The sequence below is a fragment of the Hydra vulgaris genome, chromosome 10 (assembly GCF_038396675.1).
Source record: "Hydra vulgaris chromosome 10, alternate assembly HydraT2T_AEP".
Taxonomy (NCBI): Eukaryota; Metazoa; Cnidaria; class Hydrozoa; order Anthoathecata; family Hydridae; genus Hydra; species Hydra vulgaris.
Window position 1 is genome coordinate 5,119,556 of NC_088929.1, and position 72,089 is coordinate 5,191,644.

Sequence of the window (72,089 nt, forward strand, 5' to 3'; positions counted from 1 at the left end):
ATAAACAAATAAAATTTGTATTTTCTCGTATAGTTTGCCTGGGTAACATAAAATAATTTTGCGCAAGATAGAAGCAATCTACATTACAGTGTCTTCCTCTTATATAATATTTTTCACACTTATTTTGCTTTGTTAATAGTAAATCATCAAATATTATCAAATTATTCTTATTAATATCAAGATCTTGAGAATCTGGTACATCTTCAGCTGTTTCAAAAAACTTGCACTCCATATATCTGATACCATATACCATATTTTTTATCAAAAGGTTGTTTTAATTTTATTTTGTCGTTTTAATTTATATTTTGTATTCTGGTTGAAAAAGAGATTTTCCAAAAACTTGTAAATTATTATAGTCTAACCAACCAGGTCTTAAAAGTAAATTCAATAACAAAGTAGTTTTTCCACAACCCGACTTTCCAACAATAATTCCTCTTATACTTTTAGGTAACAACTCTTATTATTATTTCTGTTATTGTTATTTACATTCGATGATAAATCTATAATGTCCATTTTTTTATTTACTTTATATAAAAAAATATACTGTGTTAAATGCAAAAACAAAACAGATACACTATATATTATACTACACTATATACTATAAATTTCTATATATATATATATAAATGTACTGTGTTAAATGCAAAAACAAAACAAATAAACTAAACTTACAAAATGTTGTGAGTAAAAACAAAAGAAATATGTCACGTGGAACTTGCGCTATTTGTGGAAAAATAAAAAATAAATTTGTATCAGCAAAAGAAGGAGGTGATTTAGTTGGTTCAATTAATTCAGCAACAAGTAAAATAAAACTACCATGGTCAAAGTTTCCAAGTGAAATGCATTTACTTGGTATGAACTTTGCAGGTCCTGGTAATAATTTAGATGAACGATTAACTTCTACTGACGCATATAAAGAATGGAGTAAACCTATAGATAGAGTTGATAATGCAGCTTACCATCACAATCATGCTTATAAATACTTCGATGATACAGCAAAAAGAAATTTAGCTGATAAAATTATGATCATAGAAATGGATGCTATAAAAAATCCGACAATACGTGAAAAAATTGAACGAGGTATTATAAAACCTACTATATCATCTAAAGCAAAGTTTGGGTTAGGTGTTGAAAAAAACTACCAACGATCAGTAAAAAAGACAAGGATAAAGAATTAAAATGGACTGACAAACTTGCAAACGACATTCATAAGGCAGTTGTAAAACATTTTAGTAAAAGAAAAGTTATTGTAATTGGAATCGATGAAATATGGGCTGCTGATTTAGTTGGCATGCTATCTTTTTTCAAATTCAATGATGGTTTAAAATACTTATTAATGGCGATAGATATTTTTTTAAAGTACGGATGGATTGTTCCATTGAAGAGTAAAACTGGAATTGATGTTGCTAACGCTTTAGATAAAATCTTTCAAGAAAAAGGTGTTAAAAATGTGGGTAGATAAAGGCTTAGAATTTTATAATAAGCATATTAAAGCGTTAGGTGTTGAGTTATATTCAATTGAAAATGAAGAAAAAAGTTGCGTAGTTGAACCTTGGAATAGAACAATGAAAGATAAAATGTTTAAGTACTTTTCAGCTAATTCTACTAAAAAATATATTGACGTTTTAGATGAAATAGTAAATAAATACAACAACACAAGGCATTCTTCAATTAAAATGACACCAGTTGAAGTTAGCGATAAAAAGAATGAAAATATTGTTTGGTTAAATCTAAATGGAAATGCACGATCGGAGTCCGTAGAACCAAAGTTGTTAATTGGTGATAGAGTTAGGATAATTAAAAAAAAAGGAACGTTTGAAAAAGGATACACACCGAGATGGACTAAAGAGGTTTTTACTGTGTCACAGATTCAATTTACAGATCCACCAACGTATAAAATAACTGACGATAATAGTGAAGAATACAAGGTACTTTTTATGAACAAGAAATGCAAAAATCTGATCAAAAAATATTTAGAATTGAAAAAGTTATTCGTAAACTCAAAAAAAATAATTAGTAAAGTGGTATGGGTATCCCGAGTCGTTCAACTTGAAGGATTGATAATAAAGAATTGATAAGTCCGTAAAAATACAGTCATTAAACTCTGGGGATGCACAGAAGGGGCAATATGGAAGTTTTGCTGTAATAGGACATGTTTTCTTTTATGCATAAATATAATATAGCTATGCGATCACCTTATAATTATTATTTCTTTGTTGAAATAATAATTAAATTCATACCATGCCATGCTAGTTGAGGAATCTCATAGTATACATGTTTAAAAATAGTTGAAATAATACAATGTCATGCTAGTTGAAGAGATTCCATATTATAAATGTTGAAAAATGGTTGAAATCATACTTTCTAAGCCAAACACTTTTTTTGAAAATGGTTGAAAAAATACCATACTTTCTGAGAAACACACTTTTTTTTGAAAATGCACTTTTTTTTTGTCCTGGAATCCGTTATTTCTATTACTAACATTTTATCACTTTCAAATCTCTATAGTTTACATCGAAAAATTTTTGTGCGATCGAAATTTTAAAAATGGCACCGTAGCAATATTTCACTTTCTAATCTTTATAATTTGCATCGAAATATTTTGATATTATCGAAATCATCGAAACAGTTTTTTACTTTCGAAATTCTTAAAATCACTTCAAAATATTTATTTTATTACATAATTCTAATAAATGCATCAAAATGAATATTTAGAATAACAAAAAATTAAAACTCGGACAAATTTGTAAAACGAATATATGCGTTGTTCTAAGGGGCTGTTCATATGTATGAAAAACATTCTTTGTTTCCCAGATACGATAATCTTAGGAGCGATTTTTATATCTAGAATATCTTGACAGAACACAAACGAGGTAAAAAGATTTATCACCTTGCATGTGCCTGATGCATATTAATAGTGCAGTTGTATAATAAATATGTATTTATTGTGTTAACAGTGAAATTTTATAATAAATATTTAGTTATTTTCTTATTGTTGTGCTAAGAGTAGACAATTTTTTGTCTGGCTTTTTTCTGTAACGTAATTTTTTTGCTAATGCATTTTTCTATTTACCGGAACAAATATGTTGCTGTGGCCTTTCTTTGATCTTAGACACAGACTCATTAAAATATTATTATTAAAATATGCACGCACAGGAGTTGTGGAAAATAGTAAAATATGATCAGTCTTTGTATGAAAAAAAGTAAACAAATTAAAAGTGAAAGCAACAAAGTCAAAAGGATCAATCATGTCATTCTGGGGAAATGCTTTATCACCGCCTAGCAAAAAGAAAAAAGATATCTATCCAGTGCCGTCTTCGTCAAATAAAATACAAAGTTTTCAGAACGCAACTACGACAGAACCTGAAAGGATTGAACTTAGTAAGCCATTTTTTGTAATAATTTACAAACTTTTTCTCTCGTGATTTTCTATATATTGAATTCAACCGAATTCAATATATAGCAAATCCGGCGCAAGTTAAAAATCGGAAGAAAATCTCAGATCTTGAATCACAGCTTTCATCCTTAATAATCGTACGCGATTCTGGTTTGTCTACTGTAACAAGGAAGCAATTAGACAATTTGAAAGAAAGCATAAGAAGAAAAAAAAAAAAAACTTGGACAGGTAAATGTTAAGAGATATATCGAGTAGAGCTTATTTTAGAATATAGAAAGATGTCTTGGCCATAAAAACCAAACTTTAAACAGGCATAAACTTTCAAACTTCTATTGTCAATAAGAATTTCTAATTGAGGATTTACAAAGTTCGCATAATTCAGGAAACCTTAAGTATAAAAGGTTTTATAACGGAATCAAAGATTTGTGTAATATTTTGTTTTCAGATGGATTCGTGAATCGGCACGACAAAGAAAACGGTGACAAAAACTTAAAGAGGGCATCGAGACAGTTTGTCAAAACAACCCTGAAGTATCAAGTGCTTTGAAACAGTTTATGCAAAATCATACTGGACGACCACAGCTCGAAATTGATCAACCAGAACTTTTATCAACTATCATAAAAATGGTGCAAAAATTTAGCAGCAGACGAGCGTCGAAGAACAGAATGTCTTCGTAGTGCCTTCACTTTGGATAATCTTCAGAAAGAGCTGACGAAGATAGGTTTCAACTTGAGTAGAAGTGGTTTGTACCTTCGTTTTTTACCACGACGTGGTGTCAACACAGTGCCAGTGAAGCTACTACGTCCACGAAATTCGTTGCGAAAAAGAAATGATGATAGAATGTTTGCCAAATCTTTTGTTGATGACCTGTTTAAAGTTTGCAAATTGTTTGGACCAATAGCTGTGCTTTTCATGTCCAATGATGATAAAGCCAGAGTACCTTTGGGCCTTACTGCTACAAGCCTCCAAGTGCCGTTGCTGATGCATATGGAATACAAGGTCAAACTTATGGATCATGACTTTGTTGTTAGCCCACAGCACAAGTTAACCTCATCTGTGTATAGCATATGCGAAGTTAAAAATAATGGAAATGTATCCTACAGTGGAGATACTTTCATACGCATAAGAAGGGAGAAACACGATTCATCGAATGCTTTTACATATGCTTTTGATGTTAGGAAGCTTTTTGAAACTAAGTTGGTTAGACGTAAACCAATTATGCTAATGGAGACTGATGGAGCTCAAGATGAGGCACCACGCTTGCCTAAAACGTTAGCAACTGCTGTTGATCTCTTTCGCTTGCTGGATTTAGATGTCTTGCTTCATGGTGTGAATGCGGCTGGGTTTTCATCCTTCAACCCCATTGAAAGAAGAATGGTACCTCTTTCTTGTGATTTGGCTGGAATAGTTCTTCCCCATAATTATTTTGACAATTACCTTGATTCTTCTGGGAAAACAATCAACCAAAAAATGGAGGTAGAAAACTTCCAAAAAGCGGCTGGCATTTTATCCCAAGTTTGGGAGAAAACTATCATCGACGGTTACCTTGTTAATTGCCGAGCAGCATCAGTTAGGAAAGCATATAAACCGCCGAATCCTGATCCTGTTTGGGTAGAGAAACATTGCCAGCAATCTTGATGCTGTCTACAAATTTTGAAATGCCAGGACAAGTTATGTTGTTTATTGTTTGAAACAAATTGGCTGAATACCATCCCCCAACGTTTCATTCCATTTCCGGCCATCTACGAGTACTGCGAGAATTGTTACAAAGCGAATAAACCGTCTCGATATTTTAAAAACGTTCTCGATATTTTCAAACCATTCAAACTTTGCACCTCTAGCGCATAGGCTTTTGCTACAAGATATACCTACAGACGGCTTAAACTACAAAATTATACCATTTGATCTGTATTGTCCTTCATTGAAAAAAAAGCTTTTAATCGGAATTTGCGACAAGTGCAACAAATACTGGCCGAGCGAGGCTGCAATGAAACGCCACAAAAAAGCACGCAAAAAACATAAGATAAAGATTAAAATGGAGAGTGATTTAAGTGAAAGCGAAGAAGTCAGTGAGGAGATTACGAAAGATTAGAAGCAGAGTTCATGCCTGTCTTCCATGACATATTTAATTTATTTAAGTCACCATTTGTGGAAATAAAAGGCTAAATATAAAATACTCGCAACACGAATCCTTTTTAATTTATTTTTCTTTCCTTTTGTTAATAATTGCCCGTTTTTTAGTTAAGTACAGAAAAATCTCTAACTAAAAATGTTGATCTTTTTTGTATTTAATGTATTGAAAACTTTTTTTTTGGGTGGGGGAGGGGGTTTAAAAGCATCCCATTTCGCAATTGTTTTTTTAAAATAGTGAATGTAATTGTAATTTTTTTTTTTGATTTCATATATCGGGAAAGAAAGGGTTAATTTTTTTCTTTGTTTATACATTTTTATTGAATTTTTTTCGAAACTATTACAGTATCCCTTTTATTAAAAATATTTAACATTTTTTTCTGCCATACTTTTTAAACTAACTTTTTTTGGCTCACGTTTTGGCATAGTGATACAACTACATGGATAACTACCGGAATATTAAAATCATCAAAAAAGAAACAACGCTTGTACGAAAAATTTTTTAAAAAAAGAACATTTGATAATGAATCCAATTATAAAAAATATAAAGGTATTTTTGAGCTAGTTATAAATCGTTCAAAAAAAATATATTATTCAAATCAATTACTAAAATTCAAAGGCGACACTCAAAAAACCTGGAATGTCATTAAAGATTTAATTGGTAAAAAAAAGTTATCAACTACTTGTCTTCCAAAAATAATAAACTTCAATGGCGTTGATATAATTAATGAATCAAAAATTGCAAAAACATCTAATCAAGTTTTTGTTAGTGAAGGATCAAATTTAGCCTTAAAACTAAAACCTGGTAAATTTAGCGTAGAGTCATATTTAACTACTAACAATACAATAATGACCAACAATAAACTGACTAAAAATAAGTTATTAATTGCTTTTCAAACGTTAAAACTAAACAAAGGAATAGGAGTTGATGAAATAAGCAGTAATGTTGTAATAAAATCTATGCATTATTTAATAACACCACTGTTGCATGTTTTTAACCTATTTCCATTCTTCCTTGCTTTTCTAAAATACAGGAACGAATAATGTATAATAGACTATTATCTTTTCTGGAAACAAATAATATTTTATACAACAAACAATTTGGGTTTAAAAAAGGTCATTCAAGTGATCATGCTATTCTTAAACTTCTTCATGATATTTTTCGAGCCTTTGATAAAAAAGAGTATACATTAAGCGTTTTTATAGACCTTAGCAAAACCTTTGACACAGTTGACCACCATATTTTACTAAAAAAACTAGTAAACTACGAAGTTAAGAATGCAAATATAGTTTGGTTTAAAAACTACTTGTCTAATAGAAAGCAATATGTTTCTTATGATGGTAGTAAAACTGCAAATAAGACAATCACTAGTGGAGTTCCTCAAGGATGCATTTTAGGACCGCTTTTGTTTTTAATATACATTAACGACTTAAGCAAAGCTTTGAATATTTTAGACTCTATTTTGTTTGCTGACGATACCAATTTATTTTATTCCCATAGTAATATAAAAACTCTATTTAAAACAATCATCAAAGAACTGTTAAAAGTAACTGAATGGTTTAATACTATTAAATTGTCATTAAACTTAACCAAAACTAAGTATATTTTTTTTCATCGCTTTTATTAAAGAGACGAAATTCCTCTAAAGCTCCCAAATGTTAGCATTGGGAATCAATTTATAAAAAGAGAACACTCAATGAAGTTTCTAGGTATTCTTCTTGACGAAAATGTCACGTGGATAAACCACTTAAAATTAATCGAAAATAAAATTTCTAAATATTTTGGCATACTTTATAAGGTAAAACCTTACCTAAATCAAATTTGCTTAAAATATATCTACTTCTCTTTGATCCATTGTTATCTCAATTATGCTAACATTGCTTGGTGCAGCACCAATAAAAAAAAACTAAACAAACTATTCAACAAATAAAAACATGCCGTAAGAATAATATTCAACTCAGACCGTCTCTCTCATTCACAACTACTATTTATTAATCTAAAAATTTTTAATGTTTACCAAATAAATATATATCATCATTTAATTTTTATGTATAATATCAATAACGATACGATGCTGAATATTTTTAAAACGCCATTTAAAAAAATACAGCACAATTATCTTACTAGACATGCAAACAATAATTATATTCAAGTTAAAACTCACTTTAAAGCCACTACGTTTCCTATCACAGCTAAAGGCCCCCAACTTTGGAGTATAGTAATTAGAAATGACATCGAAACGCTAGCAAACATAAATATTTTTAAATCAAAACTAAAAGAAATAATTTTACTTAATCAAAACATGAAGGACTTCTTCAAGAGCTATATTTAATTGGTGGTCTTTAAAATATTGCAAAATATATTTTCATTTTATTAGCAAAGGTTTAAAAATTTGGTTCTTTAAAAACTTATTTTTTATTTTTTATTTTCTTATTATGAAAAACTTAAAATTTTTCCTTAAAATTTTAAATTCTTTTCATCATATTTCCTAATTAGGAATTCTTAATCACAATAATTAAAAACTGTTATATATAGTTTTGAATTTTTTTTTCGTTTGTTTATTTTTTATTTTTGCTCTGTGTTTAATTTTTATTGAAAATAAATTTTAGAATTTATTATCTTTTTTTTAAAAAAAAAAAAAAGTTTATTTTATATTTGACAACATTTTTAATGACAAGATTTGATGGCTATATTATTTACGGATTATTGGGAGCTGGGCGATAAAACTATTTTGTTTTCTTCTTGCCCTCGCCATGTGTATATTATACAAATACGAGAGTTGTAATTATTTTAAACGGCAAATTTATAATAATAAAAATTAATAAAAAAATAATAATAACTATTACCTTTCACGAATTTTCAACGATAAACTATATAAACAAGGTAACTGAAAGAAGGTCACGAAGATCTTGTCATCAGAACCTTAAATAAGCCGTTTTTTATAATGCATCAATAAGTTTCTTACAATAACGAGATAAATTAAATGAATAATTTTCTTACAATGATGAAAGAAAATAAACTTTGTAATGTATATAGACAAATACAAAAAAAATATATAAACAAAGTAAAATGACTTAATATAAACAAAAAAATGTGCTTCGTAATAATGGAAAGTTAACAATTGCAGAATATTAGTAGTACATAAGTTAAACTTTGGTTCGACAAAAAATTTGGTTTAGCAAATCATTATTTGTTAGGGTACATTTATTGACAGGTTTTAAAGTAAAGATATTTTTCAAAAAGTTGAGGACTAAATTATTTTTTTACATATATACAAAGCATAAGATATTGATTACATTTAATTCATATATATTAAGTAATCTCATTCCGATGAATAAAGGCTTGAGAGTAGAGTAAGACAATCCACAATGAGTAAGACGATCCGCAAAATTAATAATATGAATAGCGTGCTTCTGACGGTTACAAAGACGTTACAATCTATTTTTATTAGTACTTCCCAAGGCAATATATGCATAAATTAAATAGTTATGGATAAACGAGTAATAAAGTTGGGACAAACTCTTTTTATTTAAATAATCTCTGGTTTTATACAAAATTCCAATATTTTTAGAATTTTTGGTACAAATGTAATCAATGTGATATTTCCATGTAATGTGTTCATCCAGGAAAACTCCTAAGAACTTTATAACACAGTCTCTTTTAATCTCAATTTAGTCGATAAAAATTGGAGGCAGTTTAATGGGTAGATAACGCTTTTATTAAGCGAATGGAAAATAATATATTTAGTTTTATTAATTTTTATATTTAATTTGTTGCATTTGAATCAGGTAGAAATGTTTTTAAGCTCGTCATTCATTGTAGAAAAAAGTTTACAAATACCATTATTGTAAGTTTACAAATACCATTAGAAAAAATTAGAATTGTGTCGTACGCAAACATAATACTAAGTAGATTTGAGGCTTTATTTAAGTCATTAATACAAATTAAGAAAAGAAGTGGCCCTAATATATAGCGTTGCGGAACACTACAGGTTATATGTAATAAATCCTTTTGATAAACATCATTACAGGAAACATATTGTTTTCGGTTTGATAAATATCTTTCGAACCACTTTATTACTCTGTTATTTATTCCATAGTATTTAAATTTATGAAGTAAGATGGTATGATAAACTGTATCAATTGCCTTTGAAAGGTCAATAAAAACACCAAGTGTGTATTGAGAATTTTCAAAAGAATTTGATATCTCACGTACGTTTTTTGAAACCAAATTAGTTGTTATAATGTAAGTAGTTAAACACTCTATTATACATTATTTTTTCTAAAATTTTCGAAAATAAAACAGTAATAGGTTGCTAATATTAGTTCTATCAGCTTCTTTAAAAATCTGTGTAACTTTGATCAGGATTGATCGGAAAATTTCCTTTGCCTTAAAAAATACATTTGTTATCGACTTTGATGACTTGAGGTAGGAGACCTTAAAGTGAACAAAATTCTTTTATACATTGAATTCTCAAATAATTCCTTAAGAATTGCATTCGCTTAATGAAATTTACTTACAATGAATGAATAAAAGGTAGTGTAGAAGGGTTTAAAGAGAAAAGAAAGAAGTTTTTATTTCAAATAAAATAATAAAAACCGGGAAAAACAAATTTTTTATATTAAATGTGAAGTCTATTTTTAACAAAACATTTGATATAAGCGTAAAAATGTTTAAGCGTATAATTACATATATATAAGCGTTAAATATTTGAGCGTATAAATTCGCTGTACCCTCTTCTTCCCCCCCCCCCCTCTTCCTTGGGCTCTAAAATTTGCTAAAAGGCCTAATATATTTAGGCGGTCCATTTGCATATATAAGGAGCTTTTTTTTTTTTTTTGTAATTATCTTTTTTAACAAAATAATTTTTACTTTTTTTTTGTTTTGCATTAAATTCTCTAGATTTAGTTCGTTTCGATTGCATAAACCTGACATCATCTAGAAAAGGGTGCTTAGCGGTTTGATTTTTAAACTATGAATTTACAATACCAAAGGTTGTTTTATTGCTCAATATGCGATTAAATAAGTTTAACATGTTTTGCTGTACGATTGTTGATACATTTTGAATCTAAAACAAAGAATGAATATAATTTTTGCTGTGTTTGGAAACATTGAAGAGTGACTTAAGTGCATTCCTTCCTATTATATCAAGCTATTGCATTAATACGTCTTTATAATCGCAAAGTTCAAGACCATTCAAGACCGGAACCGTCAATGCTTTATATAGCTGGACTATAGAGCTTGGATGAGCAAAGCGAATTCTAGACTGAATAAGAGTTTGGATTATTGCCCTGAATTTCGATATTTTATTATCAATATTTGAACGAATAAGTGAGGCAACAGAGGAGCTTTTAGTATCCCATATAAAACCTAGATGATTAAGTTTCTCATCCAGTTTTGTTGGCGGTTGATTGTTATTGTGCAGTGCGCATTTTTTTTTCTTCCGGTGAACAAGAACTCGGTCTTGTTAGCATTCAACTTTATACAATTTGCGTTAGAGTATATATTACAAGCTGCTATAAGCTTTATAATTCCAGACAGGGTAGAACTAAGAAGTATGATATCAGCATATGCTACAATATCTGATCATATCAGATCAGCATATGCTACAATATCTGGGTAATTTCCATAAATTGATGCCCTACGATACTTTAATTTTTTGTATGGTTTTAAGTAGGCTTTGAGTATATATATATTATACAGGTGAGGAGACAAGGTTTAAACCTAATAGAAACGTCCAAAAAACGTTTTTAAAACGTTCTTTGGACGTTTTTATCAGGTTTAAACCTTATAAAAACGTCTAAAAAACGTTTTAAAAACGTACTGTGCCCAAAACTAATAGAATATCTTTAATAATCTATCCAGAGATAAAAGAAATTCATCCCCTTCAATTCGGATTAAAATGGATATGATTTGCATCCTAGATAAGTGAAAGAAGCACTGCTTTCATGGTTAAAATGACGATATAGTATTGATAACATAAGGCGGTAATTTTTTATTGTCGTATAGTTTCTCAAATAAAATTTCCCAGCTACAGCTGTCAAATCAGCATCTAGGGAACAGATATAGACAGGTGAGTTGTTGTTGTTATAATGCTTTATCGTTTCACTTATAACAAATTCGTCATGTAAAGTTGAGCTTTTTTTTGTTTAACCGAATTGAAGGGGATGAATTTCTTTTATCTCTGGATAGATTATTAAAGATATTCTATTAGTTTTGTAAAGATTGGAATGATGCAAATACCACAATAGTTATTTGGATCAGTTAATGATTTTTTATAAGATTTAGCAAGAGGTATAATAAGTGATGTAGACATCGATTTCGGGGCCTGACCGTGGTTAATAATAAAGTTAAAGAATTTCCTTAGGCACTCTGTTAGGGCTTTGCAACGTGCATGTTTTAAATGTTCTGCAAAGATTCCAAACGCATCTTTGGTCTTGATTAATTTTAGGCGAGAGATAGCCGTTTTAATATTCACAACTTTTATTATTACCGTATCAAATTTTGTACAAAGTGGAGCTTGAAAATTCGAAGCGGTATGCGTCATTGCTTTGGTATTTAAACGCTTTTCGAAACTATGGGCAAATTCTTTAGTGATTGATTCTTTGTCCTTTTTATTATTTATAGTAAATAGTTTTGAGCTTGTATCAGACTTTATGTATCTGAAGGTGTTCCAGAAGTTTCTTGGGTTGGTGTTTTTTAGCTTCTCGATTTTTGTGTATTGCATGAAAAGGTTACAATTTTGAGCTTTTTTGACAGCGTTATGGAAATTTTTACGTGCTATTCGTATCGATAAAAAGTGAGCGAGCTTATATTTTTTTCGAAACTCATCTCATTTTCTTAAAATGAAGAACTTTTTTGCTCCAGCTAAACTCGGGAGCCCACCAAGGTTATGAATATAACGATTTTGTGGCCCTTATGACAAGTTTTTTTTGGGGGTGAAGCCTTAGAACCAGAAACCACGGTACTAGTCATGAGCCTTTGATTTAAAAAAAAACAATCAAGAAAATATCTGGTTATTTCCTTTTTTTTATTATATTTTTTTATTCTTTTAGTATTAAAATAAAATTTACAAACCTTCTCATTCTAGGTGGTTTCTGTGGTAAAAAGCTGTCAAAATTTCTAAAAAAGCTTAGAAATGGTTTGCTCTAAATTTAAATTTTAATATTTTTTAACAAAATTATCTGGCTTTGACACAACGGGTTTTTAATATCAACCTGGTTTCGAGCCAGGTTCATATTAAAAGTCACTATAACACAGACCAACGAGTTTGTTTGTTTTTTTCTGTCACTTTTCCTAATAAAATAAAATTTTAAAAACATTTATTGTTTCTAATTGATCTAATAATTTTTATCACTTACTATAACCACAATGACGCAAACACGCAGAATATACAATATTACTATTTACTTTTAATCTTTTGGCGTGACACCACTAAAAATGCAAAAATAGCAAATTAGTTAATTTATAATCAAACCAAGTTTATTTTAGCTAAAAGAAAATATATCTAAATTTATTCTAATTAAAAATTTTTTTATAAACTTATTATAAAAATAATCGTAATTATTTAAAAATACTATTGTTAGTCGTTTTTCATAATAAAATTTTGCTGAGCAAAAAAAAATACAATATCATAACAATGGCTGACAGGGTAAGTTTAATTTTTGAAAATAGTAGGATTTAAAAACTATATAAACATGTATATAACATGTATATATACATGTTATGTAAATATATAATTTATTTAAATAAATATACAATTTTATTTAATTATATTTGTAATAAAATAAAATTGTATACTTTACATCTATTATATATTGTATAAGTTGTATATATTATGTTTATTATAATATAAGATCTTTTTTACTTAATCTATTTTTATATAACAAGTTTATATTGTTATATTGTTATATAACGAATAAGGATTGTGATCTAAGATAAAATAAAAAGAAAAGTTAATGCTGCAAACTAAAAAAAATATACTTTTACATAAAGTATATTGAAATATCTACATACATATACTTTTCACATCATTTTTTTTTTTGTTTTTTTTTTAAATTTAAAATAAGTTCCAATTTATTGACAGAATTTCAATTATCATATATCGCAATAAATTCTTTTGGCGTTTAGAAGTAATAACCATAATGTTTTAAAATATTTCACGCGTAAAATAGGTAATTCAGTCACAAGACAACTCCGTTGGCAAAATTTTCGCAGTTTTTTATATATAAAGTATACCTTTTCAGAATAACTTTAGAACAATTTTTTTTAATTTTTCATGTCATTGCAAAAACTTTTACGAAAAGTAAAATGATTATACTTTCATAAAATATCTGCTAAATTTTTTAATAAATGTTTTTCTGCATTAAGAACAATATTGATAAAGTTTTGGTAAATATATTAGCTTGAAATAATTTTATTTGCGTTCTAGCACTCTTTAATAATACATAACCTTTTCCCATTGTTTCTGTGTATTTTTTTTTAAGTTTTGTAATGAATTGGTAGGTCTAAAATACCTCTTAAAAGACCAATTCTTTTGGTACTTCAGCCTAAATTTTAAATTTAAGTCGAAAATAATTTGAGTTTGTGCAACAAAATTAAAATTGTTATAGATAATTTAAATCGTTAAAAAAAGCATTAAAAAAAGAGATATATATATAAGCTGATGTCCTTTATACCGCCTATTTCAGAAAATAATTTTGAAGTAAGTATATCAAGTGAGAACAATAAAACAAAGGGTAAAAAAAGAAAATTGAAACATCAAACCTCAAAAAATTGTTTTAAAAGATTAAAACTTGCTTTATCCGATTGTAAAAATATGTTCAAATCTGCAAAAGTTCATAATTGTAATATGAAAACAACACTTACATCTAACAACTCGAGAATGACTAAAATTATTACATGCAAGTAATAAAGCAAAGATTCGACAATTAAAAAAGAAACAAAACAAGGAAATAAAAGAATTGAAAGATTACTATAATAAAGTCATTACCAACCTTAATAAAACAGTTAAACTTTTAATAGGTAGGCTTGAAAAAAGTGATAAAAAAGTTGCACTCCTTCGTGAGGAAAAAAGAATTGCATGCAAAAAATTGTATTATGTAAACAAGAAGTATAGCATGGTAGTTAATAAATATGAAAAGTTTTCTTCTAATAGTTTAAATAATCCTAATAAAGATATTGACTCTCCTAACATTGGAGAAAAATTATTATACAAAGAATAAATAAAGATTTGAACACTTTAAGTTGTCTTCTCCTTGATCGCAAATAGTAACATTTCAATGGAAGTGGAAGGTATTCTATTGATATAAAAGAGGTTATTATGAAATTAGTTTCTTTAAATGTCAGCATGAATAAAGTTAATGCAGTTATCACAATTGTTTTAAAAAAACTAGCAAAGTTAGATATAGAAAAGCTTCCATCAATTGGTACAAAATCTTGGTTTATGACTGAAACATTAGTACTTGCTCAGCTTTAAGTTGGAGAAGAAATGATACATACTGTAGAAAGTAATTCAGGCAATTGTTTTCACAATGACGGTACCGCTAAACACCATAGACGTTTTCAAAATTTCCAAGTTACTACCACAAGTGGAAGTACTTTATCTTTTGGATTTCTTAAAATGGCAGGAAGGGATTCAGATTATACTATTAATGCGTTAGTCAAAGCATTTGATGGTATATGTGACATTTTAGATAATAGAAGCAAGGAAAAAATTTTTTCTATCCTTGTTCTTTTAAAACTACCATGTCTGATCTCGGGCCGATTAATCCACTGTTTAATTTAAAACTTAAGGAGAAAATAATTACTGCCTAAAGTTATAAATAACTGGGAAAGTTTAAAAAAAGGTAAGCAAGCTGATTTCATTGAAATGTCAAACTTTTTTTGTAAATTGCATTTACTAACCAACTTTGCAACAGAAACTGATAAAACAGTTAAATCATTTGAAAAGTTTTTAAACAGTAGTTATAAAAATGCTTGCACCCTTTGTTGGTAACCGATTTAATATACTTATTATAATGCTGCAGCTTTGTATTTTCTTTCTAAGGATATTTTAGAGTTTCTTCAAAATCGGCCGAATCTAAATAACCTTTTACTTGCAGTTAAAGAAGATATTAGCAACAATTTATATTTAGCAGAAGTGCAGGCACTTGGAATAGTTGATAAATTTGTTGATTGAAAAATAGTTGATATTCTTGACATGAATCCATTTTTGCTAACCTGAAAAATGAAACTTTCAGACTTGTGTAAAAATGCATCATCAATTAAGATTTTGAAAACACCTATATTCATTCAAGTGATGTTAATGTTCATAAAGATATTTTGTATGATAAATTATTTAAAGAGACTGCTGAGACTAATTTGTTATATTTTAACACTGTAGACATTAGAAGTGATTTGTCATTCTTTATTAGTTGCTCTAGAAAGTCAATCTGGTGATCAACTTCCTGAAGGTAAATATTGGCATCCTTCTGATAATATAAGTAAGTCTGCAAAGAATGTCCGAACAACAAACAAAGCATCAGAAAGTGACTTTGTTGCATTAGATCTTTTAATTCGTACAAAACCTAATGCCAAAGTACAAACTATACAAGCTTATACTATGTGGAATAAAAATAAAACACTAGACTGGTTGGATAAAAAGACTTTGGATGAGCATGACTCGTTGCTTAAAAAAGCTTCAAGTTACTTTAATAAGATGAAAGATAAATACAAACAACGTCATTTAGAACTAAAGTTTGAAATGAGTGAAAGATTGTCTGAAAAACACAAAGCTAAAAAACAGCTGAAAATAAAGCTTTCTTTAAAAAAGCTAAATCGGTTAATGAGTTGTTAAAATTAAGAACAAAGGTGTGATTGACTTCAAAAGAAGCAGATGATGAATATGTATTGCTAGTTGACACCTTATAAACCAAAAAAATATTAGAAGCACAGTTGGATTTTTATAGGTATGTTATGGGAGTAAAATGTGAACCTAAATATTTTTACAAAACTAAAATGCTTGGTGGTAAGAGAATAGACTTTACAAACAATGAGTTATTCAGTAATTTGCAATCAATTATTAAAACAAGTAGTTTTCCAGAGCCCATTGAGAGAAAGATTTCTCTTAAAGAAAGAAAAGAACGAGATATTTTGATTTCAAAACTTATTTTTTTCGAAAAGAAAGAGTTATGTGAAAAATTGAAGAATGCAAGGCTGCCTCAGTTAGCAAATCAACAAAAATTAAACGTCTTGCTTAATGTTTTAAATGATCTTAATTATCTTGTTGGAAAATTTATTCAACATAAAATTATGAAAGTCAACACTAAAAAATATTTATGGTGTACAGGTAAAGTTCCTAGAATAAACAAGTTAACTAGTAAAGACTTTTTTATTTGTTTATTACTGTTAAAAAGTGTATGCATGAAAAATAACAGATTGATTATTGCCTAAAGTTGTTGCTTAAAATTTTTGCGCATATATCATTTACGCTAATGACAAAAAAAGAATCCAAAAAAAACTGAATATAAAATAATGTATTAAAATAATACGGATTTTTTTGTCTAAAAAAAAGTCAAATCATGAAGTATAAAAATACAGATTTCTTTATAACCAGAAGTGCTATAAAATTGATTGAACCAATTTTGAAACAAGATTAACATTTTAAATGCAATAAAATTAAAACTAATATTTCAGGTAAATTATGTAAAAAGTTTATAAAAGAGGACTGAAGTGCCTACGTTTAAGTTTTATTAGTGCTGAAATAGTTTAAATCACGATTCCGCCTTTTTTTTTTTTTTTTTTTTTAAATTGGGTTTGTATAATTTTAAAATTAGAGATAAAATAAATAAATTTTGTCAACTTTTTAATATTGTATCTTTATATATTAACAAAACTTATCATGTATTTTTATGCATAAATTAATTTATCAATAAAAATCTAAATTTGATTAATTTCTCACACAAAGCAGAACGACGTTGATCACCTCAAAATATTTCTATAAGTTGTAAAATATTTTTATAAATTTCATACTAGGGGCTGTTCATTAATGATATCAACATATTTTTGGCAATTTTTACTTCCCTCCCCCTTGTCAACAACTTCTCAAACTTCCTGAGACCCCTATAAAATTATGTCAACATTCGATGTCCACCCCTCAAAACTGAATGAATCAATTTTGGTAAGTAATAAATATTTATCATAATTTATGTACAGTGCAGAGTCACAATCTATGAATGTGCCAATCTTCCTCACTTTAACTTTAGACCTAATCCAATTTCACAGCAAAAACCAATTATTTGTTAATAGAGTCTTGTATAGCGAAAAATGCATTAAAATGAATAGCCAAAAGTTACAGTTTACAAAATTTTTCAGTTTTTAAAGAGCTTCCAATATCTTTATTTCAATATTATATTAAAATTTGTACATGGATCTTAAGAGCCGCGTTTTGTCATCGAAAGAAAAGAGGTGTGCACTGGATTTTTAGATGTTTGATTTTTGACACTTACAGGCATTTTGCAAACTCCAAACTTTTGTATATTCATACTTAAGTCAAATGGGAATGTTTTGCAAAGAATAGCGGTGATTGGAGCTTGGGAACAAAAACCCCTAAGTTTTGGGCCAACCCAGCCCTCAACGTGGGAGCAACGAGTTTATAAAATATTTTCTCCACTATTTTTATCTAAATATATATTTATAAATAAAATTTAAATTTTATGCAATAATCTTTTAGTGTTCAGTTTTTATGATCACATAAAGTTTAAACCCCCTCAATTTGAGGGGGCTTAAAACTTGCGCTCTATGAGTAAAAATTTTGAATCGTTTAAAAATTTATATTACTCTTTAAATTATCTGTTTGATGTAATTTGTATTTCGGAAACATGGGAGAAAGCGAATATGCCTTCGTTAGAAAATTCTCTTTATAATTTATCATTTTATAAATTGATTAGCCAACCACGAGTGAGCGGCATTGGGGGCGGAGTCGCTATCTATATTCGTGAAAAATTTGAATTTAAAAAAAAAAAAAGCATTCAGCAAAACAAATAAACATATAGAAACCTTATGCATAGAAGTTTTGAATAAAACTAACAAATCATTACTTATTTCCTCATTATATCGACCACCTTGTGGAAATCAAAATAATTTTATTAATAGCTTAAAAAACATAACATCACGAATGTGTAAAAATGATAAACATATTTTTTGCAGGTGATTTAAATATAGATGCTTTACATTACGAAAAGTTTTCCAACGTTAAATCTTTTTTTGATTCATTACTTGAATTTAATATAATTCCTACTATTTTTAAACCAACAAGAATTACACAAAAATTTTCTTCTGCCATCGATAATATTTTAATAAACAGCTCTTATAATTCTGATTTTGAATCTGGTATGTTAATTGCTGATTATTCTGATTATTTCCCCATTTTCCACATTGCACGTGGTATTCTTTAGTGATAATAAAAAAATGTCTTGTCACTAAAAGAAACCTTACTAAAAAAAATTTCGATAATTTCTGGCCCGTAGCAACCAGGGGGGATGGGGGCAGCAGTGCATTTGCCCCCCCCTCTCCCTAATTATTTTTCAAATTAATAATTTTGAAAAAAAGAATAATAAAAAAAAAAGTCCTTAAAACTATTTCGAGGCCCCTTAATCCACCACTCCCCCCCCCCCCCCCCCCCACCCCAATATAATTTTTGTTTCTACGGGCCTGAATTTAAAAAACAAAATATTTGAGGAGTCCTGGAAAAATTTATACTCAGCTAAGGATCAAAATCAGGCATTTAATAACTTTACGGCTACTTTTAAATGTATTTTTGATACTGTCTTTCCAATAATATCATCTGAAGTAAAAAAAAAAGAGTTAAAAAATCTATGGATGACGAGTAATCTTATAAAATCGTCTAAAAGAAAGCAAAAACTTTATATAAAATTTTCGAAATCAAAAGATGAAGGTGAGGTAAAAACATACAAAGCCTATAAACAGTTTTTTCAAAAAGATATAATGTATTATTGTAAATTATTCTAATCTGCTAAATAAAAATAAATTAGACATAAAAAAAACATGGTCTATTATAAACGAAGCAATTGGTAGAGAAAAAAAGAAATCCTTTAGTATACCTCAAAAAATATTTTGTGATAATAAATGCGTTACAAATAAATCAGATATTTATCATGAACTTAACAGACACTTTGTAAATCTTGGTCCCAGCCGAGCATTAGAATAGTGATGCCAAAAAAGATGTTTGATGACTTTATTGGAAAAAAGCCCTTATCGTGTATATCAAATGAAAATATATCCTATAAAGAATTTAATAAAGCTCTGACTGAACTAAAGCGAAATAAGTCATGCGGATTTGATGACATTACTAGCAATGTAGCAATACGCGCCATTGAATGTATAAGAAAACCATCATTTCATGTAATATCATCTTTTTTTGAACATAGTACTTTTCCTGATATGTTAAAAGTTGGTAAAGTCAATCCTGTTTATAAAAATGGAGATTGTAATAATATGTCTAACTACCGTCCAATTTCCCTCCAACCAGTGTTCTCTAAAGTTTATGAAAAAGTAATCTACAATCGAATTTATTGTAAGTTGAAGCTAAACAAACTTTTATTTAAAAATCAATTTAGTTTTCAAAAAGTTGTTCAACATAGCATGCTACATTGGATTTACTAATAAAATACTTTAATTTTTTGATACAGGAGATCATGTACTGGGAGTATTTATAGACATTTCAAAGGCATTTGATACAGCTGACCACAAAATTTTACTATCAAAATTAAAACATTATGGTATCAAAGGACTAATGTATAAATGGGTAAAAAACTATCTGAGTAAGAGAAAGCAATTTGTAATTAACAAATTACGAACTGCTTTGGACCCCACACTCAATATCAAGTGTTCTTGATATTGAGTGTGGGGTCCCTTAAGGCTCAATCTTAGGACCGTTATTGTTTTTAATTTACATCAATGAAATGCATAAAGCATCATCTATAGTATCTTCAATAATGTGTGCTGATGACACAACTTTGTTTTATAATCGTAGTAATTTAAAATCAATGTTCGGAACAATGAATACTGAACTGAAAACTTTAATTTTTGGTTTAGAGCAAATAGACTATCCTTAAACTGTGAAAAAACTAACTACATCTTATTTCATAAAACAGGTCAATCAATGTCTCTACCACTAAAAATTCCAGAGTTGCTCATTAACAACATAACAATAAAACGGGAAAAATATGCAAAGTTTCTTGGTGTTCAAATTTATGAAAATTTATCATGGAGAAATGGACACATTGAATCAAAAATATCATCTGGAATAGATTTTTTTTAAAAATGTTTCTTGATTTCTGTTCAAGAAAAAAACTTTAATTTAGTCTATCTCACATAAGCTATTATAGTGTGGGATAATACACACAAAATAAAATTAATCAAACTACAAGGCTTGCAAAACCATGCTTGTAACGCAATTTATTATATAGGTAAAAAGAACAACCCTTCTAATGCGGTGACAAATATGAAAGTCTTAAACTTGGAAAAACTTAGTTTATATCAGATTCTTATTTTTATGTTCAAATATAAAAATAATATGCTACCAAATTCTTTTTTAGGCATATTTTTTTAGAAATTACTTTTTAGAAAAGATTTTTTTTTGGAGTTTTATACCCAAAAATGCTAAATCTTCTTTGATTTCCTTTTTTTAGGTATTAAAGTATAGAAAAATGAATATATATGTAATAGTTATTATACAAGAATTTTTATTAAAGTTTGCATCAATATTATATTAATGTATCAATCTTATTCGTAATAATTTCGTATATATATTTTCTTTTTTTCACAATAATAAATGAATATTTTATATGGTATAACTGGAGGAGAAAAATAATTAAAAAAAAAAAAATTTGCTTGGATGAGCATTCCATGTGATATAAGCAAGTCATAGGCGTGTCGTGGAAAAAACTTATATCGGGTTTTATATTTTCATTATTATCTATTTCGGAAAAGTTGAAACTTATGGATTTAAAATCACTAGTCCCAGTCATGCTTTTTTTTTTTTTTAAGGGGCATTTATTTTTAGAAAGATTTCTTTTTAAAACGTAATATTTGGGTTTCTAAATTCCCTGCAAAAAAAATCATTTAATATCAGCATACTTGCCTTCACTGCGTAGTCTTTTTACTTCCTCCCATAACTTTTTACGACCCTCTATAGTTTCCTTTGCAAAATCTTCATAAATAAACACATCAGTTCCACGCAAGTTCTTCACGGCGTTTAGAATTTTGTTTTTTTCTTGGTAATTTAATAGCTTCAAAACTATTGTTCTTGGTAGTTTACTATCTCTTGATTTGCCCACTCGATGCGCTTTTTCAACAACCACTTCGCTGTCAATTTTCAGTTGTTTTTTGAAAATATATTTTACTGTATTTTCACAGTCACTCCATGTTTCGTTAGGTTTTTCTTGAACTCCATCTATTCGTAGATTATTTCGACGAGATCTATTTTCTAAATCGATTGTTTTTTCGTGTAAAATATTTAAATCCCTATCATAACACTTTTTAATTTGTACAACCTTTTCCTTTAGGTTTCTTTCTTGGAAGTTTAGAGTTGTTTTAAGGTCATTTATATCTTTTTGAATATTCATCACATTCGATTTGTTATTGTTCACATCAACTTCTATCTTTTCAATTCTGTCCGTTAATATTTTTAAGTTTGCACTCATGATCGATGTAAAACTTTTTTCTTGTTCTTTTTTGCTTTCCAATGTATGGTCGCAACTTTTAAAAATAAATTTATGTACTCATTAACTAAATATATTTTTAGTTAATAAGTATATAAAGTTTTAATATTTTTATTTAAAAAATATCATTTTAACAGTCAATGTTTAGAAAGCTGGTTGTTATTTTTCCGACATTGTCAAATTCTTTTTGTTCAAACGTTTACTCTCAAGTGCTTAATACGAAGGAGGGAAAATTAGTTAACTTTTGGAAATTCCCTACCCTGAGCGTATTTTGATTTATTAAATTTATTCGTTTATTAAATTTTACTTATTGACAAAGAAAATCTACTGATTAAAATAAAAACTTGGAGTAATCAGGCCTTAAAATGTCCAATTTAAACTAACTGATCAAAATGAAAACTTATATTGTAATCAGCTCAAAAGAATTCATAAACACTAAACGAGAATTTAAAAAGTTGTTGAGAGTTTGCATTGATAACTGAATAATTTGTATTGATGTTGCTATACATTTTTGAGTCGTTTGTCCACATTTCGATCCCAGAATTCTTACTTTTAATTTATTCAATATATGCGTGACGAAAGCAAAATGGTACCCTATTTGCTTTTTAGTAGTATTATTTTCCCTTTTTATTAGGAGGGCGCCTCTGCACCTGTGCCCTTTCTCGCTGCGTTCATAAGCTAGTTTAAAAACACAAATAAAAAATGTCTTTACTTTACTCATTTAATGCTTAATATCTACATAAATACAGTAGCTACGTTTTTGGCCACCTTCATTGTATTTCAATGGAATGTTCTCGCTATGCAATGCTTACTATAGATTTTTAGTTGTCTACCTAAGCGTTCATCAGAGGCTGTCTATCTAAGTAGTCATCAGAGGCTGTCTACCAAAGTAGTTATCAGAGGCTGTCTACCTAAGTAGTCATCAGACGCTGTCTACCTAATTAGTCATCAGAGGCTGTCTACCTAAGTAGTAATCAGAGGCTGTCTACCTAAGTAGTCATAAATGTCTTTTAAAGTATTATACTACTAATATACATAAAAGAGTTATGTTTTTGAATTAACTTTTTTACCGTCCATGGTTTTGTCTAAAAAGTATTAGTTTATGATTAGAGCTCTTTTCAGTTCGTTTTATTAAAAACTTTATTTAAAACATTTATTTGTTATAATTCGTTTCTTTAAAAAGTTCTTATATTTACTTTTTTTGGTATATATTAGTCATTTTTCAAAAAAATTTATTACTTAAATTCAAGTTATTTGTGATCCTGGTATTTTTTTATCTTTATTTTTGCATTTTTTTATAATATTTGTCTGTTTATTGCAATTATTATAATTAATAACTAAAACAACGGACACATTAAAAGTATTTAGACTCTGTAAAAAATGGAAAGCCAACAAACACAATTAGCCTCCTACACCCAAAGGCAATTTTACGGGTGTGTGTGGGGGTGTTCGACCCTTATTCTCCTAAAGAAGGTGATTTTTAAGTTATAGTCTGTTTTTTTACTAACTTAGTTGGCTAGTCGGGTATTTGATAAAATTCAGTTGTGTAAATTTTAGTTTTAACGATCTTATATATATATATATATATATATATATATATATATATATATATATATATATATATACATATACATATATATATATATGTGTATATATATATATATATATATATATATATATATATATATATATATATATATATATATATATATATATATATATATTTTAAGGAACCAGCCAGTACTTTTTAAGGATTCACCCACTCCCCCCTCATTATATTTGTAGAATCGCCTCTACCTACACCATGTTTCCAATCAGCAATAACATTCAAAGAATACTATTATATAACTAACTACTCAACAATAACTGTTTTGTGTTTGTAAGTTTTTTTAAAGTATGAAAGATTGTACTTAAGATTTTAAAGTATGTAAGATATGTACTTAAGATTATTTTCTTTTTGTTTTATTTTGCTTATATAAAATGTATACTAGTAATACCCGTTTAATGTGGAGATTATGAATTATAGATGTCAAGGAGGAGGGTTAATGAGGGGGTTTAAAAAATTTATTACTTAAATTCAAGTTATTTGTGATCCTGGTATTTTTTTATCTTTATTTTTGCATTTTTTTATAATATTTGTCTGTTTATTGCAATTATTATAATTAATAACTAAAACAACGGACACATTAAAAGTATTTAGACTCTGTAAAAAATGGAAAGCCAACAAACACAATTAGCCTCCTACACCCAAAGGCAATTTTACGGGTGTGTGTGGGGGTGTTCGACCCTTATTCTCCTAAAGAAGGTGATTTTTAAGTTATAGTCTGTTTTTTTACTAACTTAGTTGGCTAGTCGGGTATTTGATAAAATTCAGTTGTGTAAATTTTAGTTTTAACGATCTTATATATATATATATATATATATATATATATATATATATATATATATATATATATATATATATATATACATATATATATATATATATATATATATATATATATATATATATATATATATATATATATATATATATATATATATATATATATATATATTTTAAGGAACCAGCCAGTACTTTTTACGGATTCACCCACTCCCCCCTCATTATATTTGTAGAATCGCCTCTACCTACACCATGTTTCCAATCAGCAATAACATTCAAAGAATACTATTATATAACTAACTACTCAACAATAACTGTTTTGTGTTTGTAAGTTTTTTTAAAGTATGAAAGATTGTACTTAAGATTTTAAAGTATGTAAGATATGTACTTAAGATTATTTTCTTTTTGTTTTATTTTGCTTATATAAAATGTATACTAGTAATACCCGTTTAATGTGGAGATTATGAATTATAGATGTCAAGGAGGAGGGTTAATGAGGGGGTTTAAAATTATAAATACTTGGTAAAAGAGTTAATAAGGATGTTGTAAGTTGTAGATATTAAGGAGGAGTAAATTGTAATTATTGCAATGTTTATTGCAATATAAAAAAAACTTAACCTCAACCGCAACAGCAAACCAGCAGGATGTGACCGTATTAGCCCATTTGTGTCTGAAGCATGTTTCAAAGCAGCGGCTGCCCAACTTGCTATCATTTTTCAGAAATTGTTGGATCAAGGTGTTGTCCCGAAAGCATGGTATTTGGCAAACAAAACACCACTTCAAAAAAACAATCTTTGACTCGACTAACCAAACTACAGGTCGATCTCCACCATCTCTGTACTATATAAAGTAATCGAAAAAAAGTTAAAAGACAAGATCGTGCAGCACTTAATAGCCAAAAATCTTTTGCAAATTGTCATAAGCTTTCATTAAACGTGCTCTTGCTTGACTTTGCTAAAGTTTTCGATGAAGTTCCTCTAAATCGTGAATAGTAAGCTTCTGCAATACGAAGAATTCACTTTGAAAAACTTCGAAAAATTTTTCGAAGTTTTTCAAAGTGAATTCTTCGCAGTTTAAAGATATGGACTTCGAAAACACGGAATTCGATTTTTTCGAAATTGAAAAAAATGGTTCTTATAATTGCGTATACACTCAAAGTATTTCGAAATAATGAAATTCGAATTTTAAATTTTCAAAGTTCAATTTTTCTTCAAAGTTTTTTTAATTAAAAGTTTGCTAATTTTTGCTTATCGCAAATTATCTTTTTAAACTGTTTGACGCTCTCCAACTTGTAGTTCTATTAATTATATTAAAAGTTTTATAATCAACATTTTTATTCACAAAGAGGAAGAGAAATGAATAAACTTTTATAATAACAGAAAGCAAGAAAAAATGTTATAATGCATTTAATCGTTTTAGCGTGACGCGAATTGTACTTTAAAGTTAGAAAGTTAGTAGTTCGAAGTAATGAAATTCGAATTTTAAAATTTCGAAGTTTATATTTTCAAAGTTAAAAAAAAGTCTGTTGAGCACTAATTTATAGTTCTAGATTTAGTAAATACAAGTTTTTAACAAAAACAATAATTCATGACTTTACCTGATTAAATAGCAGAGTCAATAAACAAACATTCAATATATTATCACGAAACATTTAGTTGTGCAACTTGAAAAAATACCTCTTTACAAGTTAAAAAATGGCTCCTTCAACAAAGTCATTGTGAAAAGAGTTTGAAAAAAAGTTTTATATATTTACTTTTCTGTTTTGCATAATTTGTACACTCTTATCAATTGAAAATGGTCTAAAACATATTGGGCCTGTTGGCAAATGACAATAGTCAATAGCAGCCTAACGTAATTAAATTGTTTATATTAATCAATTATTTAGTGTAATAAGAGTGATATGGGTCATATGTCATATGGTTACACTAACAATATATTTTTATTATATACTAATATATATAATATCACATATTTTATTTATTACATATATATTATTATAATATAAATAAATATATATATATTTATATATATATATATATATATATATATATATATATATATATATATATATATATATATATATATATATATATATATATATATATATATATATATACAGTGGCGAGCAAAATAATAGGTGCGAACCAAAAAATTAACAAATACGAGAATATCTTTGAAACAAATAAAATAAAAATTTGAATTTTTATTAGAACTTTTATTTTATTACATAAATAAACAGAAATTAATAAAATTTAAGTTATTAAATATATATAATATATTTTAATTTAAAAAAAATAAATTCCACACCGAGCAAAATAATAGGTGTAAAATAAAAAATGAAGATGGAAGTCAATAGGTTTGCAAATTATTAATATTTTGTTGCATACCCTTTATTTTTTAATACCAAGCCACCTGGAGCATCATCCACAGTTTATTTCTATTTTTTGGATTTTGTCCAGAAATTTTAAGTTTTAACTGCCTCCATAAATTTTCGATAGGATTTAGATCCGGTGACTGAGGTGGCCATTCTAAAACTTTTACATTATTGGTCGTAAACCACTCTTTCGCAGCTTTGGATGTATGTTTTGGGTCGCAGTCTTGTTGGAAATGCCAAATTATTGGCATATTTTCTTCGGCAAATGGCAACATGACATTATTTAGTATGTCTACGTATGGGGTCATAATATCTTTGATCCAAAAAAGTGGCCCCACACCGTACCAGGAAAAGGAAACCTCACACCATTATATTTCCTCCGCCGTGTTTCACTGTTTTTGCAGTGAAGCGAGGTGAAAGCTCTTGCTTTGATGGTCTTCTTACATACTGTTTTCCATCAGAATTAAATAAATTAATCTTAGTTTCATCACTCCACAAAATATTACGCCATTTTTTGGTCATATCTGGTCCCCGCCAAGCAATATGATTTTTTGCAAAAATTTTTCTTTTCATAATGTTCTTTCTACCAAGTAATGGTACTTTCCTCGGAGTTCGAGCTGGCAACTTACTTTCTAAAAGCCTTCTTCTAACTGTCTAAACACTAATATTTTCATTACTTTCATTTAAAATTTTTGTTGCTGGCTTGTATGGGTCTTTTTTTGAAATAATTGTAATGTGATCATCCGTACGCTGACACGTTTTGCGTGGTCTTCCTCTATTCTCACGTGATTTTTCTGGTTTTAAGGCATTTGTAACTTTATTTTGAGAACATCCCATCGTAACTGAAATTTCCTTGTAAGCTTTTCCTTGTTTTCTTAATTTTCTAATAAGTTTTCTTTCTATCGCTGTGCAATGTTTTCCTCGTCCCATTTTATATCTAATTCTAATTCAATACAAATATGATATGTTATTATTTTATATAAGTTGCATAAATATTGACCTTACCTTTATATCAACAACAAATAAAAATAATAAAATGTTTTTAATCCTACAGCAAACAGGTTAAAATAAACACACACCTATTATTTTGCTCCACAAAGTTTGTAGGTTAAATATATAAATAGAGTATTCCCCTCATAAATTTGTAAGAAATTGGTAATATACTGCTCCCTGTTATAATAAAATAAGCATAGTTTTGTAGCAATCAGTTCCTAGATGTCACTTTATAAAATATACTGTAAAATGTCAATTTAAGTGAAATTTATTATTCACACCTATTATTTTGCTCGCCACTGTATATATTCGAGCTTTTATCGAGCCTATATGAACGAGCCTATGATGTTCAAGCTCGGCTCGTTTAATAAACGAGCTTAATTTTTTATTCAAGCCCGGCTCGTTCACCATTCGAGCCGATCACCGAGCCGTTCACGAACACGAGCCAGGATTTACAGCCCTAGTTATTACAATCTCTGCGCTACTATTAAATGCAAAGCGTTTATTTTGCTTTCCTTCCTGATTAACTTTGTGAATCCTTTTTGCTGAAAAATTTGATAAATTCCTAATAAATAAAATTGAATTATCAATAAATTGAAATGAAAACTGCTTATGTAGTTGCTTTTTGTCGCGAAACATGACAAAAACCTCTTCTTTTTTACTTTCTGGCCTATTATTACTATTTTATTTTAATTGTGTTTTTTAATTTTTGCTTGTTTGGTTTTTATTTTTAAATGATGATAGGGATTATATAGTTCAAGGAGGATAGTGCCCCCTGGGCGCCCTGGTGTGTTCGGCTCTGAAAAATAATATATTTTAACAGAGTTTTTGTTAACTGGAAGAAAAAAAAACCCAGCTAAACAAAAGCTGATAATATTTGTATTATACTTTAGCCATCATTGTAATATTGTTTGTGCAATTTAACTCATCGAAGAATACACGAGAAAAAACGTTCCATCAAATCGACAAGGATCAAAAACTTTTTTAGCTGCTTCTATGGTTGTTATTTTCATTTGGAGTTTTTTTTTGTTATTGTGTGTCTGTAGCATGCTACAAGCACAACCATACGCTTTCATTAGAGTTACTATATTTTTCATAACTCCCCATGGAATAAACAATGAAACTGAAGGAGCTAAACCAGTCGTCTTTTCTTTTGCTAGTTTACGAAATGCTTTACCGATTTCTTTAAGGTAGCCATCTATCATAGGACCAGCCAATACCAGATGGCAACCTACATTTCTCTCAACAATATCATTCATTTCATCTCCACCAAAAGATTTTTCACTATGAATACCACTAATTATTTCTTTAGTCCATCTGGGTTGTCATGTTCCAACCCTCAGTTCTTCTTCAACCTAAAAGTTATTACCTCGCTCTATGGACATATTTGAATGCTTAAAACTGCTTAAAACTGGAATGCTTAAAACAGATAGAGTAAATATGTTTTCGTTACATACGCATAATAAATAATTTTTTAAAATCTCATAAATCTTAGCAAGTGGGAGAAAAACAATCAAAAATAACTGCCGTGTTAAATATTAAGAACGTTGATATCAAGAGGTTGATAAGAGAGAAAAAACTCTTAGAAGAAATGAAGATACATAGAAAAAATGGTAAATACTCTTCTATAAAATATGATAAACTTATAGTTAGAGAAATTAGAAAGATAAAGAGAGTGTTTAATTACTTTATCATTTAAATTTAGAATTTTTTTTTTTTTGTCTTATCATTATTATTATAATTTTTTTTCTTATCATTATTTTTTTTTTTTTTTTTTTTTTTTATAAAAATAATAATTTAACAGTTTATAAAAAATACCCTAAATAATGAATGAAGATAATGTTACACTTAACTCAGAATTTAATTCATTACAAAATAAAAGTAGGATACTTCTAGATTCTGACCCGGATATTAATTTTTTTAGTAATGACAAAGTATTTCAAAATATTAATACTTTATATTATGACCCTAAAACTGAAAACATAATGCAAGGACTAGATACAAGTTCATTTTCAATTTTGCATGTAAATACTAGGAGTTTTTCAAAAAACTTTGATTTATTTAAACAATTTTAATGCGAAGTTAAATTTAATTTTAAAACTATTAGTCTCAGCGATGGTGTGCTGATGAATATATCGAGACAAATACAAATTTTCAGCTACCAAATTATAAAGCGATTCATCAATTTAGAGGATCTGGGAAGAAAGGAGGGGGTTTGTGTGTATTTATAAGTAATTCTTTATTATACAAGCTAAAAAAAGATTTGTGCTCAACCACAAATGATTGTGAATCATTATGTGTAGAAATAATAAATAAAACCACAAAAAACATTATCATCCACGTTTTATACGGACCACCTTCCGGCTCAATAAAACAATTCAAAAATCATATTAAAAACAAAATTAAAAATAATTTAAGCAAAGATAAAAGCATTTATTTTGTAGGTGATTTTAACCTTGACCTGAACATGAGTCATTTAAATACAAATATAAATAATTTCTTTAACGCCATATATAAGAAAGGCTATATTTCACTAATTAATAAACCCACAAGAATAACTAGAGAAAGCGCAACAATTATAGATCAAATGGTCAACAATGAATTTAAATCAAAAATCAAAAAAAATATATTTAAATGCTACATTTCAGATCACTTCCCTGTATTTCTTATTTCACAAAAATGTGACAACATCTATGCACAAAAAGTTAAAAAGAATACGCGAAATATAAATGAAAAATCCTTGAAAATTTGAATGCTCTTTTATCAGATTTAAATTACGATAAGTAATTTGATAAATTACAACAACTTTACAATACGGTTTTTTCTGTAGTTACAAAATGTGTGAAGAAAAAAAATTAAATCCATGGATAACGCCTGGAATTATAACGTCGTCAAAAAAAAAAAAAAGATGATTGAGATGGTTATTAAAAAGTTTAAGAAATATTACTAAACCGAGCATTTAATAAAACATAAAAATGATCCAAAAAATACTTGGAACATAATTAAGGAAGTAATTGGCACGAAACAAACTGACGGAAATAGTCTTCCTATAAATTTAACTATTGAAAATAAATTTATTACAAATAAATCTTTAATTGCTGAAACACTTAATAATTTGTCAGTGTATGTTCCACTTTAGCGTCGAAAATAGAAGTAAACTTTATATCATATTTTACTCCTAATAAGACCTCTAAGATGGATAATTATGAAATTACTGAAAAGGAACTCTTAGATGCAGTATATCTTTTAAAACTAAACAAAAGTGTGGAGTATGATAATATTAGTAGTCGAAATTATAATGTAATTAAAAAATCGATAAAATACTTAACAATCCCTCTTTTACATATTTTTAATCTAACTTTAAAACTAGGTATTTATCCGGAGAAACTTAAAATTGCGAGGGTCATACCTATTTTCAAATCAGGAAACATTTCTAATCCTGAAAATTACAGACCAATTTCAATTCTTCCTTTTTTCGAAAATCTTAGAGCGAATTATGAATAACCAAATTTTAACTTTTCTAAATGTAAATAATATTCTATATAAAAAACAGTTTGGATTTCAGCCAGGGTATTCAACTGACCATGTCATTATTAATATTGTTCACGATATATTTAAAGCATTTGACGAAAGTAAGTTTACCCTCGGAGTTTTTATAGATCTTAGCAAAGCCTTTGATACAGTAGACTATAGCATTCTTATAAAAAAAACTTGAAAGTTATGGAATTAAAAGCACATATTTAGAATGGCTCAAAAGTTATCTAAGCAATAGAAAACAATACATAGCACACGAAGAAAGAAAAACTTGACTATAACTTGCGGTGTTCCCCAAGGCTCAATTCTGGGTCCACTTTTATTTCTTATTTATGTAAACGATTCCATAAGCTTGAAAACATTTTAAATTCAGTTTTATTTGCTGATGACACGAATTTTTTTAATTTAATGGAGATGTCAACCTTTTAGTTAAAATAGTAAACAAGGAATTTTTAAATCTAGCGGAATTGAAAACAAATTGTCCTTAAATTCAAATAAAACCAAGTATACTTTTTTCATAGAATTCATAATAAAGAAAATATTCCATTAAAATTTTCTGATCTTTATATTGGCAACTCTAAAATAATTAGAGAGTCATCATTAAAGTTTTTAGGAGTGATACTTGACGAAGACTTGACATGGAGAGAACACATAAAAGAACGTTAGAAAATAAAATTTCAAAAAATTTTGGCATTCTATACTAAGCTAAGCAATTATTAAACCAAAACTGCTTAAAAATCTTATATTTCTGCAGTAATTTTATTAAAAATCTTACTTTTCAATAAAATTAATCACGAGTACCCTACAAGATTTTCAAATTACAATTATGAGCAACCTAAAATGCACTATTTGTTTACTAAATTTTCTATTGCCATCAGAGATCCGAAATTATGGAACACTTTAAATAACCAGCTGAAAAATTGTTATTCACTTTCTCTTTTCAAACGAAAACTAAAACAAAAACTTCTTAACGATGTTAATAAATAAGGATTCTTTTTTTCTTTTTTTTAATTTTTAATTTTTTTTCTTTTTTAACAACTATCTTATTAATTGGTCTTTAATTTTCCTTAAATTATCCTATTAACTTATTTTTAGTTTTTAAATATAATTATTATTTTTTTTAAACTTTTTTTTTACAATTTTCTTTTGATTATAGATTAGTAACTGATCTTAACATACTTGTATAATTTGTGTTTATTCTTTATATGATACAAAGTAATTTTATGTTTACATTTTAATGATTGTACACGCTGGCTGATGAAAGCACGTCATGGCGTAGTGATAAGGCAAATATTGTCTTCTTTTAGCCCCGGTCATGCAGATTTTATTTATATAAAAAGGTATTGTATTCTTTTTTTAATGAGGAAATGAATAAATAAAAAATATGCCAATTAAATGTTTTATACGCCAATTACATGGTTTATACATCAATTACATGGTTTAGAGGAAAGGCGCCTTTGATGGCATAGCACCAATGATGGCATACCGGTCATATTTTCATAAATATTAGTTATGGCAAAAAAGTGATTAGACCAACATGTCTATACTGACTTTAAATTAATTTTAGTAAAAATACGTCCCTTATGCACAAATTTTGCTTTTATAATCAACAAAAATCGATTTTGGGATGTTCTGTTGTATTTTTAAACCCCTTTAAATATTTAAGATTGTGATTTTATTATCAACTGTGCAAAAATGAAATTTTCAGGCATTTTATTTCCAAGTTTTGTGCATTTAGTAGAATACTTATTTTAATTTTATCTTTTGAACAAGAAAGACATAGCTTGTTTAAATGAAAATGATGACTTCTTCCTATGATGGCAAACTGACGAGTTAGGTGTGTTGCAATATTGACGAGTTAAGAAAACCTTTTTTCTTTCATAAAAACAACATATTTGTTAGTGAAGTAAAAAGGAATTTTTTCTTCACTAAAAAATTTTTGGTTCAAAAAACACATTAAACGCAATATCTCTTATGCACATGCGCGAAATTCTACACTGCTGCTGTGTAGCACGAAATGGTTAATTAGGATGATTACGCGTAATTTCTGGCATTTCTGAGGGAAGACTCTAAGGTCAAATGAAATTGTCAAGTTACCCTTGATGCTAACCAGCTCCATCTTCCCTATGCCATCATAGGAGCAGTAGTTGCCTATGATGGCATACTTGTGCTTTTTTTTTAAATAAAAATAACTAATATAAAAATAAAACTGGTAAAAATTCTCTAAATTTAAAAAAATATCATAAAATGTTAAATTAATAGGTTAATAGCGTAGGTAGTTTTAGGGTGGTGGAGGGTACTCGAAAAAGCGTATTGCAAAATGCGGGTGGGGGTGGGGGTTGACGAAAAAAAAGCGTACGTACTTTATGGACGACCCCTAATTACATGGTTTATACGCAAATTACATGGTTTATACGCCAATTGCATGGTTTATACGCCAATTAAATGGTTTATACACCAATCGCATCGTTATACATTAAAAAAACAAAACCGGACTTTTTTTTGTGAAATTAATAAGGATAGAAGTTAAGGTTAGTTTTAGTTTAACTAAAGAAACTTTAATTGAACTAAAAAGTTATTTAGATAACAATTAATTGACTACAGTGACGGATCCAGGAATTTTTGGTGGTGGTGGTGGGGAGGGAAGGGGGGGGGGGGATTTTGAAATGTTTTCGTAATTTGTACCACATTTGCGTCTCTTAAAATGGAAAAAAAAGGTCCTCAATTTCTAAGATATTTTAGGACTTTCAGATTCGGGTGGGGAAGGGGGGATGCATACCCCATAAGGGTAGGTCGAAAATTTTTTTTTTCTTAAATCCAATTGTAATAGTGAAAATATGCAGTCTTTTTGATTCAGTTACAAATTTGTTAAACATTATTCTTTTTTTTCAGTGTAACAGCTCGCGCATCAATCCTAAAGTTTGATATAAACGTATATAAAAGTGGTTTGAAGCCACTACAGCGTAAACCATTTAACAAATTTACGTGAACTAAACGCATATTGTTGTGTTACTGTTAAGTGATATAGAGTTATAGAGCCTACCTTGTTTACAAATAGTTTTTTTTTATTACTTTAAGAGGGTATTTAAAAGTGGTTGCGCACGTATTGCGTCATCTTATAGCGTGATTTAGTTTGGTTTTAGTGCGACAAAAATATTATAAGAATACAGTTGTGTGTGCGTTTACATTCGTTACATAATTTTCTCTACACTTACTAATAAATCATTATGGAAACTAGAAGACAAAGTTATTAGTGCCCTATATTCGGGAGTGTACAAGATATTAAAGAGAATGTATTGTCTACCTACGAAGATGTCATAAAATATTACAAATGGAATAGATTACAGTTTAAAATTAGCAAAAATACTATAAAAGAACCATCATTTTTAGATATTGCCGAGCTTGTGTCTCAAAAAGTAGAAGATTTTTGGAGAAAATTGTCCCTTCCTACGGTTTCACACACAAGAGTAATTCAGCTATTAAAGGCTATCATTTAAAGTGCAAAAACCTCATCAAATCTTTTAAAAAATTATCTGCTAATCAAAAAATTTATAAAGCATAGCAGAGTTCTATTCGGCATTTGTTCATGTAAATGTAAACGAATTCAACTTTGTTGTTGTCCAAGATAAAAAAAAAGTACCAAAAGAAGAGCAGAAGTTTTTGCTTGACCAAAGACAAGAGAGGAAGATGTGAATTGGTGGAATAGATCGTATTCTTTCAACTAAATTGCAAAAAAAGGTAACAAGAGTCTCTGAGACAAACAAATCTAGTTTACACATTCACAAAATTCAAGAGAAGTGTAATATTGAACAGCATGAGTTAAAGAAAATAACAAAAAGGAAGTTAAAAGTTTGCCTATGTTGTCAAACACTGCAACCGTCACGGTATTTCCGAGAGAACAGCCGCTGCGATTGTCTCTTTAGTATTGCACGATATATCTTCGGATATTGAAGTGGTCAACAAATCAAAAGTATGGCAGGAAAGTAAAAAGAACGTAATGAATTATATAAACAACAAACGCAGCTTCATTTACCTGCATTATATTTTGATGGACGAAAAGACAAGAAGCTAAATATTGTGAAGAAAGGAGCAAAAAGGTATAGACAAACAGTGGTCGAGGAACATATATCTGTTGTTAAAGAATCAGATTCAATTTGTATTGGTTACGTTTCGCCAGTTCGAGGTAATGCCAAAAGTATTTAAACATCGATTAATGGGCTCTCTCGTCACAAAAAATTAATCTAGATGATTTGATGGCTATTGGTTGCGATGGTACGGTCACTAACACAGAAAAATTTAAAGGCATGAATAGAACCTTTGAGAATAGGCTTCAACGCCCCTTTCAATGATTTATTTGCATGCTACAATTAAAAAAATTGCCATTGAGATATCTATTTATTAAATTAAACGGTGTTACCACTGGCCTATCCTCACATGCTGGTCATATTGGCAAATCATTAGAAAAGTGTGAAAAATTACCAATAATAAGCTATGAAAAAATACAAACTTATAAACTTATAAAAGTCAAATTTTCAAATTAGCAATTAGAATATTACAATTACATATTTATACATCAAATCCATTAAATGAATTAAAACTATTAGCTGAATATTGTGTTAAAGTATTTGCTTTAGTATGGTTTCAAATAAAAAAAAATTCAACTTGCAATGATGGGTCTAAGAACTTTTGGAAATTAATTAAATGTTTTCGATATCTGCCAGCACAGCTTAAATTAATGTTAGATCCCGTAATTCAATGTAATGCCTATTTAGCCCACCCTGAAAATTTGCTTCCGTCGATGTTGTGTGATGAACACAAAACAGTAAGGGAACTTGCTGCCAGTAGGATATTTAAAGCACGAACTTCACCTCATACAGGAAAGATACCTTGTATGTGTGAAGTGCCGCAAATAAATTTTGATATCAATACTTATTTTGAGCTCATTAATTGGCAACAAAATTATTTTGACTAACTTATTTTGTTTAACTAAAATTAGTAGACTAAAACTGTTTGAAAAAAATCTTAACAAATTTTTAGGTTAGACTAAAAAGCTAGTCGATTTTAGTCGAACTTAAAAGTTAGTCGATTAATTTTGGTCGAGTTAATAAATTAATTGACTAATCAAGTTAAACTAACAAGTAGACTAATTTTAGTTATGGTTTTTTTAGTTTGGGTACATTTTTTGTGTGGTTATTAAGGTGTTCCCAGAAGTCCTTACAGTCTTTTTTTATTTATTTTTTTAAATTTCTTTGATTTTTTTTTTTACTAATCTATTAATCGTGAGAATAACGATAAGTATAAGATTTAATTGCTAAATTGGATTTCTAGAATTTATGGAAATAATAAAAAATCCGTACCAATCTGTCATGGCTAGTTAGTTGCAACCGTTTCAGACGTCGCCATTAAGAATAGTTATCCTAAAAAGTGATAAAAACTGTAACTTTTCCTAAAGCGATAATATTTCAAATCTCTTTTTTTTTTATTTACGTTTTAAAAAATTTTATAAAGTATTTTCCTTTTCAAACCTTTTTTTAACAGTTCGTGCTACAATGGCTACAGCTTTCAAGTAATGCCAGATTGGAACGGGTAGAGCAAAAATTGATTGTGAATAACATTGAAATAAGACTTCTTGTCAAAGAGCAACATTCTTCACAATTCGTATAAAATATTGACTGGTGCGTATTTAAGAGTCAAACCAGTCCTGATCCTTCGGTAAGAGGTGTGAAAGATTGGGCTCTGTCTTCTTGTCTAAACCAATATACTCGGCCACCGTTAAGAGCTAATCAATCATGAGACCTGAGAAGACCAATTCACAACTTTTTCCAGCAAATTCAAAATTATGTTTCTCCAACAGAAGATCCACCACCCTGTCTTAAAGTTAAGTCAGAATAAAGACAATTATATCCTTAAGCTTTTCTAAATACATATTGTAATTTGATAAGGAATGATAAACAAGTTAAAACAATCAAGTTAAAAAAGATTTTGCCGTTAAATAATACATACAGTTACAAAGCACATAAATAAAAATAAATATTGGCAGGGCAAGAAGAAGACTAATTTAGCCTTATCACCGAGCCCTATTCTCACGTATTTACAAAAACCGTAATATTTAAATATTTATAGTTAACAAACTATTTATTAAAAAAAAAAAAAAAAAGTAAAAAAGTAAAATAGATAACAATTCCTTATCATTTAAAGAAAAACTTAAAGAATAAAACTTTACGGAAAGAGTAAGATCATTTTTTCAGAATAAGAAAAAATAAATAAGATATTATCATTTATTTAAAAATTAAAAATTTAAAGTATAACACATCGCTCAATAAGTCCGTAGGATAGCTAATAAAACAACAACATTTTGACATAATTTGATTTTATTCATCAACATAGTCTCCTTTTAAGGCGATACAGTCATTCCAGCGCTTCTCTAACTTTTCAATACCATGTTTGTAGAACGATTTATCTTTTCCTTCAAAATATGCTTCAGTTTCAGCGATGACCTCCTCATTCGATCCAAATCTCTTTCCCTGGAGCATCCTTTTGAGATCTGAGAACAGCCAATAATCGCTGGGGGCCAAATCAGGCGAGTATGGTGGATGGGGCAACAATTCGAAGTGTAATTCATTCATTTTTACCATTGTTTTCATTGACTTGTGACACGGTGCATTGTCTTGATGAAAGAGAATTTCTTTCTTCTTCATGTGCGGTCGCTTTTCGTCAATTACAGCCTTCAATCGTTCCAATAATGCCATGTAATATTCGCTGTTGATCGTTTTACCTTTCTCAAGATAATCAATGAACAATATACCATGGCTATCCCAAAATATGGAGGCCATAACCTTGCCAGCAGAAGTTTGAGCCTTTGGGCGCTTTGGACGGCTTTCACCAGCTGGTGTCCACTCAGCCGACTGTCGATTTGACTCAGGAGTGAAATGGTGGATCCATGTTTCATCCATTGTGACGTAGCGACGCAAAAAATCCTTTTTATCTCGGTGAAATAGTGCCAGACATGCTTCAGAATCATCGATTCGTTGTTGTTTTTGGTCCGGTGTTAGCAAACGCGGCACCCATTTCGAACAAAGCTTTCTCATACCCAAATGTTCGTGTAATATTGTAAACACACTGCCTTCTGATATCTTTATGGCCTCGGCAATCTCCTTCAATTTCAATTTGCGGTCGGATAAGACGATTTTATGGATTTTTTTGATGTTTTCCTCAGTAACTGCCAAATTTGGGCGACCGGAGCGTTCAGCATCATCGGTGTTTGTACGACCACGTTTAAAGTCAGCAAACCACTTTTCAACCATTTGCCTCGATGGAGAGGAGTCCGAATAACACTTATCAAGCCATTGTTTGGTCTGCACCGTGTTTTTTCCCATCAAAAAGCAATGCTTAATGAGCACACGAAATTCTGATTTTTCCATTTTTTTCAATTCACAAAAGTTGATTCAATCGTTCACACACTAACTTGGTAAATAATGGTCCGATTGTCATGAAACTTTGACAGATATCGTTTGAAGGTTGGTACTTTCTAAAAACAATACGGATTCGGTATTTGTGTTGCCATCTATATGTCATCCTACGGACTTATTGAGCGATGTGTTATACACCATAGAAATAACACCATATATACACCATATATACACCATAGAAATAACAAAAATAAATTAGTCAACTTCATAGAAATAACGTAAATAAATTAGCAAACGTCATAGAGGTAATACCATAATTAAGATAATAAAAAAAAATGTTGATACACTCAGTGACATAATTTTGTATTAATTATTTTATGTATTTGAGTTTTAATAAAAAAAAACATTTAAAATCGGATATATTAAAATTCATAAGTAAGAATGCTTGTTTTGATTCATTTTTAAACTGCTCTATACTAGTTTTATGTGTATTTACAATTTTGGGAAACATTTTCCACAAGTAGGGTCCACGATAAAGAACTTAATATGAAGTTAATTTTGAATTATATTTTGGGACAACAAAGTTGTTACTTGAAAATTTTGTTGGTGATCATGTGATCATGACAGAGAATTCATGACAGATCATGACAGATCATGTTAAAATTTTGTTGGTGATCAATGATCATGACAGAGAATTAATCCTGTCTCAACCTTATTTTTCTTTGTCGCATTCTATATTTTATGGAATTCTTTTTGACATCTTTTTAACAATTGGTTTTTTTCTTATTCGGATAAACATTGTTATAAGATTTTATAAATAAATTGCTATACAACCAATTCCCATTGGACAATTATTTGTAATATTCGCTTTAAACAATCTTCAATGGTTGCTACATAAACAATTGCCTTTGGAAAAATATTTGCAATACTCTCTTTAAACAAACATTAATGATAGCAAAACTATTTCTATCATTAATGATAGCAAAACTATTTTCTTGGGGACAAATTCTGCCCCAAGAATTTGCACACGAATTGAATAAAAAGCTGTAGTGCTCAACTTATGTTAGTTAATATCATAGCCCCCAACAAGGTAAGGGGTAGTTAGTACTCTAGCACAAGGTAAAGGGGTAGTTAAAACTTTAGCACTAGGGCCTGGAGGTAAAATGGGCCCGGCGGATATATCAATAAACACCTAATATTTATCTATCAATAGACACACGCACATTAACTTAACTTACATATGTATTTATTCTCAAACAACAATTTTTCGACCCGTTGTGTAAACCATTTCCCACGTTTTTCTCACAGTTTTTTTTAGGTTATTGGGTTGTTAAACATAACTTGGTCAGTAATTTTATTTTCAGTCCTCATTAACAAATAACATGCCAAGAATTAACAAGCAAAGAGCAATAAAAATTGGTACACTGTCAATATAATTTCTTGTTTAAAACAACATTTAAACATGATGTTTTGATAACTAGTATAAATGTTTTGATGAATAAAAATCTTGTTTGATTGAATGTAATTAGGTCAAATTTGGTTATTTTTGTGGTTTTAATTTAAGCAGTTAATTAATGTTTTAAAAAAAGGGCGTATTGATACCATTCATGATAAAAGTTAAGTTAAGCACTTCAATCTTTAAGTGAGTGAATCTTTAAAACCCTTCAGTCTCAAGGTCTTTCTTTTCATTAAGTTGAAAAAGAGGCCTTGGGACTTAAGATAATGAAAAGAGAGACTTAAAACTTTCAGTCTTAAGTCTCTCTTTTCATTAAGTTGAAAAATCAATTTTGAAAAAATTGATAACATGAGTTTTAACTTTAAAACATTTAAAAGTCTAATTTTTTTTAAAACAAAAATCTTTAAATAAATGCAAAATAGATTTAGATTTTGAAAGTTTTTTTTATCTGCCAAAGAAAATTTTTTTTTTATTACACAACCATTATGATGGGGTAGGGAGAGAGGGCATAAGATTCCAGCTAAGGGCCCCGTTTCATACTACGAGAAACTAGGAACAGTTTAACCTTATATAATTAATTGACATATATTTAATATGTATTTATGAAAAAGTTAAACAAATATCAACACGAGTTTTTTTTTTTTAATCACGATAAATAAAAACATTACATTCACTATCGTTAACTACATAATACAAATATTTACATATTTATAGTTTTCCGTGTTATTTTAAGTAAATAAAAACAAAAAAATTATATAAAGCGACGACCTTTGTGATAACCCCCTCCCATTATTCTTTTTTGTTTTTTTATCTTGACCCTTTCCATCTCTTCTTTTGCATGACGCCCTTTATGGATAGCCCCTTACAAGTTTTTTCTTTATTTTGTATCTTCGTCTGTAAAAATTTAAAGTAATTTTAAAAACACTAATTGATATTATTAAATATATAATAGTATGAAACACTCATTAAAAATATATATACTAAACTAGCAAATATTATGTTCCTAAAGCACTTTCTTTATTCTTTTTAAATATACGGCTTTTACCGGTCTTTTAGATTAGCAGGCGGCAATTAGTACGGGGTTTGTTTGTTTTTTTAAATATAATTTTTTTATAATGTTAGAATTATTTAAACCGACTGCTTTATTATGGATGGACACTTAGTGGTCCGGATATATATATCTTTTACATATCTTTCTTAGATTAGTTTCCTCTTGTTATAAAATAGGTATAATATTTTGTTAGAATAATCAATCATAAAAAATACATAGATTTATTTACATGGCTAGAATTTAATAAAAAGATGTAAAAACTCATTCTATAGTTTCAATTTCCATAAAAAGTTATTGACATTAAAATCAAGTTATATGTTGTAAAAATATTATTTAAAAAAATTAATCCAAATATAATATATTTGAAACTTCCGTTTATTGGATTTTATTCTAATTCCACTTAAACTAAAATAGAAATAATCATTAGCAAATATTCCTAGATAAAATTATTAAGTATTCATAACATAAATTACAATGCAGATTTAGCTTTAAAAAGCGAGTTACTTAGTTACAGTTACTTAGCTGCTCTAGTCTTATGGTGTCTACAAATATTCTTAGAATGCCATTAATATTGGCGACATTTCACAACTTGTTTTGAATAAATGAATTCCGTACAAGTAGCAAACAATCAAAACTTGATAAAATTTTGTGGTTTTACGACCCCTACCTAAACCTAAAGCATTGGTTTATAACAAATTTATTTTTCCGTTAATATTTCTAAACATTAGACTAGTTTCTTTTACACAGCATGAAATAAAAACGTTTTTACATTTTTTAATCATAAGTAAGCATCAGTAGTTAAAAAAGATAAATCTTGAATAACCACGATTGACAAAAAACAAACAATAATAGCGATAGCAATAAACAGCAAAAATTCTGTCCTACTTTAGTGATCCCAACAGCTTTAAAGAGGTATTAACGATTTCAAGAAAACCACATATTCATATAAAAAAACAAACATGTAACATCTAGGTTTTGATATTCAAGTTTATAGGTAAAATGTTTGATACATTTTTGTATTTTTTTTGTTTTTATTCAAAAAAATTTTAATAACTAAAATAACAAACAATTTTAAAGATTTAAAATAAATAACATAGAATGAATGACTAAAACAGTTATAAAGAAAACAGCATCATTGGGTGTCATCGTCACCTACATCATCCATTGCAGCAATTTCTTCTTCGATTGCATGTGTATTATGTTTCCATGTTTTAATTTCTTCGGAAGTTTCTTTAATATTATGTTCTAAAACATTACAGTTTCGTTCTGCAGCTTCAATGCGAATTTCAACTTCTTTAAACTTGTTATCGAGAAACGATATTTGCTCAGCAATATTGTTTTCTTTCTCGTTTGTCCGACCTTCTCTTTCCTCTAGATCTTTAATACTTTCTAAACCATTTTTAATTATGTTCTCTAACATTTCTATACGTTTTTCAATTGCATCTGCTTTAACCGTTGCAGCTTCAATATCACGATGAACAACAACGTTTCGTCGTTCTTTTTCTCGAAGCTTGATTTCATTTTCTTCGAGTTCACGTTTTTTAACTTTCACCTCCTCTTCAAGGCTTTGAATTTTTTCATCTGATTCTGCTTCTTCTTCTTCGTATTGATTTCTAGCTTGTTTTACTGATTCACTGACATCTTCTAAATTATCTACTTTGTTTTGAAGCATTTGAGCCCTTTCGGTGACATCATTCAAGTTTTGTTGAACCAACCGAATACGTCTTTGAAAACTTGCAACTTCTCCCTCTGCTTTTTCAAGGCGACTTGATGCTTCAACAACGCTACTTTTTGCGTTTGCTCTTCTAAGATCGGCTTCATCAATTTTTGAGTTAATACCTTCAATTTTACCTTGAAGTCGAACAATTTTGTTAACACCAGTTTCTATTACCATGGTTTCAAAAAATATTATGAAGTTGAAAGAAAAGCGATTAAATTATAGAGTTGCCTCAAGTATTGATTTTGAATAACTTGCAATGTCTAAGTAACTTTGCTACTTTTGCAACACCTTTCGTTTATTTAAACGTAGCATTACTTTTATAACTTTTATAGGAGCTGGCTCCAGCCGTTTTGCTTCATTGCATAAATAAAAGACATGATAAATGCTTAACATACAAATGTATTATTAGAATGTTATTTCATAATGTATTAACAATCTGGATTAAAACTCCTAACTTTACAATTCAATGTACGTTAAACTGCGGCTTATTTCACGCCAGTGATTGATTATAATATTCCAAGCTACACGTTTTTTAAACACAATGCGTTAAAGAAAACTTAATATCAAATATTGTAAAAACCCTAGCAGGCTAAAGTATTTTCAAACATTTAGAAACTTAAATGCAAGGTTGAAAAAAATACAAATATGTTTTATTTATATTATTTACTATGTACTGCCGTAAAATAAGTGTTGTGTGACGTCATCAATGACGTTTTATAAGTTGTATTGAAAGTTTTCTTCAGTTTTAATTTATTGTGCTAGTATAATAATTATACTAGCACAATAAATTAAAACTGAAGAAATTAATTATTACAGTACAAATATTTTTTATTTGTTAATTGTTTATGATTAATAAATATAAATGCATACTGTCATAAATACCTAATAAATTGTTTATTTATTAAATTCATAATTATAGTTATTAGTTCTATTTTAAATTTTATGGTTATTATAATTATGCTATTATTTTTATGTCAACATTTTATGTTAATCACAAAAAAAAAATATATATATATATATATATATATATATATATATATATATATATATATATATATATATATAATTTGAAATTAGATAAATAATTGAAAATAAAACTCAACAATCAATTTTTCATATTCTTTAAAAATAAAAACATGTTTGAACGTTTATTTAAAATAATTTTTGTAATAATAGATAATTATATAAAACTATGTATAGTTTATATAAATTAACGGTAGCAGTTTTAACTTTTTAGAAAATTTTTTTGTTTAAGTAGAGTTAGATTGTTAATTTCTAAATTTAAATTTATTTTCATAAAACTTTTTGAACTAATCATGGAACTTCATATGACATTAAATTGCCAAATTTTACATTACTTATTGTATAAAAAATGTTTTGTTTACTCACCGGTTGATATTTAAGAAATATTTTTGATGACAATAAATTGCAATCAATTCTTTTTACCTTAAAACTTTTGTTACAAAGTAAACAGGAGACTATAATAAAATCTTAAGGTTAAGAGATTATCTGATAATAAACTGTGTGGGACCGTTTGAAATCATGCCTCATTGTAAACGTACCACCTAATATTGATAAAAAGTTTAATTATGAGTGACACAGGTGAGATACATATCAATACATACTGATGCATATTGATTTGGAATGAATGCAATTTAGGTTATGAGCACTATTTCATTTTTCTTTTATGCTCTCAATAATAATATTTATAGTGTATAAAAAATTTTAATTTTCTTTTATACTCTCAATAAAAATGAGATTAATTTTCTTTTATATACTCTTATTAATAAAAATATCTTATTTTATGTTCTCCATAACAACTATTTTTTATTCTAAAAACTATAAACTAATAATATTTTAATATGTTTAAAAATAAGTTCGAAAAGCTTTATGAATATTATTTTAGCAAATATTATTACGTTACAAAATATTTATTATATATATATATATATATATATATATATATATATATATATATATATATATATATATATATATATATATATATATATTAAAATATATATTAAAATATTTTAAATGAGAAAATACAACTTTATAATGGAACTTGAAGTTTCATGCCATTCGGCAATCATCAGCCATATTATACAAATCTATATATGATTTGTATAATATGGCTGATGATTGCCGAATGGCACGAAACTTCAAGTTCCACTATAAAGTTGTATTTTCTCATTTAAAATATTTTAATATTATTTGATCTATTTTTTTCAAAAAGATATTGATCACTCTTAAACAGACAAGAGTTGTATTTCCAGCAATATACAACATTTATCAATAAGTATATATATATATATATATATATATATATATATATATATATATATATATATATATATATATATATATATATATATATATATATATATATATATATATATATATGACTTATACCAATTATTTACAAAGCGTCAAGAAGGTTCATAACTAATGTGTTTTTAATTTTGACATTGTATACCACATATTGAAAAACATTTTATAACTAGACTAAACTTAATTTGATAACAGACTAGACTTAAGCATTAGACATTAAGTTTCTGTAGTTTTTTAAAAGAATTTTTTGAAGAAATTGTACAACTTTTCAATATTTCACCTTTCTGATATTGAAAATCACTATTTGTGTTAAGGTGCATTTTTTTAGCTGTCTATATTTAGCAAAAGTTGCACAATTAATTAAATTAAAACTAATATATTGTAGAAGATTTAATATTTAAATCAAAAATACTTTAGAAATGTCTGAATTATATACTGTACAAACTATACACTATATGGACTATTCTACAATAGTTGCGAGTCAAGTACTTTACATATACAATTTAATTAGAAAATATTTAACACGCAAGTTCATCTATTAAAATTTTTCCAAAATTTATTTCCATTATAAGACTAATTCTTATATTTCCGAGCTTATTAAAATCTCTAAGAGGATTGGATTCAAATTAATATTAGCCGTTCCAATTTAATTTTATTTCTTTAAAGTCAAGTTTATTAGCTAGACATAATAATACGCTAAAACTTTTTTATTAACTTTTTTAAGTTAAACAATGTGACGGGCATATAAACTTCTTCCAGTGTATGATAGAAGGGGAAAAAATTAATTTTACACAACATATGGAATAGCTGCCAGCGGATTTTACAACTGTATTATGATAATCGTTCCAGTTATGGAACCTAAAAGAACAAAAAGTGATTTTGAAAAACTTGATGGAGGAGAATGCTCCGAAAACACTAAACCAATTAAGTGTGGAAAACGTAGTATCTAGTTTTTAACTTAAAGCTAACAACTTTGAAAGCCGTGTTGTTATATTGGTTGTAATTTTAAAATAACTTTAATATAGTGTATTTTACCTGTTAATTAAATAAGAAATTTTCCCATGCCGCTGTGCATATAATAATGAATAACTTATCTTTTTTGTCAATTGGACTTCAAACTATATTTTAATATTTCTCCTATCATAAATAAAATGAACGATTTTACTCCAAAATAAAAAGAATTTTTTTTCTTGAAACTTTTCTTTATAGTTACACTTGATAAAGTGGCCCAAAGACCATATTTTGAAATAAACGATATTAATTAATAGCAACCATTTTTAAACAAAATGAATATTGCAAAAGTTTAAAAGGTTCAATTTGTTTAGAAATTTTCTAATTTACTCTTTTCAAATTTTCTCTCGAGACAAAATTAGAATAAAAATAGTTGGTAAATATTAGATAAATATGAATAGTTGGTAAATATTAGAGCGATATGAGATCTCGTATTGCTTTAATTTTTATCATTTATTTTTATTTTTACATCAACAATGAGACTTCTTTTCAAATCAAACAAATATGTAGTTAAATCGAAAATAAAATAAAAGTGGCACTGTTGAGAAGAATAAAAATAAAGATATACAAAATGAAAAAAATAACATTAAAAATGAGGTACCCTGCATCGAAGTAGTAAGTGTTTCAGACCATAAGGGTTCATCCATAAATGATGTCAGTAAATATAGGGGTGGCTGAGGGGAGTGCTGGAAAGTTTGACACTAATTGACAATGGGGAGGGATGTTAAGGCCAAAATGATGTCAATTTAAATTATTTTTTTATTTTCAATCAGCAGATTTTAACGGTATTTACATTTACTAAATGGTATAGAAATGTTTTGTTTGTGGGGAAATTAATATTAAATGCGGGGAATTTGATATTATATTTTATTAAATTATTTATAATATAATATTATAAATTAATATAATAAGTTTCCCAGAGACATTAAATAAATAACAACTACTAACGTAAAATAAAAATTGCTATCGTTTTATTAATACCATTTGACTGCGAATCAAATTATGTTAGAAATAATAACTCTTCGTATATAAAATTCACAATCGTTATTCGCTCCCTAGCGGATTATAAAATGTGGTTCAAAGTAAACTCATAAAAGTAAACTCATAAATTTGTCATTTTTTGAAATTAAATTGTCGTTATTTCAAATACGAAACTCTAATTGCTCTCTAGTTGATTGTAAAACGTGATGCAATGCAAACACATAAAGTCTATTGAAAATTCGAAACGCTAGTTTCTCTTCTGGCGGGTTGAAGAAACTCTTTTAAAATTCTTGCGCTAACGATGAGCAAAATCGTTATTCTGATTGTGATGTAAACAATACTAATAAATCAATATTAAAATATGGATAAAACCGCATTACTTAACTTATTGATGGTCTCGTATGGAAATGCTCATCCCGATAAAAAAAGGCTAATATCCAGAAAGAAGTCCATAGTATATGAAATTCATTAAAAGAAGAGAAACTGGTGCATAAGGATCTTGAATAAAGAGTAATGTATTTAATCAATTTATTTAATGAAAAGGCAATGAAGTTCAAGAGTAAACAATTATCATTTTGGGCCAATACTCCAAAACAGTCTGCCCCCACGTATACTCCACTTGAATTTGACAAGAATTCCTCACAGTTTGTTGAGCCCACCAATGAGCAATCTGTTATTGATGATCAACAAAGTGCATTAACTTTGAGTTTGTTGACCACGAAAAATCAAAAAAATGCAAGAACAGTGGCTCAAGATCGACTCAGTTCTGAGATTGCAGCTTTAAATTGTGAAGTTGCTGGACTGAAGACTAGAAAGAGTAGTGGATTCATTGCTGAAGCTAAAGAGGATGATTTGAAAAAGAAGAAACTAGCTTATCTATGTAAAGAACTGACCAAAAAAAAGTATGATCAAGCTCAACAAAAGAAAACTAGATAATTGAAAAAAGCTAGAATGGAGGAAATCTGCTTGGAGCATCCAGAAGTCAAAGAAAAACTAAAAATCAGAAAGAAACCTGGTCGACCATCGTTAGAAGTAGATCAACCTCTTCTTTTGAAGGCGACTATGGATATTGCTCTCTATGGTTCGTCCGCTGATGAAAGACGTCTGTCAGAGGTTCTTCGGGTAATGATAGCTTAGCTATGTTTGTTAATATTGTATTTGTTAGAATCGTACTCTTAATTAGTACTTGCACTATTGTAAATATCCTTGAAATGTTAACAACTAATTTCAAAATTTGATTTGAATATAATTTACGAAATAAATCCCGTTTTCTGTAAAAAAGTTAATTATATCCAAATATATTTCTTTATTATTTAGAGCATTAAAACTCTCGACGAATTGACATCCGAGATGAACAAAATTGGATTTGCAGTCAGTAAGAGCGCCCTCTATACTCGTCCACTTCCGAGAAGTTACGGAACATTGGAAGGCAAAGGCACGTCAAAACAGTCCCTGTTAGATTGATCAGTCCTCAGATGGAATCTCATTTAAAACATGTTGACGGACTCTTTTGCAGTTTAACTATAAAATATATGGAAGAAGTTTTTTCTATTTTAGGGCCAGATGAAGTGTGTTTCATTAGCCAAGACGACAAGGCTAGAGTGCCAATTGGAATCACAGCAGCCAAAAAACAGTGCTATTGTTGATACATTTGGAGTACCGGGTAACTCTCCTGGACCACAACTGGGTCGTGGCTGTTAAACACAAGCTTATACCATCTGTATACGCTGGAATTACGATCAAAAAAGATCGTCTCGGAAAAACAGATGCTGCTACTTATTCTGGACCTACCTACATTGCTGTTCGATCAGGAAAACACGCATCCTCGACCGCCTTCGCTCATGGTTTAGACTTTCAGCGGCTCTTGGATGTCAAAGAATTCGACTCTATTACCAGAGATCCTCAAACTAATATGGTTAAGCCTATCCTTTTTATTTTTAGCGTCGATGGAGGACCTGACGAAAATTCCAGATACCAGAAAGTAATTCAAATGGGGATTCACTATTTCTTGAAGAATAACCTTGACGCTCTTTTCATCATGAGGAACGCTCCAGGCCGCAGTGCATTCAACAGAGCTGAGCGACGAATGGCACCTCTAAGTAAAGAATTATCTGGGGTGATTCTTTCGCACGAACATTACGGAACTCATATTGATTTTCAAGGTAATTACATTGACAAAAGTTAATTTGTAAAAATACTAATATAATTTTTAACGTATAATAACCAACATATCTTTTTAAAACAGGCAACACAATAGATGAAAATTTAGAAAAACATAACTTTGGTTTTGCTGGACAGGCTTTGGCTGATATTTAGTCTGATCTACAAATTGACGGTTATCCAACCATTGCAGAGTATATTGGTCCAGACAATCAGAGCTAGAGTCAAGGAGCCTTTTATTACAATATCAACGTTGGATTGCCGATCATCTTCGTACAAGTCAATATTTGACTCAAATTGTGAAATGTGAAAATCGTTCTTGTTGTCAAACTGTTTGAAGCTTTTACTTTACTCTAATAAGAGCAATATTTCTTCCTCACCTGTCCCTGTCAACTAAACAAGAGACGGGCTCAAAGCAGTAGATGTCTCAGAAGGAAAAATAGAATTGTTTCCATCATTCGTCTTTATGCTCATCGCATCAAACATTAAAAGTATTCTTCCTCGAATTGCCAAAGAATTTCCAATTTTGCCGTAGGATGCGTTTTGTCCATCAATTCAGTCTTGCCTAGCTGATAGAATCTTTAAAAAGTGCAATATCTACTTTGCAATGTTGAAAAAGCACGCTTCTATCCATTCTTCTGCTATAACACTCCCTCAAATCAAAAGAGCCCAACCTGTTCGTATCGCTGCCAAGCGTCAGACAAAATTTTTGACAGTCATCGTCTTGCAAAAGAGTTCGGAAACTGCTGAATGGTTAGATGAAAATGAAGGTGACGCAACAAATTTGATTGTACCTCAAGAATACGATATCCTTTTAGAGCGCGGAGAGCATTCACTACCTATTGTTTCAATCGATGATCACTTCAACAACCCATGGAAAGATTATATTAAAGATATCTAATACTATTTGCTTAGTTGATTATTTAATGAGATATCGACTATTATATATTATAATTTGATGAGATCTACTATTATATAAATGTATAATTTAGTCAGAAAAAAAATCAATGGTTTTTAAGCATTTTTATTGTTTTTTAGGGGGAGTACACAAAAACTGATATCATTTATAACGGGGGGTTGGCCAAAAATTGACAGAGTTTGACAAAGGAAGGAATCAAAAAATTGAGAAAAAACAATGACATCATTTATGGATGACCCTTTATCACAAAGCACCGTGGAATAACATTTAACTTGGAAGTTCACGTCTCCTTCTTTACCAGTGTCGTTTATTGGGTTAGAGCCGGCGTCGAGTCACGAACCTTTTGGTTCTGAGCCAGATATGAACCTTTGCACCACGGCTGCGCATTCAATTCATCATTTATTGTCACGTTCATCAAGTAAAATTTATTGTTAATTATCATTATCATGTTCATCAATTGACATTTATTTTTATGTACCTTTTTATACTTTTGCAAGAAAATAATAATATATTTACAAATTGTCATTTTTAAAAACTCTTTTTTTTATTAGGTTAATTTTATCATGAATTTAATCATGAATTTTCACCTTTTTTTTATCAAATCTTTTTTTACAAAAAATTTAAATTAAATAGCATAAACATATGAAATATAGTTTGGTATTTTTCAAAATAAAAGCTCCTAATTTAAATCATCTAAAAAAGAATTCAAATACCAAAATAAATATTGTTTGCAAAAACAATATCATTTTTGCTTCTTTATTGAACAAGACTATGATCAGTAAAATAGTTATGAAAAAGATTGAACAACGGAGAAAACAAGTTTTAAAAACTAAACAAATCTGATTAGTTTTGAATACTTTTTTGTAATTATTAATGAACTTGTGTTTTTACTAAAAAGATATGTTTAAAAGTGACAATATATTGCTTCATCTGCTATTGTGATTGTGCCCAAGTGATCTACTTTATTCTCTCTTTATATATCTTAAACTATTTTTATGTATTTTTACCTTGTAAACACATTTACAGAGTGTGTTTAATGAAATAATAATATATAATATTTATTAGATAAGATTGTTGCCACTAATATTATTGGTGCATTTCCCAATATATATATATATATAGTATATCAGTTATTTTGCGCTATTTCTACTGCGAGAATGAGAGATCATTTTAACTCTTAAAACAGCAGACTCTATAAATGCAGAGAAATCATGTTCTATAACATGAGAGTTACAGACACATGTGTCACTAGAGTTACTGACACATGTGTATCAATAATGAAAACCTTGGTAGCTAGGCCCGGTTTCACCACTAGAAAGCGAAAAACCTTTTAGGGCACTACCCTAAAATGTATTTTTTATGTAGCTACATTATTTAGATAGAATTGTGACTTGTGAAAGTTGAAAAAACTTTCATTCATTCATGATTCATATTTCAAAAGCATGATTTTGCAGGTGCAAAAACATCATTTTCTTTGTTTATTTTTATACTAAAACAATGTTTATTTTAAATAAAATCTCAAATCTAATTTGAAGACTTCTTCATCTTTCATGTTTTTGGATGTCTGAAGTCTTAAAGATTTTTTAATTATTATTTATTTTATGCGATGTAACATAAGATATCTGAGCATAGCTCAAGACTCAATTTTACAGTATTTAAATAATAAATTTGAAATTTATTTGTGGTAGTTTTTGCCTACCTAATATGACTTATGACCTATCTATTAAATTTTTGTCTATTCTACTGATACTAATCCATGTTTCTGCTAAGCCGAAAATCTTTTCACAGGTGTTCGTATTATCACTATTCCCAAAATTGGTGGATTGTTCTAATTTATCTTATTATTTTTAAGAATAGTTCGTTGAAAGGTATTTTTGAATTTAGTTTTTTGAAATTATTATTTTTGAATATTTGAAAAATAGTTGCATTGGAGTCACTGCTGTTAAAAAAATTTTTTTGAATTTAGATTTCTTCGAATTATCGTTTTTCAATTTAAAAACAAGTTTCAATTTGTTAATTCTCTATTTTTAGTGTTGCTACCAATTTTTTAGTGTTACTTTTTTAGTGTTACTTCCACTTTTTTAGTGTTGCTTCCACTTTTTTAAGATACAAATTAAATATTATACTTTTAATTTTTAGATTTGTTGTGTTTAATGACGTCATTTTGTGTTACGACGTTTAATTCATTTAGCTTGCTCATTAAAATCATCTCTTAAAAGACCTACCCCGCGTTAATTTTAAACATAAAATCAGGTATTTATTTAAAAAAAGTTACTTTGAGTGAACCAACTTTGTAGTGAAGTTAAAAAAATATTGGAGTAAGCTTAGGTCTTTTATTAGCCGGGAGTATTAGTTTGTTTACTATTTTAAATTCCCATAGATTCAATTTTAGATAAAGTCCTAACTTCATTTTCATTGACAATTTGAAATATTTTTATTCGCGTTGCACCCTTCATATCAGTAGAGCCATAACATAGTAAACGAAGATTAATTAATATTAACATAAAAAAACTTGTTGGGATATTCACTATATATGGGCCTGTTTATACTAATATGGACCTGTTTATATAGTATAACCAGATTAGTGATAACCAGATTGTTATTAGTGATAACCAGATTAAATATGCACTAAGTTATATTGCTAAGTTATAACACAAAGTTTCAAGGCAATCTAATATTTACATTATGCAATAAGTTAGTTTTACTTATAACAAATATTGTAAGTTTTTTATACTATCTTTGTTATCACTTTTTTTTATTAGTTTGTTGTTGTTTTCATTGTTTTGTTTTTTTTGGTAAATTTTTTTTTTTATAGGGACAGGGAAGGGGATAATTAGTACCGCAGTGCAATTTTTACCAAATTCATTGTACTTATTCTGATTGGTTGAAATTGAGCGAAAACATTATAAAATCAAGCAGGCAAATAAAATATGTAAACTAACCGAAAAATGGCAATATCAAACGTAAAAGAAAGGAGGTAAAACTGTACAGATATACCTTCTTTCTCTTATGTTCGATCGGTTCATTTTTTCCCATATCCCGCCATACAAACAACTGTTTGCACAATTTGAAATAATAGTTACACTCTTCTACTAGTCCTTCCTAGCAGGTGTGGACGTAACTTACTCATAGTTTATATGGTGTTAGTTTATCCATCCTTCATTAATAAATACGTTTTTCTAATTCACTTTGCCAATTAAAACGCTAAGGTAGAAAGCTTTTTATTATTTTAAACTGGTAACTTTATCATACCCCAAAAATATTTAAAAAGTTCTCAATTCTCCATTTCTTACTGTGGCCCCCATTTATATACAAATAATTCCGAAATGCGTCTTAATATACATAATTACATAAGAATGTTTTCTCCGATTGACTTGTTCTCATGATAAATCAAAATCTAATCTTATAATTAAACAACATACAATAGTGAAAACGTGAACGTGAAACATGTTGGATTTTTTATATAAATACAAAAATATATTTAAAAAACAACAAAGAGAAAGAGAGAGAGAGACGCAAATTGTAATATAATTAGAAAAAACATAACAATTTTCCACAATACATACTTCATTGACGTTAAGACTTGTTTCAGTTTTTTACGAGTTCCGTATAACAACATAACTTATTTTATATCTCTCGAAGTATTTTAACGTATATCTCGAAGTATTTTAATAAATATAACCTTTTGTAATGGAAGTATATTTTGCTTATATTATAATGGTGTAAAAAAATCGTAATTTTTTTTTCTTGTAATAAAAATAATAAAAACAAAAATTAAACTCGGGTAAATTGCACCAGTGACAGTAGGGAAAATAGTACCTAGTGTACTATTTACATAACTTTTTAGGCGCTGCAAACATTGACGTTGTCAATTTTATTGTTAAATTTGTTATATTTTAATCTTATTCATATTTAAAATATCTAATATAACAATTTTAAAATGTGAATAAAACTAAAATATAACAGATCCAAAAATTAAATTGACCACGTGAACAAACAATTTTAAGTCTATTTACGAATATTTTAAGTCTGTTAACTAAACTTATATATAATAATCATCTAAGTTTAAAATTTACAGACTTAAAATATACTTAAAGATACTTAAGGTTGACATCAAGACACAGACTTAAATTTGAAATTAATAAGGTTTCGCGGCATTTTAGTCGAGATTATCTATATTTGGTAAATTTTTTTAAATTAATTTACTTTAAAGATTAAAAAACAAATACAATTGTTTAATTTATAATTTAATGAAGAGATGCTGCACCACGCCTCTATATGCCAAAAAACGTGAAGACATAGACGTAAAAGTTACTTTTTTATGCTCTCTGAGAAAAGGTTGGCCGGCGAAGCGTTCACAGCTGCTTGCAAAGCGCATTTCATAGGGCAACAACTGTATTTTAAAAAAGTTATTTTTTTTCTTTACAGTATCTAAATAGTTGGTGTTCTATTGAATTTTCTATTTGAATATTTTTGCGGAGCAAAGAAGTTCGACTTTTCGACAAGTTCGACTCTTATCCTTTTTGTTGCTCGATGTTGGACTTGCTTGAGGATGGCAATGTCGACTTTAAGTGCAACAACCATGCGTATAAATCAAACAGCTTGTACAGAAAACTTAAGGTGTTGGCGAATGATATACAGTATGCACATGAAAAATGTGGCTGCGAAATATTTTTTTGAGTTGCTCTAGTATTTTATTTGCTATTAATGTAACTGACTCTACTTGTGGTCTGATTTAAGATCATTGGAAACCATCATACCAAGAAATTAATAGAGAGCAGACTTTTCGAGTGAACAATATGTGTTGTTGACATTAGCCTTTAAGTATTCTTGCGTTGATTTGTTAAATGCGCCCCCAACATGCATTACATTGCATTTCTCAACGCTGAAATCCATGAGCAAAAAATATGACTATTCTACTGCTTTGTAGAATAGATTCATTTTCGATTATGCTAACAATTTTGCCGTCGCCAGCATGTAGTTTTATATAATAAGTCATGCTGTCGGCAGATCATTCATGAAGATCACGAAGAGCAATAGAGCCAAGACCGAACCTTGAGGCACGCCATTAGCTTAATTTTTTTATTTTTTATTTATTTTCTTTATTCTTCTTTTTCATTCTTTTTATATAATCTTTTCATCTTTATTTTTTGATAAATAGGAAAGTTGGCTTGTTTTTAAAAGTCTACCCACTTTTCTGATCTAGCTAAATCTATTAGCTTTATCATTTCTGAAAAAAATGAAAACGCAGTACCAATTAAATACCGTAACATGGGATTACTTTAATCCACTTTATTGCAATTTTTGGTTTTAACGATTAATTTTGCTCTATTCAAAATATTTTTTCAATCTTTTTTTTAATTCAAATTATTGATAAAGATATCAACCTTTAATTCGAGCTAATTGATTTATAAAATAGATTAAAAACAGATATAGTTTTTAGTTTTTCAAAAAGTGATCTAATGTTACCCTGGGTTGGTGTTTCTTGAGGTCATGTATAGTTAGTGTGCTGTTTTGTTTCATTTACAATCAAATTACTTAAATAATTACTTTCTTAATGTTAAGACAAATAGTTACCTAAAATTTACTTAAGGAAATGTCTCCAAATTGTTAAAAAAATCTCCTTTGATCTATTTAGAGAGAAAAAAAAAAAAAATTAGAAAAACTTTTTATGTTGTATTAAATATATTTTTTGTTCTGTAATAACAATAAACAATAATTTGTTAGAAAGGTATCTACTCTATACAAACATTTAATGTTTAAAAATAATTGTTTCAGTCAGATTTGAAGGCACGTAGCTTACACTTATATTCAATGTTATATGTTGCACTAGAAATATCATATTTTATATCACATTTAACTTTTTTTTGTTTCTGGGACGCTTTTATGATATTTTTGACTGGTATAACATCTGATTCTTCTGAGTCAGGACAGGTTCCTGGTGGAACATTTAATTTCTTTTTGTGCTTTAATATTGAAGGTCCAAGGTCTGCATGATTGTCATTTAAATGACGGATAAATGCTTTAGAAATAAGATTTAGATCAACAGATGATCGATCCTGCTGCGGCAGGCGATTAATAAGAGGTTCTTTATCACAAGGAAATATTTCACACTTAGCAAAACCTGATATCAAGTTTTCACTAGAACTGTCTTTTATTAGTTCCAGCAATTTTTTTTAGAAGTGATGGAAAGTTTCCTTTTGGAAGTGTTCTGGATTTTTTACCTGCAGGTGATTCTTTCCACAAAGTCAAAACGTTTTTCCACTTACTTTTAGTGGCCTAAAATAAGCAACATTTAGAGGCTGTGTCAAATGCGATGAGTTAAGTGGTAAAGAAACAAATACTATGTTATTTTCTTTGCACAAACATATGTTACTATGTTATTTCTTTGCTTAAAACATTCTGACTAATGTGAGATAAAAAGTTATCCCCAATAAGAACTTTATTTTCAGTCTGTTTTTCAGTATAAGAAGCAGGTGAGCAGTAAACCACTCCTCAAATACGACACTATCTAACCATACATGTTCTGTGCGATTGTACCTAGTTCCATGGGGACCGTTTTCAGCCCACGTGGACCACAGATTTTCTGATTTGTAGATTTTTTTTTATGGTATGGAGTTACTTTAAGTCAGGACTAAAGTTTTTATAAAACTTACTCAAATAAGATTAGGTAATTTTTTCTCAAAACTGAATAAAATATGGTTTCTTGACAGAGTTTGCCACATATAAATTAAGAAATAGTAGAAAACGCCCCACTTTTAGGACGTTTAAACAGGAGAAGCATGAAACTCTAATTTTCAGTGATGAAATAAAGTAGAAACTTAAGGCATAAAATAAAAGTGTTTTTTTCTTTTCATTAAGTTATATTTTTTATAACTTTTTTTTTGGTTTACACACAAATTTTTTAATATTAAAAGGTTTTTTAAGGGGTCATCCATAAATTACGTCACATAACTTTAACCGTTTTAACATTTCCTTTCCCTCACCCTAAGTAACAAGTTCCGTACGAGTCGTCACAACCCAATAACCTTCGTGATGTAATTTATGAACGACCCCTAAGCTTTGTTTAATAAAAACTTACTTGTAAATAAATTTTGGCGTTAAAAACAATGTTTTTGTAGAAATGCATTATGTAATATACTAAAATGAATATTGTAAGGTAATAAGAATTTTCTACGTGTTGTTAGTCATATTATAGATCATTTATAGGTCAAAACAGAGAGTGTTTGTAATCAATATTTCTTACAATTAAACTTTACAAATCTTTTAATGGCTTACATTAAAAGGTTTTTCTAATTTTTGACAGTTGTGATCTCACAACTTTTTTGTATATTTTTATTTTATTTAGGTAACCTTCTTTTGTATACTTAGATTTTTTTTACGAGCAAAGTTCTAGTCTAGAACTCTATTCGTAATCAGAGGCAATATTATATGGGGAGGGGGTGTTACACCCCTGAAGAATGTGATTTTCAAGTAATAGTAGGTTTTTTTTAACGAATTTAGTTGGCTAATCGGTTAAATTTGTAAGGTTATTCGGGTAAATTTTTGTTTTGAGAACCTTTCTTTTTTTTTAAGAAACCCCCCATCCTCCTCATTTTAATTGTAGAATCGCTTCTGTAATAATTGTATAATTTAAAACTTTTTATAATATAGTTATTCAGTAGTTATTAAAAGGGTTAAATATAGAGAAAATTTTTCATCAAGTTATTAACACCCATTAATTACATAACTTTACAATATATATATATATATATATATATATATGTATATATATATATGTATAAGAGGATAGCTCTACTGCAGAATTGTCTTCTAGATACAGTCATAAACTTGAAAGTTCCATTAGGTTGCCAAAGAAACCTTTGCCTACTACGCTAGCATCTGTAGTCACTGGTCGTAAGCTTGAATGCGAAAATAGCTTTACTTTTACACTAAGTTCTAAAAAAAAATGAGCTTAGATCTCCTAATCAACTAAAAATACATAAAGTAATTGTAAAAACCGAACCCCTCACATCTACAGGCTCAAAGGCAATAAAAATTACAAGGTTTCTTTTTAAAATTATATGTACGGATAACCAACCTGTTGGTAAAGTAGAGAATTCTGACTTCAATAAATTTTTGGAGCCAATGTATACAATACAAGACAGAAAATATTTTCTTACAATTGAAATTCATCACAAGGTAACAGGTAATAATATTCATCACAAGGTAGCAGGTAAATTGTTTCTTGGCAAATAAAGTTGACCGAGTTTGCTTAACAACCGACACCTGGAGCTCAATAGAAAATGTTGGCATGTTGACTGCATGACCTTAACAGCACATTTTCTAAAAGAAGATATTAGATAAATTTATATGTCTCAATATAAACCTTTTCCATACAAGTCCCAAAATGTAGCTAATCTAATCAAATTCATGAAAGAATCGCTTAATTATTGTTGACTGCTTAAGAAACTAAATGTAATAATAAGAGATATCCCGGAAATATTGTTTCTGTTATGAAAGTTTTCAAACATTTTTTGTGTTGCCCATTCACTGTTGTTGGTTGTCGAAGACGGCTGTCTCAACAATAAACGCACTTCTTCATTAACAACTTTAAAAGAAATTCAAAGAAGAATCTCGAAGTATTTTGAGTATTCGGAAAATATTTACAAATTTTTAAGAAAATTTTTTTGGAACCATCTAAACACAGCATCATTCAAGATGAACCAACTAGATGGAATAGCACTTCATGAACTAGCACACATGAAATACATTCTGAAAATTGTAATTAAACAAAAAAGATCCAATTTTATTGGTAATAAATGCAGTAAAAGAAAATATTTTTGCGAAATTTTGAAAAGCTTATTATATGCCAAAGTTTTTAAATAATGTTAGTATTGTCTTTTGTGAATTTTTACATCGATGGTATGCAGTCTGCGAAAAGGAATCCCTATATGTTTAAGTAATAATTCTTGATGCCAAATTTAAAAATAAGGTATTTGAAAGCAAGACAACAGCTGAAAAAGTTGAATGCATTGGACTCAGACAAGAGTCTTAAAGTTATAGTCCGGAAAATCAAAAGGAAAACACGCATGCTTCAGGTACTGTTGGATCATTACATAACCTAATCAATACAAACTCTGTAGGAAGTGTTGTTACAATTGTTCTATTTATTTATTTATTTCTTTGTTTTTTTAATTTTGATATTATTATTTTTAAGTATTTATTTATATTAAGTGTTTTTATAAAACCAAAACTCTTTTATTATATTTATTATACAATATGTTATTTTAATTTACTTTAACTTATATTATCTTTATATACTATACTCTACTTTTTTTATGTTATTGGTTGTTTTTTTTTCTTTTTTTTCAATTGTTTTTGCTTTATGCTTTCTTTGTTTTATTTATGTGTTTTTAAGGTGTCACTTCATTGACTAGTTTATATATGAGTAAACTTAATAATGTAAAATTATGGTGTATCGTTGTAAATTTTTAATTGTTATAGTTAAATAAATAATATAATGAAATAATAATAATAAAAATGAGATTTGTAAGGGTTTCTTTATTTTGGTTAATAAGTATTAGGGTAGATTAGGGTAATATGAGCACCTTAAGCGAAAATTGGAATATTTTCAAAAATAATTATGTTGGATCCAATATTTTTGCGAATAAATAATTTTAAGGGATCTCTACTCATAATATAGATATTTGGCCACCCGAAATTTTTTCCTGAAAATATAAAGGTTTTTAAAAAGTAGCAAAAGTGCTCATATTACCCAGACCACTTGGTAATATGAGCGCTTCAAATTACCTCAAAAAAATACCAACCTGACAATAAGAACTAAATTTTTGGAATATAATGATTTGTTTTTAACAAAACTCATCATTAAAAGATAAAATTTTAAGCCACTTTTTGTTGAAACAATGTTTTCCGCAAAAAAAAAAAAAAAATTAGTTTGTTATTTTTTAAATTTTATTAACATAAACCTTTGAATAATAAAAATTCAAATTTTTTAAATTTAAATTACAGAAAAATATTTAATTGTTGAAATATAACAACTTTTTACTACGTTTTGTTTTTATTCAGAAAGAAAGTAAAACCACTCCTATTTTAGGACTTTAAACTAGGCAAAACTAAGCAAAAAATTTTATTCTTTCTCAAGATAACATTTTACAATATTACTAATCACTTGAAAAAATTTAATTTCTTGTTATTTTAACTTAACTTGTGAACTTTTTTTTCTTATTTCTTTCTCACGTTTTGTATTTTATATTGTTTACAATATTTTGCTAGTTTATATTATTTACAGTTTAACTCGTGTAAAAGATTAATATATATGTATTCTTCATAATACCTTGCACTTCACAATTATTGTAAATAAAAAAATATTGAAAAAGATGTAAAAAACTATATATTTTATTATATTTTATAAGGTCCCGATGACAAGATCCTTGCGATCTTCTTTCGGAAACCTAGTTTATATTGTTAGTCTGCTATATTTATATATTTTTAAAAGTATTTTAACAGTTTATTTTATTGTATAACGACTGACTTTGTAAACTGAAATAATAAAAAATAAAAAATAAAAATTTCAATGAAAAACACTGGGTAATTTAAGAATGCTCATATTACACAAAAATGGCATCTTTAAATAAAGTCAAAACGAAATGTTTCTATGCATTGTTTTTTAAACAATAATGGATTAGATTTTTAGCTAACATATTTTTCTATATGAAAAAGTTTTTTTTTAATTTTAGCATCAAAATTTCGCGCCACAGATTTATTCAAACGTAATGATACTTTTTTAACAACGCAAAAAATTTAATAGTGTTTTAATTAGTTGAAAGCCGTTAATTACTTCAAATGAATTTACGCTAATTGTACTGATTTCTGTTATCACCACATAAAGTCGATTCAAAAAATACAAAGCAACTTTAACTTCACTGCTTACATCTGAGAAATCTTTAAGTATGCTCATATTACCAAGGTCCTCATATTACCCTAATCTACCCTATATTATTTATTAATAAAATCCATGAATTATTATTGATAAACTTTTATTATGACCATGAAATCTTTTATTAATTTAAATTCACACGACAAACTCTGGATTAAATTTCAGTCAGATTGGTTATGGATTTATGGCCATTTTAATTTATATTTTGTTAGTGTTTTGCTACTTATACCTCAAAATGTTACCGATTACTGTGATACTCGGTCACTATTTTCAAAAAAATTGTTAATGAATGAATGCTCTACTATGTAATATCAACATGAATGTTCTACTTAATATCAACATGAATGTTCTAATGTATGAATGTTCTAATAACAACATGAATGTTCTAATATCAACATGATATCAACATGAATGTTATCAACATGATATCAACAACATGTTATCAACATAACAACACAACAATCATGTTATCAACATGACAACATGACAACATGACAACATAATAACATGACAACATAACAACATAACAACACAACATGACAACATAACAACATGACAACAACATAACAACATAACAACAACATGACAACATAACAACATAACAACATGACAACAACATAACAACATGACAACATGACAACATGACAACATGACAACATGACAACATGACAACATGACAACATGACAACATGACAACATAACAACACAACAATCATGTTATCAACATGATATCAACATGAATATCAACATGAATGTTCTAATATCAACATGAATGTTCTAATGTAATATCAACATGAATGTTCTACTACGTAATATCAACAATTTTTATTACAATTGTTTTATTACTGCAATTACCATTTTCATTTTAAAGAACAAAATATTAATTTGCTATTTAAAGCGTGGTTTGACTGGCTTATGTATAGCGTGAAATATAAATATTTTCTAACGTATTAACTACTCTCAAAATGCATGAAAATATTAACAAATGGTTGAAAAGCTTTATAAAGATAGTTTGGAGGGCCAGTCAGAGAAAAATCTAATAAAAGGGAGAATACTCCTTTGAAAAGCAATAGAAATCTTTTGTAGGAATGTGTCATCAAATAAAATCTAAATTGTCAATAAGTAAAACAAGTGTCATTAATTTAATTAATTAAATCCTTTAAAGGAAAGAATTATGTATGAATTGTTTACTTGTAATCGTTTGTAATTAATAATATTTCTACGTTATTTAATGTATTGTTATTATATAAATTCAGGTTAAATTTTGTAAATGGAAATTTGATTTAGTAAAGTTGGATTAGTGAATTGCCACAATGCCAAGTCAAGCAAAGGTTTTCGATAAAAATCGAAAATTTGTGTGCTCGCTCTGTCTGAAAAAATGTTTAAGACAGCTTATTCCTTTTTAAGCAGATTGAGTATGCCAACTGCACGAGACAAAGATCAAAATTAACCACTCTAGCTTAACTGTACAACTAAATACTATCAAAACAAACAGTAAGGACTATCAAATAACGAATTAAAGACACTGGTCAGCATTGTAAACAAACAATACAGAGAGATGGTAGAGAAAAATTTTGTATAAGAATTTCTTAAGAGCAAGTCAATATTTGAGTGATTTCTTCAACTGCAGTGACTTAAAAATTACCGCCGGAAAAGAGAATCTGGTACAGTTTGGGTTGCTACTCAATGCAATGATTTATCAAGTCTTGTGAATCATGTTATTCAATCTAGCAAAATTTCTGTTGGATGTTTAAGCTCGGAAGTGATGGCGGTAAAGGTTTTCTCAAGTTTTGTCCAAGCATTGTTGATGCTGCGTTAAGGGTTGATGCTAGCTCGCCACCTAAAAAACAACCTTTCTCTCAGGGCTGGCAAAGACACTGGAGTTTAGAGACAATTATTTTTTGCGATATCAGAAGATTTGTCAGCAACTCACTCCAACATTGAACAAATCTTGCCACTGATTAACAATGGATCCAAAAAAAATCCAATAAATTTAAAAAAATAAATAAATAAATAAAAAAAAGACTGTAAGGACTTCTGGGAACACCTTAATAACCACAAATAAAAAGTACCCAAACTAAAAAAACCATTACTAAAATTAGTCGACTTTTTAGTTTAATTAGATTAGTCGATTAATTTATTAGTTCGACCAAAATTAATCGACTAACTTTTAAGTTCGACTAAAATCGACTAAATTTTTAGTCTAACCTAAAAATTTGTTAAGATTTTTATAAAACAGCTTTAGTCTACTAATTTTAGTTAAACAAAAAGTTGACTAATTTAAGTTAGACTGAAATGTTATTCAACCAGCGACGGATACAGAGGGAGGAGCGGGGATGGGGCTAGGGTGGGTCGTTATATATAGGGAAAAAATAAAAGCTATTTGATCATATTCTAATAGTGATATTATGTTGTCTTAGGTCTAAACAAATAAAAATTGTTCATAAAAAGTTAAATAAAGTCGTAATGGGTGATGCGGAAGTTATCGGACAAATCCTAATTTCATTATTTGAGCATAATAATTAGTTTTTGTGGTTTTATGCGTAGGCATAAACGTTCTATAAAATATAAACTTTATTATTTGAAACACAATTATTTAAAATGAGGTTAAATGCAGCTGAACGAGAATCTTTTTGAAGCGACTAAAAATGTTTTTTGTAAATAAACCTAACATAAAAAAAAAAAATCCTAAATCATTTTGAAAAGGAAGGATTTGCTCGAAGTACAATATATGATAACCTAAAAACACTTGAAACTGTTCAATCGTTTTCTGATAGAAAGCACCCTGGTCGTCCGACATCCTGGACTAGAGAAAAGAAAGCCGAATTAACGAGAATTGTCAACAATCGAAAAGGGGTCAGTCAGAGAAAAATAGGTATTAAATTCGGTATAAATTAATCGACAATTGGTCGTCAGTTAAAAAAAATGAATATTAAATATAGAAAACGTGAAAAGACTCCAAAATACACTATAGAACAACAAATTAAGGCAAAGAAAAGAAGCAGGAAACTAGTTAACCAACTTTATAACACAAAATCGCTTCTAGCCATCAATGACGAAAAATACTTTTGTTTTGCAGGGGACAACATGCCTGGAAATTCTGGATACTACACAAACAACAAAAAGACATGCTCAGAAAGTGTTCGTTTCATTGGAAAAGAGAAATTTCCAAAAAAATTATTAATGTGGATAGCCATATCTGACCGTGGAATGTCCGAGCCATTGTTTCGCACTTCCAAGGCTGTAGCGATCAATTCATCAATCTATATTAATGAATATTTAGAAAAACGACTTCTTCCATTTATTCACAAGTATCATGAGGACTTTAACTATTTATTTTGGCCAGATTTAGCAAGTTCTCATTATTCTAAAGATTCTCTAAATTGGATGGACCAATATGTCTATTACATTGATAAAGAATCCAATCCCCAAATGTGCCTCAAGCACAACCAATTGAAAATTTTTGGGGACATTTGGCACAGAAGGTTTACGAGGGAGATTGGCAAGCTTCAACAGAGCAAGTTTTGATTGATCGCATTAAACTAAAACTACAAGAAATTGATTTAAACTTTTTACAGTCGCATATGAAAGGCGTCAGAGCAAAATTGAGATCAATTGCAGATGGTGGTGTTTTTTCATATAAAAAATAATATATTTTTATTAAAAGATAAATGCTTTATTTAAAAAAAATATAATAGTAGTTTGTTTTTTTATTTATAATAAGTTATTGACGTTTTTATTTAGTCCGATAACTTCCGCATCACCCGTTATCTTTAGCCCGCGCATGTGATTCAAAGTTTGGGGAATTTTCGAAAAAGCAACGTTTGGTTAAACGTATATATTTTATTAAGAAACAATTATATAATAATAGAAAAAGAAGAAATAAAATATAGAATGCATAAACAATAATTAAAACTTGGTATTAATATGCATTAACATTCAGTAAAATAAAATCTAACTGATTATGTTTTGAACCCAGAATCTTGTTTACTGTCAAATACGAGGCATAAGTTTTCTGGATGCAAGTTTTGCTCGTTTAAACCTTCTCTTGATTTTTTATCGTATAAGGACATAGATGCTTTCGTCACTATTTTCTCGGAGTATTGGCTACCTGCGCTTGACATGATAGCTTTAAGTAAATTAAGTTTAAACCGTCCTGAGACTCAATAAACTCGTTTATTTCCTGATTAGTGATGTGTCAAAGAATTGGTGAATCGAAATAATTTTATTACCAATTAATGAGCTCAAAATAACTATTGACCAATGGAACAACTCCGTCTCGTCGGATTTTTCTCAGTTTTTCGGAGTTTCAGAGTTTGATAGAAATCGAAAAACTTCGATGGAATCTCGACAAAGTTTTTAGAAAATATCAATTTTTACTCGTAAAATAATTAAATTCTTATTTTATTTCTACGCTGCTTTTACAACAGTTCTTGTTGTTTTCAAAATGTTAGTGTTCTCTTTATTCAATAGCAACACTAATTTACATCGCAAAGCAATCGGTAATGCACAGTGGGCCAGGTGGTGGCGGTGGTGGAAAAAACCTCAAAAAAAGCCTATTCAATACCATATAAAACATACTCGTAATTTTCCTTTGTACTATTTCAAAAACTCTTTCGAGTATAGTAGTATCTTTTTAATAATAGTATTTTTTTAAATCCACAAAAATCAATTGCAGTACCTTTTCTTTGTCAAATTAGCAGGTGACGAATGGTGTAGTAATAGAGGTAGAAGATACTACAATTTGAATTTTCATCACAACAGAACGTATTGTTTAGGAATGGTGAGATTGCCATCTCCTAGTTCTCCCGAAACATTAAACATTTTGATAATGGAGAAATTAAAAGAACTTGGTATAGATAGTCAAGATATTGCAGGTAAAACTACGGATGGCTGCAGGTGGATGGTGAAATTGGGTACCATATTTAAGTTTTCACATCAGATCTGCCAGAATCATTCAATTCATTTAAGTGTTTGTGATTTGATATACGCTAAAAAAAATTGTCGCGAAATTGTTAACAAAGAAACTGAATCGGATTTTGAAACATAAACGGAAACTGATGGAGAGGCTGAAGGAGAGTTTCTTATTGACTATTCGGAGAATGAGATTGAATATGAAGAAAATATCAAAAAAAGTTTACAGAAACTTTGAATACTAATTAAGTTTTTGAAATATTCATCGTTTCGATATGAAGTTCTTAAAAGAAAAATTAACGAAACTTACGGATCTTTGCACATGACAAAGGACTGTTGTTCGACAACTGCACTAGATGGAACAGTGTTTTTCAGATGATTAAAAGATTTTTCGATTGCTTAGAAGCTGTAAAAAAAAACACTCGAAGAACTAAACTGCTTAAACATGTTAGATGAAATTGACTTTAATTTCTTAAAGTCTGACTTATTGGAAGTCATTGCTGCAGTTTGCTTGGAAAAACTAAATACAACAATTTTGGAGTGTGACATTGTTATGGAAACCTTAGTGAGGAAATTGAAGGTTGTAGAAACTGACATCAGTTCTAATTTTTCAGAGGCGTTAATCTCCAGATACGAAAATCGTAAAAACATTATGTTGGTATCATTGAGTCGTTATTTGCACAACCCCGATTTTTTTTAAAATAAAAACCACACATTTTCTTACGCCTTCAAAAAAGATATTCAAGTTTATGCTATAAAATTATTTGATCAAAAACTTTTTACAACAAAAGAAAATAGTCTCCAACCAAAATCAGATGATCGCGCTAAAAGCAATCAAGGAGAATCATCACAATCGACATCCATTTTGCCGAAATTCAAGAAGTTCCAAATTAAAATCAATCAGCAGCTAAAAAGTCAAGACTTTCACCGATCAGTTAAAAGAATATGAAGTAAATGGTGTGAAATCAGTTTTGAAATTTAAACTAGCCATCCACAAAATTCAAGCAACTTCCTCTGAAGCAGAAAGAGTTATCTCCTCGTCTTCCAGATTTGTCTCTAAGTTTCGTAGTTCGCTTTCTGATGAAATGATAGATGTTTTGATCTTTTTAAAATATTATTTAAAAAGATCTTCAGAATAAATACCTTTTTTTGTAATTTTTTTGTAATTTTCATAATAAGTGCTCCAAGAAGTCTTTATTACAGAGCACCGCGAAAGGGCATTTATCTGAAAGTTAACGCCTTCTTCCTAACCGATGCCGGTTAGAAAACCATTTATTAGATAAAACTTCTTCGTTAAAAAAATTTTCATAAAAAAAATATTTAAGTATACTAAGAAATATAAAAATATAGATTTTTTTAAAATTTATTACGAATTATAAGTTGAAATACATAAAATTAAAAAAAATACAATAACAATGTTTAATTATCAACTAGATTATTTTTTTAATTTATTACAAAATATTATCGAAACTCCGATTTTTTCTCCATTTTGGATTCTTTGCTGATTAGTGCAAATGAAGTTAAACTAATTTTGCCTTGCGATATGAAAGTTGCAAATCAAGTTCTTGGTCATCAAACCCATTCAAGTATGCACCCTTGTACATGATATGTCATCAAATCCAAATGTCTTGCTAAATCTGGAAACTTGCAAACAGTGGGCTCAATCAAATCTAGCCTTGAGTCTTTTCAGCAATCTGGTGGGCTTGTTGCTCGTGCAAAGTTGTTTGAAAGCTAACCATCAGTGGGCCTGACAATGTTCTGATTTCGAAAATAATCCCACCGATGGAATTGCATCTCCATATAGGAGTTGTCAATCTTCTTTTAAAGATATTTAAAACCGCCTGGATAGAAGTTGTTAAGTGGCTAGCTAAGCCCATATCATAGGAGCCAGTTCGAGAAAATGAATCCAGGAAACTTCTTAAAAATGTGGATGTGCTCCAGCAACTTGCTGATACAAACTATGTTCCCAACACTCATTTAATCATTTTAATATTTAGCTGCTGTTATTAATTATGAATTTTAATATTGCATGTAAAATTATTGAAGAGTGTTTGAATAAAAGGGTATATTAAGCTATTTTAAATAAATTATTTGTCGAGAAAATTAAGGACTATGTCTTACAATTTAATCAGATGCTATTTGATGATAATATAATGTAAAAAATAGGGCTTATATAGTTATTTTTCACTTCATTTTGAAAAGCAATGTATTAAAGGTTTCAAGGACCAATATAAATTCTTTTACCAGCAATGTTTTTTATCGTTGTACCAACTGATAATGCTTATGCCAGGTTTTGCATTTTGGCAGTAGTTTATACTTTAGGAAATGTTGAGATATTTACGCTATACACAAGCCAATTCAAAGCACGCTTCAAATAGCAAATCACTATTTTTGTCTATAGAATGAAAATCGTACATGTAGTAATAAAACAATTATAATAAAAATTGTTGATATTACATAGTAGGACAATCATATATATTTAACTTTTATTTTTAAAATAGGATCGAATATCACAGTAATCGGTAACGCTTTGAGTTGCAAGTAACAAAAAATAACAAAATATAAATTAAAACGACCATAAATCCTTAACCAGTACACCAATTAAACTGATTGGTGTACTCTGAAATTTTATTCGGAGTTTGTTGCGACCATATGCTACATTCGCACCAATTTTTATCAAATTATATGAAGTCGTTCTCGTTCTACAGGTGTTTTTATTGTGGCACTAAAAGGTCAAAATTTCACTTTTAAACATTCAAATTACATTACTTTCCGCGAACAAAATTTGCATCACAGGGTACTCTAATGTGTATGCTATCACCCCATATAAGTGGCTTATATATAAGTTAACACTATTTAAGTAGTATTTATCATATTAGTTAATAGTGTAATTAAAGTGACAGCAAAAGAATCAGAATCAGTATAGATTTAGAATTACAACAAATTACTTGAGAAAGGGGATTGGAATCGGCAATTTTTGGAATCAACTCAACTCTATATAAAAGTAAAAAAAAAAAGGAATAAAAAAAAGCACAGAGAGTAAAAGCAATCGAAAAAAGAAATTAAGAACAAAAAATTTCAGAATGCTCAAAAGTACTAGCATCATTTTATAATGAAAACGGAATTTCTGATAAAAAGCAAGAACGTTCCAAGACATTAGAAAAAAGTTATGATATTAGAATATACTTAAGTAGAAAAATTATCATTCTTTTATAAATTTACTATTCTATATGAAAACGGTCTACGCAGTAATAACTGCCTCAACAATGGAATAATGTATGATCTCCTGCAGTAAATTGTAGCAATAAAGATTTCATGATCTGCAGTTGTTATAATGAAACAAAAGAAATAACTGAATTCTTACTTCTAAAGAATAATAATTTCCAACTCCATATATTACATTTATAAAAACACAAAAGAAGTTTAATTTAACTTAAAATATAAAAATAGATCAAATATAAATCGAATATATTAAAATCATTTATACTTTTTTTTTCAATTATACTTTTAAAAAACTCGCAAAAAATAATGAATAAACTATCAATAATAAATTGACATGGCGACCAGCACCCATACTTCTGTATAAAAAGATTCTTTTTTATATCTGAATACTAATAAAGATAAACAAGATTTTTTAATTAAAAAGAAAAATCTAACTTCGATTTTATCGCGTTAAATAGCATTATAGCGTAATTTCGAAACTATTCTGCTGAAGCCAGAAGTGAAAGCATATCTGAAGCTTCTTCGTCTTTTTGTTTTAGTACATCATGTGGTGTCATGTTACTGACAAGGAAATCAGCATCACTGTAGTCTACTTTTGATTGCTGACATCCGGGATAAAGTTTGTTAATTTGCATGACATCTAAATATGTAAGTTGATATCTCTGTCCAAAATTTAATGTTTTATCCAATTTCGATACTAAAGTCTTTTTACCATTAGAAGAAAACGCAAAATTGTTGTAATGCATAACACTCTAAAATGTTTTTAATACAAGTGTTATTATTATTTTTTATTTTGAACTATAATAAAAATTATAATACAATTTGTGAAAGCATTAGTTATAATTTGCGCTAATGATTGTATTTTCTGTCATCATTGAGATCACTATAAAAATATATAATTGGATATTTTGTCATGAAGAATGCTACAAAAATATAATAAGATTGCATATTTTAATCATTATGAAGATCACTATAAAAATATAATAATTATACAAGTCATTATAATATACCGTATGCGGCAGCGAAATTGCAACAAATAACACTACAGATTTTTTAAAATATTTCAGAAAAAAAAAAGGCTCAAGAAAAACGTTTTTATTGAAAACTTGCTCATAATTTAGTAATGAATAATTAATATAACCACCATTAGCATTGATCACAGCCTCAATTCGAGGATGAAACTTGAAACAGGTTTTCCAGATGTACTCAGCTGACATGTTAAACCAGGCCCAGGTGATGGAAGTCTTCGGGGCTTTAACACTTGGGTTTTGTTGTTTACAAGACTTAGCTTGAACATATGTCCGAATAGAAAAATCTAGAGCGTTCAAATCTGGAGAGCTAGGAGGCCAGGTTTCTTTGTAACACACATCTCTGAGAGCCATGTTTGAACGAGTTTTGTTGAGTAACAGGGTGCACCATCCTGCATGAAAACAAAATTGTAACTTCTCTTAGTGTTGCCATGTATCTAAGGAAGCACATGGAGAACTTGATTTAAATAATCTTTTTCACCTACTCAGAAGCTTAGTAAAAAAGTTGGTAAAAAACTAGAGATATTGCGAGGCTTTTGGAAAGCTACCAGAACAAACATCATGATTTAACTAAGGTGCTTAGCGTGACTTATTGCTTTGATATGGTCAGGGACATTCTAATTATGTAGGAGAGAAAGATACCTGTCAGTTCAGCTGTTTGAGACAGGATCCACTGTAAAATATTTTCATCTGAAAACAGAATGATTAGATATTTTTTCTTTAAAATACAGAGAATCTTCTTACTTCTTTCCAGACTCTTGGCCTTCAGTTAATAGAAATTTTTTTGTTCTGGCACGGGATTTAGCCCCTGTTGTATTTAACAACCCTGTGGGCAGTCTTTTCTGAAATGTTGAACTAGGAGGCCATGGCACTCAATGTATGGATTTCTCTTGATTCAGCCTTTGAGACTTCTTACCAGGCTGTTATTAATAATTTTATTCTGTCCACTAGACCTTTTTTTTAACATTGCTACATTCGAAAAAATGTTTTTAACTGCAAAAACTGTTGATTAGGCAACTCCTGTCTTTTCCATAACCTCCCGGACACTCTTGACCACGTGATAGGCTCTCTGGATTGATCTCTTTTTTTTCATGTAACCTCGTGTTTTTGAAATACTCCTTATATTTTTGTTTACTTTTATGTAGATATAGTTGCTAATGAACCCTGAAAATCTCGGAAATTTATTAGTTTTACCACCAAAACTATAATTTTTTAAAGTTCGGTCGAAATTTTGCTGACGTATACGGTATATAATTGTAAACATAAGCCAAAGTAGTTATTATATATTTATGCAGTATGTGGCCAATAGATCAACAAAATAAAACACAAAGTGCATATAGCAAACAAATACTCCAATATAACAATACAAATACAATATACAAATATAATATATACAAGTATAATATATA

At 28.6% G+C, this 72,089-nt stretch overlaps 2 protein-coding genes and 1 long non-coding RNA gene across 3 annotated transcripts in view; all 3 read right to left on the reverse strand.

The window, feature by feature from the left end:
- Positions 1-41,026: 41,026 nt before the first annotated feature.
- On the reverse strand, positions 41,027-44,744 carry LOC136085750 (uncharacterized). Its single transcript, XR_010641154.1, has 2 exons — positions 44,565-44,744; positions 41,027-41,298 (listed from the first exon to the last, which is right to left on the reverse strand). It is a non-coding gene; the product is annotated as an uncharacterized LOC136085750 (long non-coding RNA).
- On the reverse strand, positions 42,418-43,549 carry LOC100215665 (tropomyosin-1). The gene has a single exon (XM_065807136.1). It carries the CDS (start codon positions 43,347-43,349, stop codon positions 42,588-42,590), a length of 762 nt encoding a protein of 253 aa, XP_065663208.1. The 5' UTR covers positions 43,350-43,549; the 3' UTR covers positions 42,418-42,587.
- Positions 44,745-69,779: 25,035 nt separating the features above from the next.
- Positions 69,780-72,089, reverse strand: part of LOC100212035 (zinc metalloproteinase nas-4) — a 17,025-nt gene continuing 14,715 nt past the window's right edge. Inside the window, exon 7 of the mRNA XM_065807137.1 lies at positions 69,780-70,404. Within this exon, the coding sequence (XP_065663209.1) occupies positions 70,132-70,404 (273 nt within the window). The 3' untranslated portion in view covers positions 69,780-70,131. The remainder of the gene's footprint in view (positions 70,405-72,089) is intronic.

Excerpts from the sequence above, each read along its gene's own strand:
- LOC100215665 (XM_065807136.1), bottom strand. The coding sequence starts at position 43,349 with ATGGTAATAGAAACTGGTGTTAACAAAATTGTTCGACTTCAAGGTAAA.